The 72,089-nt window shown below is 34.6% G+C and overlaps 2 long non-coding RNA genes across 7 annotated transcripts; both read left to right on the forward strand.

Moving 5' to 3' along the window:
- Window positions 1-12,735: 12,735 nt before the first annotated feature.
- Window positions 12,736-14,702, forward strand: LOC126660875 (uncharacterized). Of its 2 annotated transcripts, XR_008789703.1 has the most exons (4): window positions 12,736-13,306; window positions 13,404-13,537; window positions 14,183-14,252; window positions 14,337-14,702. It is a non-coding gene; the product is annotated as an uncharacterized LOC126660875 (long non-coding RNA). The 2 variants fall into 2 exon arrangements; XR_007635459.2 differs by having other exon boundaries at window positions 12,738-13,537.
- A 14,932-nt stretch (window positions 14,703-29,634) lies between these two features.
- On the forward strand, window positions 29,635-39,522 carry LOC126662344 (uncharacterized). 5 transcript variants are annotated; one of them, XR_008789733.1, is made up of 12 exons: window positions 29,635-29,999; window positions 30,523-30,593; window positions 31,608-31,658; window positions 31,837-34,730; window positions 34,825-35,311; window positions 35,407-36,085; window positions 36,192-36,288; window positions 37,019-37,475; window positions 37,570-37,698; window positions 37,803-38,095; window positions 38,790-38,888; window positions 38,964-39,522. It is a non-coding gene; the product is annotated as an uncharacterized LOC126662344 (long non-coding RNA). The 5 variants fall into 5 exon arrangements; XR_008789735.1 differs by lacking the exons at window positions 31,837-34,730; window positions 34,825-35,311; window positions 35,407-36,085 and having other exon boundaries at window positions 29,682-29,838; window positions 29,962-29,999; window positions 30,526-30,593; XR_008789732.1 differs by lacking the exons at window positions 31,837-34,730; window positions 34,825-35,311; window positions 35,407-36,085 and having other exon boundaries at window positions 29,683-29,838; window positions 29,962-29,999.
- The last annotated feature ends 32,567 nt before the right edge of the window (window positions 39,523-72,089 follow it).

Consider the following 72,089-nt stretch of genomic DNA (forward strand, 5'->3'; position numbering starts at 1 on the left):
GTAGGAGGCTCGACGCTTGTCTTGAACAGATCGAGACTTGGAGCCTGTTCTGAGGTTTTTAATGATCCTACTATCCAGATGTTCTTTGTAGGACGGTAGAGACATAGTGCTTTTATCTTATTAGAAGGCCTGAAACTTATGATGAGGGTTTTGATGCCCCCTTCTATCCGAATTTTCGTCTCAAGATAGTAGTGGCATGGCGCCTGTTACGTGTTATAAAGGCTTGTAACCTGTAGTTCTTGAGGATCAGTAATTGTGTTGAGCTCCCTATCATCCGGAATAAGGGATTAAATGCCCCTTCTCATATGGGATAAGGGCTTTGATGGTGCCTGTTGCTTGGTTTCCATCTTAGGATAGTAATAGAATGTCTGTTCGGGCTTTGTAGGAGGTCATAATCTTGTGCTGAGGACTCTGATGCCCCCTTGCTATCCAGATTTCCCTCTCTTGATGGTGGCGGCATAGTTATGTTGTACTTCAAGAGTGATGGGGACCTTATGTCTCTAAAATCTGGATGACGAGGAGTTCTTCTGCCCCTTACTATCTGGTTGAGGAAGTCTTCTACCCCCTTTGTTGTCTGGCTGAGGAAGTCTTTTGCCCCCTGCTGTATGACTAAGGAAGTCTTATGCTTCATGTTTTCTGTTAATGAAGGAGCTTGATGCCCCATGCTATTTAGAATCTTTTATGTTGGACCAAATCCTTTTGATCTCTTCAATTTTAACTTTTGACAATACATTTAAAGGTTCTAATATTGTTTATTAGTATGTAGGAACCTATTAGAACCATCGTGGAGCGATTCCGAGGTTTTCATCGAGAAACATAAATTTTAATTATTTGAGTTCCAGTAGCAAAATCGCGCCTGCGAAATCCTAGAGTCACGAGCGCGACTTATGCATCTCGGGCGTGACAAAAGGAGAGTCCTGGCGCGACATCCTTAAATTCCTCTTGCCTTTTAAAGGCCAAATATTGCAGGCGCCCCTTTAAGCAGTCACGGGCGCGACTCTTGTATCCTATGGAGTCAAACGGCTTTTTTCTGGCTTACCTCTCTTTGGTTGAAACTTGGAAAATCCCCATTAAGCGTTTAAAGATAACGGTTATGTCATGGGCGCGAAATCACCTTTCCCGGGTGCGATATCATTGAATTTCAGCAAAAGTAGAGTCTTCTTTTGGAAGACTTGGAGGAAGGTTATTGGGGTTATAAATACCCTACAACCACCACATTTATGTTGTTAGACACTCCTACATCAACAACAATAACCACAAGCACTCAATTGTAGTCTCTCTCTCTCAATAAATTGTGCATCATTAATTGATTGCTTTTCTTTGTTTTTGATAGTCAATTTTGATTTATCATTAGTGTTTATATGTTTGTGATTAGCCTTAGAAAATCACTTTGTGAGTTTGTGTTGAGCTCTAGAAAAATACTCTTTGTAATAGTTAGGTGTTAAAATTAAAACACCCATTAGTGAATTTATTAAAAATCTCAATCTTTGATTGAGTAGTGGAGTAGAATTGGTTGTGATTCGAACCACTTAAATTGCTTGCGTTCTTTCTTCTACCTCTCAAACTCTAAACCAAACACTAATCAATTATTAATTTCTAAAATAACCTTATTCACCCCTCTCTAAGGTAGTATTTGGGATTTAATTTTTAAATGGAGACTTGTTTCCCATCTGGTATATTCTTGATTATGGAGATTTCTAGGCCTCTTAGGTGCGTCCAAATTTGCGTAAATTGGCTCCACTTTTCATTTTTCTGAGCTGGTTAGTTGGTCTATTGTGGACTACATATTGTCCCCTCATTGAAGCATTCAATTTATTAGTGGGGGACTGTATGGCTCAATGGAGAGTCTTGCCCTTATCTTGTTCATTCTGGACTCTATAGTCCGTCCTTGGATAAAACGATCTATAATTTCTATGACAGTTTATGCGCATTCAACTATCAACAGCATTTACTGGGAAAAGATGCATTAGAAATTTTTTGAATAATTTGATTATTATTATTATTTTTTTGTTCCATTATCTCAAAGATTGTGCTTTTGGAATTTATGATCATTTGTCCGTTCTTTTGAGGTACATGTGCTGATCAATAATCAATGTGAATGCGTGGTAGAAGATCTCGTTCTTTCTGTATCTGGTTCAATTGAGATATTTTATGTTTCAAGCGATCATACCTTTGGTCTTTAGCTAGTCCTTTCAGATTTTCAGAGTTGATTATTTTCACTACGAGTATTTTACACGATCGTAATCAATAATCTCGGGGAGGACTTATAAAGAACTTCTCCTCTCACTACTTATATTATCCCGCTCCAAGATAGGCTGCTGGGCTGTTGCTGGCCGGTCGACTTCATTATTGGTGTCCTATCTGGGCTAGAGGGTCCGTTTTAACTTGTGCCTCTCCATCGTAAAACTTTTATGGCCAAATCTTTTTGGCTGGTAGGCCGAAACCAATACAAGGCCGTTGACCTTTTTGAGACAAATTTGATTGACTCACAGTCTTTAGGGGTAGAACCTATTGAAACAGAATTATCTCTGGAAATTGGTTTCAGCGTTTCCTTGTACAGATTGAATGACCTGGTTATATACAGCTCGATTCAATCACTCATACACATATGGTGATTGACAATAACATGCACATTAAGCGAGACACACATAAATGAGCAGAATAGATTTCATCATTGACTCTGGAATTTATATCAAATGGATGGTTCAAAATAATCAAATGGAGAATATACAGTACCAATGGAAAATTATTTTAAAATGTTCATGAGAACTGGTCTCCAAGAATTTAAGATTCGAGACAGATCTTTGTATCCGTCTTGCTGGAGACATCATGGATTTCGCATTCAATGCGTGGCGTAAATTTTTCTTGCTGTTGTCGCTTGGTCTTGACGTAGGGTATAGCATCGCCTCTTCCCTGATCACCTCCCGGAAAACACTGAGTCTACATCAGAGCTTTCCTGGAAATTACGTTGCTCTATTTGTTTTTTCTAAATTACTTGGAACCCTCCGCTATTCCATTCGGTTGCTCTGTAAAGCTAAGGCATATGCTCTTTCGCTTGGTTGTTCTGATAGATAGGATCCATGTCGTCTCCTTCGGTTGTTATGGGTAAATTAAATCTTTGCCGACTCGCTTGGCTGTTATGGGTCACCGATACTTTCACTATTTCATTCAGTTGTTCTAGAAAGCTAAGACCTCTGCTTTTCCACTTGGTTTTTCCGGTTAAATGGGATCCATGATATCCCCTCTAGTTTAAACCTTCGCCAATCCATTTGAATGTTCTAGATTTTTTTGAAACTTCTGGTGTTCCATTCGATTGCTTTAGAAAGCTGAAACTTCTATTGTTTTATATAGTGATTCTAGATATATAGGATCCATGTTGCACTATTCGATTGCTCCGGAAAGTGAAAACTTATGTTGTTTTGTCTGGTGGGAACCTTTACCGTCCCATTTGGCTATTATGGGAAGTTAAGACCTTCGTCGTCTTATTTGGTTGAAACCCTTGCCGTTTCATTTGGCTGTTCTGGATTATTCAAACTTCTACTGTTTGTTTCGGTTGCTCTGGAAAGTTAAGATCTTCGTCATCTTGTCTAGTGAAATCCCTCGTCGTTACATTTGGCTTTTCCATGATTCAGTACTACTGATGCTTAACCGTCTGTTAGTCTGTCGGTTGTTCGGGTCGCCGATTCGGGAGTCGTGGAAGACTTAGCAAAAAACTTCTTCTAATCTGTCGGATGTATGGGTTGTCGATGTCAGAGTTGTGGTAGGACCGTTTTCGTGGTCTGTGGGTTGTTTGGGTTGTCGATGTAAAAGTCTTGGTAGGACCGTTTTCCTTGTTTGTCAGCTGTCTGGGTCATTGTTTTGGATGTTAGATGTGTATTGGATAGAATAGTCAGTAGTATGCCTGCAAGACAAGGGGTTAATGCATGATGCGTGTTTGCTGCATTGTCACGACCTGAATTCCACCCTATTCCAAGTCACAACCGGCGCTTGGGATGGGAATGGTTATTCAGAAACCGGTAGCAAGCCTAGAACCTCTAGAAATTGTTCGCAAATATTGTTACAAGATCGCACCTCGCGTATGATCTATTTTCAGAAAATACCCCTAAAACGTTTCTCTTTTAACTCAAACACATTTCTGAAAATAGACATATAAGCGAAATCGGTTTTCAGATGTACTGTATGGATAACTGTTTTATCTCAGTTGTCGCTTCCTTCTGAAAACATGGCTTGGTAGGCATGGGAAACAAGGAATTTATATCTCGCTTGTCTTAACACATAGGCAGCCCTGTTCCGAACGACACGCTACTCTTAATATGTTTATAAAATAATGCGGAAACCTATGCATCTTGCAACGTTGGCATTAAACATATTAAAATACACAGCGGACTGGTTACACATAGCCGGTGTATATAAAACATATTGTTTTTTACCCTCCCAAAAACATACGAGGCTGACTCAGTAACTAGATACAATCTTTCACTATTCAACCAGCTAAAATGCATATACACACGTGCACTAGATCCTATCAAAGTATCTAAATAAAGCACTAGTGGCACGATTGCTGGCATATTACACTTATACTATTGCATCATTCTAAAAGTTATATGTACAATACCAAAAAGAAGAGCCTCCTTGAAACAGGAATGTGGAAGCTCGACTGACCTCAAAGCTCATCACCTGAAAATGGGAAACAATAACGGGATCAGAAATATAAATATTTCCTAGTGAGTAAACAATTTACAGATGAATACCAAAATAATATCATTTATCTTAAAATCGATATATATAATATATTACCAATTTGTCGATCCATATGAAACCCTAGTCCACAATTGTCCTAACAGAAAAACTCGCATCACTAGTTTATAGACTACAGACTAAGGACCATGAATTGAATCACTGTCGTCCACTTCTGTATCTCTGATACATGGAATGTACTCAAAAATTTCCATCGCAATTTAACCCGCGACCGTAACCGTATTACTATCATCTCAAAGTTTACCCGTTCAAATTCCGCAATTTAAACATTAAACCGCTATAAATTTGATCGATTCGATACGGTCGACGTTATAAATTTAATTATAATCCAAATTATTAATAACTGAATTCAAATTGACGTTTGTTACCTCGAATACATGCAGATTATTAAAAAAATTGGAGTCCGAATCGTGAAATGGATTGCGCCGCACCTCTCTTCTTCTTCTTCTCATTTTAATCAAATGAGTTTTGTACTCATTTATGCGCATCCAACAACATATATATATTACTGACTGGAGTATTCTTTAGTCCAAGTAGCTCAATCATATACTTTAATACAATTTTTTAATTACCCATATATAATTTAAACGGAGACTAATTTTGAATTTTATAAAATTTTACCCAAAATTTTTATAAAATATAATTTTTATTCGAATCCGACTTATATTTTATTTTTTAATAAATTTATGAAGATTTATTAGGTCCAAATCAGTCCCGCTTGAAAAACATGACTACGTCCAAATTCCATAAAAAATTTGGAGGTAGTTTTGTCAAATTATTTCGCAAATACTAACATTAAAATTATACGCTCGGGACATATAAATTATTTAATATTAATTTGGACAGCTTAATAATTTTTAATTATTTAATAATTAAAAATCTATTGAAGTAAAACTTTAAGGGTTAAAGTGGAGAGTTTGCCTTTATTGGCCATCACTCACCCACCGCCTCACCTTTTCCTTTTTTTATTTAATTATTCTTAATATATATATATCTTTAATTTAGTTTTTTTAATAATTCTTTGAGACTTTTGAGTTTCGACATTTTAAATTTTGAGGTTTTGTCCGAAATATTAAACTCTTCAATTACAGAGGTATATTGATGTATTAATTATCAATATATCAATTTATACGACAATAAAAAGTATTCTCAAATTTTTGTTATTGATTAGCGAATCTTTTTCTTTTTTAGTTGTTATTATTACGATACTCTCTTACGGATACGTATAAATTAAATTTACATTTTAATTTAATTTAATAACCTTAAATAATTAAAGCTAACTATTATCCTTTAACTATTAAACTTAGTCTTGTAGAATATTTTTCTTAATATTCGAAAGCTTGTGGCATATTCTAAATACTTAAAATTACGGGGTGTTATCTTTTCCCCTCTTATCAAATAACTTTATATTTCTCTTCTTACTTCAATTCGTATGCTTTACGTCACATTTGTTTGATCTAAAATGGGTTTTTCAAGTTAAACCCTAACAACCTTCATTTTGTGGTTGTACACTAATGCTTGCTACAAAACTAGCTCATTAGTGGCATCTTAATTTAGCCATCCGTATATCACGATTCCTCATGAAACGGAACTAACATTCCACATTTTTTTATAACTTAGGTTATATTCTTTATCGTATTCCTCTTTACTTCTCTATTATTCTTTCACTTTGGATCAATGTGTATCGCTAAATGTTCTTCGTCTATTAACGAAGTATATGTCCTGACACTGTTCAATCGTATACACTTACACGATCTCTATCTTTATAGCCTCTCTTAACACAAAGGAGATTAACTGCTTTGATCTCATAGTGCCTTCTTATAGCATTACTTTGCGATGCGTCATGATATGATTGCTAGGGCTTTTCTGTGTTATCTGTTGGGGTCTACTTTGTTCTGTAGTTCAGGTGCAACTCTGCCACTCTGTGTGTTTCCAGCCTTAGAGGATTTAGACATGGTTAGTTAGTATGACTGGGGTCTACTGTTTTGGTCTATCTATACACTAGCATGGGCCGAGTGGTCCGTGGGGGATCTCGCCTTTCTGGGATGTGGCCTGTTGTACATGTGAGTTGTTTTATTGCTTTTAATTGTATTGTGCCTTTGACTTCGTTATCTCAGCTGGTTTTATTCTATTTTTCAGATCTGGGCCATCCAGATGGGCCTTTTGACTGGCTTTGGTGTTCTTCCGGGGTTAGGATACCCTATGCTGAGATTATGGGACTTTTCTCGTATTTTGATGCAGAGTCAGGGAGCTGAGTGCAGAGGCCGTCTGAACATGCTGGCATGGACTGATGTGAGTATCGAACTCTACTTTTCAACTACTCTGGGTATCTTTTGCAGTGTTGACCACTGTTCTACTGATTACAGGTGGATGCTTCCTGGAACACTCCCCCTGGAGCTCGTTGGCCTTGGCGGGTACAGGGTGCTGTAGCGAGATCGGGCCTGCATTATCTAATGCATGGTCCGAGTCGTAGGACCTAGTTTCTAGGGGAGCGTGTTCTCCATTGGTGGGGTGGCCCACACGTTTGTCTGATCCCGGTTGGACCTCCATCGTCGATGTTGCGCAGCAGGGACGTGGTATCGCCTGCGCTTCGACTGGACCTGAGGGGCTACCCTACTACTGATTTGGTATCCGTTCCTCAGCTTAGCTATCTGGATGATTTTGCGAGGCACCGTCTTCTTGGGAGGCTTCCGTTGGACGAAGTACCGGTTGTTCTGGTTCAGCATGCGACTGTGAGGCCACACGTATGTGTCATTCTTCTGTTTTTTTTTGTTTTTGAGTTTTTCCTTCTTCTTGAGTTTTCTGTTTTGGTATTCTCTCAGGGAGGTGCAACGCGTGAGTCTCGTTCTGTCTGTGCTAGGGTGGATGGTCCGGGGTCTCCTAGTCGGGTCCCATTTAGTAGGCGAATTGGTGCTTGACATAGTCTCTGGTTCTTTAAGTCAGATACCGGAGAGATTTGCGCGTTATGGTGGCGTGCGTGGGCCTGTGCAAGACTCTGTTCCTTTGTGTTACATGATGCATTCTTTTGCGCCTGCCGACTGTACCCATGTGAGTATTTCCCGTTCCTGTTCTTTTGTTTGGAGGGTCCGTTTCCCCTGTTAGACTGAGCGTCTTCTGTTGGTTTTCAGGTGCCGGTGTCTGACGTGGCTCAGTTGGCCGATGTTGCTTACTACTGGCGTGATCGCTTGTGCACTTTTTCTGCACAGATGAGGATAAAAACAAATATGCAATATTTTTATCCTATATGTATGCATGTTTGCAATCCAATAGCTCTGGCTGCTCTCTAGTTTCTTCTGTAGTTGCACATTGATGATCTAGAGGAGCAGGTGCGTTTGAGAGGGCTGGGTCCGGCTGACAGCGACATCCCTCCTGGGTTCCCTAGCGGTGGAGGTAGACTTTGTGCTGGTGATCGTGGGCGTGGAGCCCGTGGTAGGCGAGGATCTGACATCCGTGGTGGTCGTGGAGACTTTCGCTTCGTCTTCTGGTGGTCAGTAGTCTGGGCGCTATTCTGGTGACACGCCCTCTAGGAGCCGTTACGGATACTCAAAGACCTTAGAGCAGGATTTGGACTATGATAGTTTGGCTTGTATTGCATGTTTGTTACGTTTTGAACATTTTTCTTTTATTGATGATTGTGCAGGTCGTCACAATATTTCGTACATTCAACCATCTGGACGCTTTATAGTCCTGTTTTGTTTGCCATGTTTGTGTAGGTTGTCACAATATTTTGTACATTCAGCGTTCTGGACGTTTTAGTTTCATAGCTTTGTTTTGCTTGCCATGTTTGTGTTAGCCTTTTCTGGCCTCTCCATTTCTCCTTCTAGCTTCTGGTTGATGGAGACCTGATGCCCGCGTTTCTCTGGCTGGTTGGAGACCTGATGCCCCAGGTTCTCTAGCTGGTGGAGATCTGATGTCCCCGTTCCTCTGGCTAGTTAGAGACCTGATGCCTCCGTTCCTCTGGCTGGTGAAGACCTGATGCCCCCGTTCCTCTGGCTGGTTAGAGACCTGATGCCCCTGTTCCTCTGGCTGGTTGGAGACCTGATGCCCCTGGTTCTCTGGCTAGTGGAGACCTGACGCCCCTAGTTCTCTGGCTGGTTGGAGATCTGACGCCTCTGGTTTTTTCTGTTGGTGGAGACCTGATGCCCCTGGTTCTCTGGCTGGTGGGAGACCTGATGCCCCCGGTCCTCTGGGTGGTTAGAGACCTAACACCCCCAGTTCTTCTGCTGGTGGAGACCTGACGCCCCTAGTTCTCTGGATGGTAGACCTAATGCCCCCGGTTCTTCTGCTGGTGGAGACCTAACGCCCCTAGTTCTTTGGCTGGTGGGAGATCTGATGCCCCTGGTTCTTCTGCTGGTGAAGACCTGACACCCCCGGTTCTTTGGCTGGTGGAGACCTGACATCCCTGGTTCTTCTGCTAGTGGAGTCCTGATGCCCTCGGTTCTGTTACTGATGGAGATCTGATGCCCCCGTTCCTCTGGGTAATTGGAGACCTAATGTAGCTGGTTGGAGACCTGATGTCCCTGGTGATGCCCCCGATTCTCTGGCTGGTGGAGACCTGACGTCCCTGGTTCTATGGCTGGTGGAGATGTTATGCCCCCGGTTCTTCTGGATGGTTGGAGACTTGATGCCCCCGTCTCTTTAACTATTTGTGAGGTTAGTGCCCTCGGTTTCTTGGTGATGTAAGGCTAGCGTCTATGGTTTCTGGTTGGTGGGGACCTTAAATCTCCAAAGCAAACCATTTTCGGATGAGGAATCCTTCTGTTCCTTTTGTGTTGTTGGAGAAGTGTTCTACATCTCTATCGGAGGACTTTGATGCCCCCTGCTATCAAATTTTTATCTCTGGGTAGCGGAGGCATGTTGCCTGTTCTGTAATTCATCTGGAGGTAGAGGCTTGTCGTCCGTTGATCCTTGTGGCTCTGGAGTTTTCTTTTGAGGGTACCGGACTCTAGGATGTCGTTTCTGGAGCGTATTCCTGCAGATAGCGGTTTGGCGGTTGCTGCTTCTTGAGTTTCTAAAGCTGATTCCTGAAGGTAGTGGTCTGATGGTTGCTGCTTCATGAGATTCTGGAGCTGATACTTGAAGAGTGGGTTTTTATCCTTGCGTCGTACTTTGTGTTGTCCCCTCATTGGACCGTTGAGTTTTTTGGTCTGGGAATTTTTGGGGTAAGAGGTTAGAAACCCGTCTTGTTTCTTGGAGGAAGGCTCGACGCCTTTTTTGCATACTTTTGGAGTATGGGACCGGAAGCCCGTCTTGTTGTTGGCTATTTCTGATAATGGGGCCACGTTGCCTGTTACATAGTGGAAAGTTTGGTGCTTGTTGTGAGGACTTTGATACCCCATCATTCTGTGATGAAGACTGTGATTCCCCATGTCATCTGGGATAAGGGTTTTGATGTCTCCTTGAGATTTTGGGATTCCGTCTTAGGATTGCGGTGGCATGTCTGCATAAAGACTATTGAGAGGACCTTGACGTCCACTGTCATCCGTATGTCCTCCTCCCGGTAATAGAGGCGTGTTGCATGTCTGCGTCTTTCTGGTAGTATAGAGCCTTTGGAGTCTGCTCTGGGGGCCTTGATGCGTCCTGCTATCCGGATGTCCTTCGTAGGAAGGTAGAGGCATAGCGCCTAAGTTCAGTATGAGGCCAGATGAGGGTTTTGATGCCCCCTGCTATCCGTATTTCCGCCTCAGGATAGTAGTGGTATAGTGCCTGTTCCGGATTGCAGAGGCTTGGAGCCTGTGTTTATTGAGGTGTATCTTGCTTGTGGGAGCTTCTGGGCCTGCTTGGGACGTCCAAATTTGCAAACATTTGCCCCATTTTTCATTTTGCTGAGCTTGTTTGTTGTAGACTCGGTATTGCCCCCATTGAATAATTCAGTTTTCTGGTGGGGGACTGGATGTTTCAATGAAGAGTCTTGCTCTTGTTTTGCTCAATCTGGCCCCTATAATCTGGCTTTGGATAGATCGATTTGTAATTTCCATGACAGTTTATGCGCATTTCAACAATTACATGGCGCTACTGGAAGTGTATTTGATTATTATTATCATTTTATTATTTTCATTGTATTAAAGATTATGCTTTAGAATTTATGTTCGTTTGTCTATCCTTTATAGGTACATGTGCTGGTCAATAATCATGGCATACATGCTTGAAAAGAGATCTATATCGCTAACTGATTGCTTGACATTCTAGCTGTTGACTGGGTACTGGATAGAGCAGTCAGTAGCATGGCTGCAAGACAAGGGGTTAGTGTGTGATGCATGTATGTTGCTGTATCCACAAGGGGTTAGTATGATTTCTATGATGCTGGATGCATGAGATGCATTATATGCAGATGCATGAGCTGGAGGGTTAGTTTTGAACACATAGCATGTAGCAAGTTCGGGACACAGATATCACAGAGACACGTTGTTCCTTCCAACCTTATTTCTCCCACACACGCGTTCCGGGTGAGGTTTATTCCTAGGTGGTTTGGTCTGGGCCCTCGCATCGCAATGCACGAGTCGACGTTCCTGCAAAAAAGCCCTCTTCTAGCAATTCTAAAGCAAATAGAGAACATTTGTTGATGTAATGACTCTAAATCCCATTCTGGAAGGAGTTGAAAAACATGTAGGATGGACGTGGAAGTCCGTTTTGAAATCTGGAGTATGATTTAGCCTGGCGGTTGTATCTAGCGAAAGGAGTTTTCACTAGACTAGTTATTAGAGGTTTGATTAAGAGAAGGTGTATCACTTAATCAAATTTGTTTCTTTTAGGTCTGGCCTAACTGGATGTTTTGAAAATCTTGTTTTGAAACTGGGAAAAATTTGTTAGGCCGGACCTAAGACTGAGATTGAAATAGTAGTTTTTGAAACATTGGATTTAGAATCATTATATTGGGTTGATCATAGAGGGTATTGTCTAAGCTGTAATGCATGTGGGCTGAGTCATTGGGTTTTGGTAGTAACCGGTTTAAGGCTCCCACAGTCAAATATACCTTTAATAGGTCTCCTGAATCACAAGTACAATCGACCGAGGTACTGGGCTGTGAGTGATACTACTCCGCATAAGACGTTCTGGACAGTGGAGTGCAAAGCAAGAGCGTGAGAGTGGCTATGAGTATCGGGGCTGGATAGGGACTCCTAGAGAGTAGGTGAGAAGAGAATTTTCTAATGCAATGCAACAGGTGCGAATATGTCTGGAAAATACAGCCGGTGATTGATAAGGCGCAAACTGTGCGGCTTAGGTCCATGGCAACCGTTTTTGAAAAAATTATGAAAACATTTTTAAGTTTATGTTTTAAAAACAGTTGTTTTAGTCCCTAGTGGAGTCGCCACTGTGAGCGGAGCGGGGTTCGGGGGCCGCTCGCCCAAGGCTTTTGGCTGACTTCTCGATCTGGAAATAGTTTGAAAAATGGATTCGCCACCTAGTTCAACTAGGAAATACCTTTTAATCGACTGGATAGACTATCGTGCAACGGACCAAAGACAAGGGTTCGAGGACCTCCCCGAGTTTCATGTTCTTGGCTTATCTGTTACCGGCTTTATTTTCTGGACATATTCGTTTTATATCTCATCTCAACAGTATATGCAGTTCATAGGATATGAAAGCTGTAAATAAACAGTGATGAAAGAAGTAACACTACTAGAAAAACTGGTTATAGTGACGGAAATTTGTGATGGAAAAAATCCGTCACAAATTTGTGACGGATTAGTGAATGTTTTGTGACAGATTTTAAATTTGTAATAGATTTTTGACGGAAACTGCCGTCACAATATTTGTGATGACAATTTTTGTCACAAATCCGTCACAAAATATTTGTGACGGAAAATCCGTCACAAAACCATCACATGTTATGACGGGTTTGTGACAGTTTTGCCGTCACAAATATTTTGTGACGGAAAAATCCGTCATAAATATTCAAATAGTTATTGTCTGGCATAATTCCGTCACAACAGCTCATTATTTCCTTCACAATTTAAGTAAGAAATAATTATTATTTTTTTGGCAAGTTGCCCCTTTTCTTAAGTGAGAAATTATTTGCAATAGAGTTAGGGTTTGTGTTGCTGCAGTTTCCTCTCTTTTCACAATTTCAAAATTAGGGTTTTTGGCAAAATAATAAATCTCCTCCTTGCTTATCACTGATTCCGTTCCTCCGCTACAAATGTTGTTGCCTCTGACTTCGTTCCTCCGCTTCTGCTCTTTCCGCCTTCTCCGCCGCTGACTCCGTTTAAATAATCATAGGAAGAATACATTGTTTTGTCTTCTCCGCCGCTGACTCTGTTCGTCCGCCACTACTGTTGCCGCCACCTCTGTTGCTTATCAAGTCGCCTCTTTAACTTCCTCTCTTCGTCCTCATCTCTTTCATACCTTTAATTGATTCAGAAACTTTTTTTAAATTTTTTCAAACAATTCATGTATAGTTATGTGTCATTCCAGTTTTAAATTTTAAGGTTGGATTCTTCGTCTCAGAGAATGAACGAGCAAAAGTTGAAAGGGAAACCTCAAACCCTGTGTTCTGTACCTTGTTAAAGAGAAAAACCAGCTCTGCACTATGAGAACTCGAGAAATTGTAGGTTTTAAACCATGTTTTTCTTTAATTTTATATTAACTGCTTGCTAAATTTGTTCCATAGGCAACAACTGTGTTACTTTTTAATCATGAAACAGCAAAGTTGAGAGAGAGAGAGCTTGGGGTTTATTTTCTAAAGGAGGCAAAATGGAGGCCTGAAAGGGGAAATTAGGCTAGATCAAGCCCTAATAAGTTCCAGATGTTGGTGGAGGATATTAGGGAGGCTGTACTTGTAAGTGTTCTTATTTTTATTCTTTGTCATCTGAAATGAATTTTACTTTTGATATTTATGTTTATGCGAATTGTTATTCTTTATGAAGTTTTGATGCTTTAGTTTTTGATTCAAATGCTTTAGTTTTGATTTAGAAGCTTCATTTTTGATTTAAATGCTTGAGTTTTTTATTCTAATGCTTGAGTTTTTGGTTCACATGATTTAGTTTATTGGGTTATTGTTCCAAAGGCTGACTGTCATTAGCTAATTAATTGTGAATTAGGCATTAATTTTTTCAGTTGGCATATATTATGAAGTTTCTGCTGGTTTGGTACTATACTTTTAGACTGTCAATGCAGTTTAACATGTTCATATTAGGAAAAAGATCAATTTAACTTTTTTTGATTTTGCATATCGGTGAGATTTTGGATTAATCATAAGCACCTATCTATGATTCTTCAAGCCATCTTATTTTGTTAATATGCATACATTTGTGGTGCCATTAGGAACATCTTGTGTGATTTCTATATGGCATCTAATGTATGATTAGCCGTTACTCATAATTTTTATCAATTAAACTCCTTATGAAGATAGTATTTGTATACATTTGTCAAATGTTTTTCAAGTTTAACATCTCTATATTTTCTTGAATTTTATGTTTGGCAGGCAAGTGATGTCCTTGCTATGGAGTTTCTACAGAAGGATGTCCGCCTTGCTGCTAGTAGAGAGTTAGAACGTGAGTAAATTCTTACCTTCTAGTGCTCTGTTTTTTTTTTTCAATTGTCTGCCTATTGTTCTTATGAGATACTTGTTGGAACAGACTGCGAGAAGTTCCATTGTTTGAAACTTTGAAAGATATGCGAAGGACTAGTTCAGTGATAAAAAAATTGTTATCAATTCATTGCTATCAGCTAGAATCATCAAGGGGAAATTCATTTTTCCCATTGAGTTCCCAAATGAATGTACATCATCAAGATTGTCGTTGTGGTGCATCATCAAGATTGTCGTTGTGGTACATCATCAATGGCTCATATGTGTTAGTAGTTATTCTTTTTATCTTTGTACGATGTTCCACTGTACAAGTATTTTTATTTATCTTTGTATAGTTTAATTAATGCTTCCGATGTCTTTATGTATATATAAACAATAATGTTTATTATTAATATATTTTACAAATTGATGGGTAGCGTTTTTTTTTTGCAAGTTTTTCTTTTAATAATGAAATTTTAGATATTCATTATATTTGTTAAGATCCTTTAATAAATCAAATATATAAATAATAATTTAAATTGTATATAATTAAATTAGTGGTAAATCGGTGATGGAAACAATCACTATTTTGTAACTAATTTTGTGACGGATTTATCCGTCACTAATTACAATTCGTCACAAATCTGTCACTAATATGTGACGGATTTGTGACGGCTTTATCCGTCACTAATTCCAATCCGTCATAAATCCGTCACAAATTAGTGACGGATTTGTGAAGGAAATTCCGTCATTAATTTTGTGACGGATTCTTCTGTGTTGATCAAGGGCTTTTGTGACGGAATTGTTCATGACAATTCCGTCATTAATTTGTGACGGATTTAATTTCCGTCACAAATTACTTGTGACGCCAAAATGGCAACGGACAAAACTCCGTCACAAATCCGTCACAAATGGCAGTTTGTGACGGATTTGTGAGGGATTTTTCCGTCACAAACAGCCTGTTTTTTTGTAGTGTAAACACGTTTAACGTGCATATGACTCTATCTGGACTGGCATTTGAGGCAAGTAGCAGGTACTCCTAAGCATACATCTAACCCTAGAGGTTTCTAGCAAATAGCATAATTCTGGCTGGTATGGATTTTTACATGCACAAAGCCTAAAACCGGATGTATAAATGTGATTGATTGATTTTATTAGGCGAGTCTTGAAAAACCTATACAACTGTTACTATGTTTTCATATTAGTCCTATGATGTCTAAGTGATGGGATGGATTTGCATTAATGACTCTACACTAAATTATCGTTGACTTTGAGTGCCTCGCACTCGCGCGGGTTTTGACCATCGGTTTGTCAGAATGGGCTTTCAGTCAGAGCACGAGAGTTGTGCGTCTCGTCGGTCCGGTTCTACTGGTTTGATTCTGAGTCGATTCTGAGTTCGGGTTAGCCCGAAATCGGCTCTGGAAGTTGCTGGTTTGCTGGGCCTCGGGCTCGTGGGCCCGGTTTATACACTATGTTACATATTTGGACTTCTGGGTTCATTTTACATCGGGTCTGGCCCGTTACAATACAGAATATGACTCTACACTAAATTATCTACATCTAGGTTCAAACTGGGTCTGATTTGTAGTCTGGATGGGGCCGGAAACACGTCTGGAAGTATGGATCAAAGTTTGGAAGATCTGGGAAGCAAGTCTGGGAGTCTGGGAAAGGAGGAGCACGACGCCGGTTCATAGTGCCGGCGCCGGCAGTTTAAGACGGCGGCGCCGCCGATTCTTTGTGGCGGCGCCGTCGGTCGCAGCGGCGGCGGCGGCAGTTCGTCGACAACAGTTCTTGGATTTTTGTTTTGCTTCGTTCTCACTCGCTTTAGCTCCTTTTTTCATGCAAAAGTAGTCAAAACCACATAAAATCGAACAAGGAATCCAACAAACATATAATCGAAGTGTTTTAAGCTCATCTACACGAATTTATATTTCTGGGCAGCAACTATTTTTATGGTTTTCTTAAGGAAAAATTAGCTAAAATCTACCTACAACATTCATTCAAAGGTGTTCAATCGATTGTTTTCTGGTTCTAAGCATTAAAAACAGCTAATTACAGTGATTAACATGCTTTTTCATCAAAGTTTATTGTGATTAAGAAAACATCAAATTAATTGATTAAAGCTACTTTAATTGCAAAATTCGCAAATAACCTAAACATGCAACCTAAACATATTTACAACAATTATGGCAATCATATATGCAATATTTATGGCAAAATCAAAGGAATTTAATGAGGGTCCTTAGAAGTACCATTCTCGGTCCTTAGCTCGTTTACTGGCGAAGTGGATGCGGAATCCAGCTTCGAATCTGTGCAGGGCTTGTGTTCTTGGAGAATCAACACGTGTTCCGTGTTTTCAAGACTGGATTTTAGTGTGTGTGTGTGTGTGTGTGTGTGATTTTTGGATTTGTTATTCTAGGGCGGTGGCCGAATTTTCTGTCTGTCTGTCTAGGGTTTGTGTGCCACCTTTAGGCAGGCTGGCTTAAGACTGTATTTATAGGGATTAGGGGTGACCTAGGTTTTAGTTACAGTCTTCTAGGGTTTAAACTGTTAAGTGATAAGTCATTAGGTGTTAAGATTAGCATGAAACTCTATTTAATTAATTAAATTCGTATCACAGATTGGTGGCTAAGTAAAAGATTGCTAAAAGTCCGCTTTGGTGCCTAAAAGTGTTAAAAAAGGCTACTAAGGTCCTATGGGTTTGGATAAGGTCAATTTCAGTCTGTCAAACTTGCAAATTGGCCCATAAACTTCTAAGGTATGGCAATTAGTCCAATTTCTAGACTTAGATTACAATCTCTTTGGATTTTTATGGGCTATTCACACCAAATTACATTTTAATCCTCCAAGTTTACAGCTGTACACATATTACGCCAGCTTAGATTCCAGCAAGCAAATCAATAGCTCGTCACCTGGACAGATTTCTCTGGAAATCATCACTGGACGCTTCAGTTCCTTATCACTTTTTACCTGTCCGAAAAATAGGTGTCTACAACTAGCATTCCAGTTTGACTTACTATTCCTTTATACACTTACTATTATCTTTTTTATAGCTTTACTCATATCGTTCCAACTATACACTTTTATGACTTCATAGTACCTCTTCGTGGTACTTTGACAAAACACTTTATGTGATACTCAGAATATACGTGTCTAGTTCACACAATCTATCGTCTTTTTTAGTATTTTGTCAATAATACTGAAATAGCAAATTTTTCTTTTCTACTTTACATCTAGCACATACTCCGGTTGAGTATTTCTAACTTAGACTCTTTCTGAGTTAATCACTTCATATTGGTCTCATACTTGATTGAGCCAATAGATTTGTAAGGTTTGAGACGTGTAACAATACCTTGCACGATTTCTAGAACAGTAATGTAGTATGCATATAATTTTTACAAACCTCCACACATTCAATGTGCTACTCTAATTCACAATCCACTAACAGTTAACATTACAGTTAGATTACATAATCTCTACATTATATTCTTCTTATGTAAAATATTCAACTTTCACTGACTTCCAACTCGTACGTATCTTACACATCGTACTATGAAAGTAGTGTCTCTTGACTCCTATCACAATGTCTCTTATTGTCTTAAATAGTTTGCACGTCGTATTACACTATTAGTGTCTTTCGACTTTCGATGCAACTATAACTATTGTCAATTTCTAATCATGTATTGGCAATTTACCTTGTGCTTTCTCAGTCATCGAGGAACATTTTCTATATCTCAATCATGTTCTATCACAACATAACTCTACTTGACTCTTTCAACATCTTTTGAATAGTGCTAGTGCTTGCACTATAGTCAATCATTCCTTTATAAATCCTAACTTACAATCATACGTTGATTTGCCCAATCAAATTTTGCACTTTCTTAATTGAATTACATTGCCAATGCAAAGATTGTTAAAACTCTTGCAAGCAATGTTCACAATATACTGTGGAACTCGAGAAATTACCAATTTCTTTAATCATACAGATTACTTCCCCTTGTTAACCACTTGAATCTTTCTCAAATCAACTAGATATCATCTAAAATTTCTAGTGTTTCCGAATTGTCACTTACATTTGGAAATCTTTACTTAATTTTGACATTTTCTCAGAATTTGTAACACTGGTCGCACACATTGTGCGTTTCTTTCCTCTATTAGTCACACAGACTCATTCTCCATTAACACCACTTCTAAAAATAATCTAGAAATAACTTGACCACTTGTTCTTATATAGCTCATATAGGACAATTGAAGTGTTTACTCACTTCCTATCCACATTAGAACTAGTAGTACTCATACTACGTTCTACAAATCCACTTATTAGATTTAACTTATGCTACCTTCACGATAGGTTGTATCCTAACCTTTTTCGTGTCCACGTTTTTCAAACGTGTGAGACGTATTTCTATTATACTTCTCTATTCCTCTTCGTGCAATACTCGTTTGTACTCTTATAATTGTATCTACTACTGACATCTTTCCTGTCATTGTACCTTATCTCAATCTCAATTGAGCTTAAATTAGTGACTTTACTTACATCATATCTAGGTAAAGTCAAAATTACTATTGCACGTATCGATAAAACATTTCTATGTTACTCTTAATATCGAACAACACCAATAGCAACTTATGTTCTCTCTTCTTCATCTGCATGTATAGCTTATATAATTCTTTAATATAAGCTCTTAGACTCAATGCTTACTTTCCGTGTAATAAGCGATTTACCTTTCAGTCGTACGCCTATTTCATCGTAACTCGTTTCATACAACTTTACTTTCTATATCTCCTCTTTATCTTCTTACATAGATTTACTACATGTTGTTTCCCTTCATGGGTCTACAGTCTTTTTCCTTTCATTATTACAGAGCTCTTATCTGGATATCTCTACTTTTAAAATATTGTTTATCTCAAACTATGGCTTACTCAGAATATTTCATCTATTATGTGCATAACCTTCATACCATACATTTTTTGTCTGATAATGGCTAAGTATTGCCTCTTAGCTTTCTATTTATAGCCTTCATCGCTTACAGCTAAAAGTCACTCTCAATGCTCTATAACTATTACTGCATTTAATTAACCGACTATCAATTTCTCGCTCCGATTTCATAACATTCATATTTAAAATAAAAAAAATTAAACATGTGTTTCACGTTTTCCAGTTTTGGTCGGCCATACTTTACACATTTCTGGCCCGATATTCATATACATGTACTTTACATGTATATTCCGCACAAGCTAACCAAGACTTCACAGTCTTTAGGCCCGATTATCGTAATTTTCACAATTTCAAACCACTGTTTCACAACAGTTTTCAAATTCATTTACATATATATGGAGCTTACATTGATAATCCTAAGTTAATTAAACTCGATGCTTCATAATTTCATCACTTACACTTTGGGCTTATTGCCAAAATTCACGCAAGTTTTCCATCGTTGCTTTCAAAAACAACCATCACCTATCTCTCTATTCGAAGATCACATCGGTTAATCTCTAGGTAACCTCGTCTTAAGAATATCATATTCCAAAATTAAACCGATCCAATGGTTCAATTAAAAGATATCAGGGTTTTACTATGCACTGTATGTTTTCAGACATCATCTGAAACTTACTTCATCAATACTATCTTCATCTACTACACCTTGAATTGTGTGTCCCCTACATACCTTGAGTCTTCTTATACTCAAGTTATACTATCGCTAGTGAGAAATTGCGTATTTCTAACGTTTTAATCACTACTTGATCAGTAGGTTCTATCTCTCCTTTCTTACACTTAGTGTCTCAAGGTACAATGCCTTGGACATCTTATTAAGGATATGTCTATCCCTAACTTTTCGTAACTCAGATATTTATTGCTATCCGAATACATGTTGTAGTTCATTGAACTATAACTCGCTTCTGCGTTCTTGACCATAACTGTATTCTCCAACTTTCGTTCTTGTATACTTCTGTTGCCTTCTCGAGAATCGCTTACTACTTGATCTTGCGTATTTACTTTTATTACATTGGATCTAGGTATACTTACCAAGAAAACAAATCTGTTTGAAATATTTGAATCATTTGTGCGCACTTTCAAAACGATTTGTTTAAAACTCACTTTTTAAACATCTGTATAATTGTGCAACAGGGCAATGACATCTCTCATCCCCAAAGAGTTTCTCTTGCAAATCACTTTTCTGTGATATATATATATATATCAATGTATATGATGCATGTCCTATAAAAATCATTTTATGTATGTATATATATATATATATATACATATATAATTTGGATATGCTTTTCTAAAGTGATTCTTGCAACATACGTCGACGCTAATTATGAGCACAATTACTCCTTTAAAATCATTTAATTGAATAACCATAACATGTTACATAATTTTGGTTTGTAAGTTCTTCGGACCTTAAACTCTGTATCTAGTAAGATTTTCTTCATAACTACTCCACTTCTCTGAATTCGTACTTCCTATGTATATTATCGAATCACTTTGATAGTGTCTTCACGTTTTTTCATGCTTAATATTCAAGCATCGATATCGAGTCGTGTAGATCACAGGCACGCGTATATCGCAGTCTTATATCCTATAAGGTAAGGCCGAGAACCTATGAAATATAAGAATATGTGCAAAAGACATGACTCGAATCCTACGTGCTGCAGTAGTTTCTATGAGTACCTATGACATCTACCCCATACTCCAAAATCATGTATCAACAATATTTTTAAATTCTCGAGTCTGGGAACCATTGCTCTGATACCAACTTTTACACGACCCGATTTCCACCCGAAATTCGAGCCGAGACTGGCGTTAGGGAATGGGAGTGGTTGCTCCAAAACCCGTAGGATTTAAAAACATAAAAAGGTTTGCAAACTCGTTGCAGAAATACTTTAACACCTTTATTAAAAACGCGATCGCACTTCGAGACCATACATCACGTATTATATGTTTTCAGAAAATACCATTAAAACTTTTTCTCATTTAATGAAAACACATTTCTGAAAACTGGGTTCTTAAAACCCCGATTGTATTTCAAGAAAACAGAGCGCAAACATCAATCTCATATGACGTACATGTTTTGTTTCCAATACAATCCTAAATTGCTAAAAAATATGAAACCAGTGTATCTAATAAAACTTGTTAAAGCATTTTAGAAAACACGTAGCTTTCCGATCATATACAAATACAGTTGCTCAAATCATAGTTTATCAAAATAAGTTTGAACAGTTGTAAACAAAAAAACAGACTTCCCAGTACCCAACTACTTGCAGCTCTAGAGGTATGGTTGACATTGACTTACAGAATTATTGTGGAAGTTTGACCTTGTACTAGATAACCTGAAAGGTAAACATTAGGGAGGTTCAGAAATATAAATATTTCTGAGTGAGTTCACACATTTACAAATGAATAATCAGATCACATATATATAAAACATTTGTATATATAAAATATTACCAATTACATGATCAAAATGAAACACTGCAAGGTACACAATTGTATGGGTCTCAACCTACACGACATGGGCCTTATACTGTGAACTGAATCACTGCCGTCTAAGCCAGTGTTTGACTGTAACCGTCAAACTACCATCACAGTCTTACATGTGACCATAACCGTTTAGTCATCTCAGACTGTTAAGTCAAGGTCGCTAACACTTTCAACGCCCAATAACATTAACCGACCTCTATGTCAGACACAGTCTCGTATCACTCGTACTACTGGTGATAACACAATCCTATTGACAACCAATAGGAAGCTTGTTCCAATGAATATTTCATGGGTATGTTATCCTAGTGCGATTTCTTATTTAAAGCATTTCAAATAATAGTATTCAAAATAAAAACCACAAAGTTAACTCACAGAATTGATGTCCCACAAAAGCATATTTTCCTGCTAGCCCACTAGTCAAACACCGTGGTGTTTAGACTTGTCAGATTGATACTCGTCGCATCTAGTTAGAATTGAAATATCAAAACAGTATCAGACATCGATTCCCTAACTTTAGTCCTATCGTATAAACGATAGACTTTAACAATTGTCGTTTATAAACGACTCTTTTATTATATCTAATTCTATTAGATATAACCTATTTTTCATTTCTCGATATAATCGATTGATAAATTCATTAAAACGTTGTAATAAACCAATTACTTTTCATTTTATTTCTCCTTTTCTTTTAATAGGCTTAAATAACATATAACTTAATTAAAACGTCGTAACGTTTTAATCCAAATATCTTTAATTTATTTTATAACGTTTAAATCTTTTAAACATCCTAGTCCATTTTTTAATAGTTCATGCAAATCCTTTTCGGGTCGATTAGAATGATCGTGATTAAATCAAACTAATTGAATCGAACCAATTGAATCGAACCAATTGAATCGAACCGATTTAATCAGACCAGATCGAATCGAACCATTTTTAGTAAAATGTCCAAATTAGTCTCTTCAGCTCCCCGACCTACTTCTGAACTTGAATCTCAATCCAAACATCAATACAACATTCAACTCAATCCAATTCTGCAATTTAAACCTTAAACCGATACTAAATCGATTCGATACGGTCGACGTTATAAATTTAATTATAATCTGAATTATTAATAACCGAATTCAAATTAACGGTTATTATCTCGAACATGTGCGAATAATTAAAGAAATCGGAACGGATTGCCTGCGACAAAACCCTAATTTGCGCCCCCACTGAGAGAAGAAGCATCTCTCTACTTCTAGTCTGAATCGCGAAACGGATTGCCCGTGACAAAACCTTAATTCGCGTCCCCATTGAGAGAAGAAGCACCTCTCTACTTCTTCTCATTTCAATCAAATGAGTTCTGTACTCATTTGTGAGCATCCAACAACATATATATATTACTGCTAAAATATTTTTTAGTCCAAGTAGCTTAATTATGTACTTTAATACAATTTCTTAATTAGTTGTCCGTAGTTCAAATGGAGAATAATTCTGAATTTTATGAAACTTTACTTAAAAATTTCATAAAATATGAAACGAATAAAAATATAATGTTTATTCCAATCTGATTTATATTGTACTTTTTAATAAATCTTTGAAGATTTATTAGGTCCAAATAAGTGCCGCTGAATAAAATTACTACATCCAAATTTCATAAAAATTTGGCGTTAGTTTCGTCAAATTATTTCGCGAATACTAACATCAAAATTATTCGCTCTATAAATTATTCAAAATTATCCGTAGTTCAAATGGATAATAATTCTGAATTTTATGAAACTTTACTTATAAATTTCATAAAATATGAAACGAATAAATATATAATGTTTATTCCAATCCGATTTATATTGTACTTTTTAATAAATCTTTGAAGACTTATTAGGTCCAAATAAGTGCCGCTGAATAAAATTACTACATCCAAATTTCATAAAAATTTGGCGTTAGTTTCGTCAAATTATTTCGCGAATACTAACATCAAAATTATTCGCTCTATAAATTATTTAATATTAATTTGGACTATTTAGTAATTTAATAATTGAAAATTAGTTGAAGTAAAAATTTAGAAACTAAAGTGGAGAGTTTGCCTTTCTTGGCCATCACTCACCCAACCTTACCTTTTCCTTTTTTTAATTTAATTATTCTTATTATATATATATATATATATATATATATATATATATATATATATATATATATATATATATATATATATATATATATATATATATAATTTTTTTTAATAACTCATCGAGACATCCGAGTTTCGACATTTTAATAACTCATCGAAACTAAAGATAAGATTATTAATTGGATCACAAAAAACGATCAAATTATCTTAATATTTTTAGAGTTATTATAATATATAAAAAAGGATTCAAACTATTTTTGAAATATTTCCAGGATCTTTATTGATGGTATATTAATCTATTGAAACACGAACAATGTGAGATATTAATGTTTCCAATTCTCAGAGAATGTTAGAATTAAGTTAAGTTATCCAAATAGAAGTGACATTTTTGAGACACGAGAAGTTTTAATTGACATCTAGTTAATCTGAGAAAGATTCAAGTGGTTAATAAGTGGAAGTAACCAATATGGTTATAAAAATAAGTAATATTTTGGATTTCACAGAATACTGCGAATGTTGTTTGCAAGATTTTTCACAAAAATCTTTGCATCAGCAATAATATTTAACTAGAGAAATATAAATGCTGATCAGGAAAATCAACATATAGTAAGATTTGAGGATTTAATGAAATGATTGATTAGTGTAAATGTACTAGTAAGACCAGAAGATGCGTAAGAGTTATAGTACACGAGAGGATTTAAAAGTCAAGTAGAGATATGTTATCATATAGGATGATCATGTTATTTAATATGTTCCTTGATAAATGAGAAAGCACAAAGTAACTACCAATGCATGATATGAAATTTGAATATAAGTAATGACGATAGAAGTCAAGAATCACTACTTGTATGATACAACATGTAAGTTACCTAAGGATTAATGGTCAATGAAGTTGGATTCTAGAAAACAAGAAGATACATGGTAAGTAAAACCGAAAGGTTATAATATAAGAAAAATATTATATAGAGTGTTACTAGTATGTGCCCTAGGGCCATTTGATCGTAAATATTTGTAGAACCTATCCCAATGGAAAAGATATATATATGTTATATTTGAACTAAATGTCTCATCAATTAAGTATTCATATATTACGTATTGTCCTTATCATATTGTGATAGAATCTATTCTTAAGGTGATAAGAATATGAGTGACAGATTCTATTATACAAGTGATCTAAATCAATGTTCACGGTCAATGCGGTCCTGCAAATAAGGGCATTTCATTATCCCGGAAAGATCGTCACCTCTGTTTATTCTCCTAATTAGTAAAGAGTAACTAATTAAATGGAAGTAGTGAGTCTCATACTACTTGATAGGGATCAAAATATATATGTGGACACTAAATGTGTTGAGTGAGTCAAACAAGTGATGCTAGATAACCTATACATGGTATTTCATAAAAGTCAATTTAATGTCTTCTAGTTCAAAATTATACATATGTTCTTTGACTTGTGGTGACACTATCTTGTACATAGGTTATTAGAATTTGATACTCTTTATCCCTAGATATTTCATGAGATAGTGCCGCGGGATGTGTTGGCTCTATTTAGTTGTATATGGAGATATGGGTTGAATCTAGAAAGGATTCATCACTCCGGATGAACAAAGACTAGATTCTATGTTATCTCAAATTGTTCTTGATTGATGATAAAACTTGCACATGTGTATATGACTTACTTAGAAAGTTCTTTCTATTAGAATTCATATTCGACAAGACTTAGAACTGAGAGATGAGGTCATATGATCAAGACAACTAATATTTGACTTAACCGTGACACTAGTCGAGATCAGAATCTTAGATGAAGGGAAATTTGGGTGTATGGTAATTATGAACATTGGTTCGTAAAGAATGTATTGAAACATTCATTTCTATTTGGGGGTGGTGATATGTTGCTAGACATCACTCTCGATCTACGAGAATTAATAATTTAATATAAGAAAGGTGCCTCTTATGACTCTCGTTGCCATATAGATGTGAACCTAGTTAGTCACACACTATACAGTGTGCAACCGATTGAGTTTACAAAAGATCGATTTCATAAAGATATTAGCAAATCTCGAAAATTAATCTAAGATGAAAAACAAGTAAAAATTATGTTAGAGTTATAAATTAGTAGGAATCTAATTGTATTTTCCATGTTTATCAGGGACTAATTTATAAGAGTTATAAATTAGTAGAAACCTAATTATATTTTAACCAAATTTTATGATTAGAAGGCTTAAAGTAAATAATTAGTGTAATTAGAGATACTTAAAGCACTAACCATAAATTAGTAGAATGATGATGCAATATGGTGATGTCATGTGAATGATGTCACGAAGATGATGTCATGTAGATAATGCCATGGAGATGATGTCATAAGTGTCACATATGTAGCTAGATGTTACATAGTGATAATACCTAAACTAATTATGCAGCACTTGTCTTGCCTAACGACACTAAACATCCAAACCTTTATATAGATCATAGATGTTAAGGAAACAGACACACCAAAACACACATTTCACTACAACACTAAGTTGTAGAGGGAGAAAATACTTGAAAGAGTTCAAGTAGTCATCAATCACGGAAATAACTTGGCAACATATTTCATATATCCGAGCACGAACGTAATCACGACGAGAGTTTGAGCTTATGGTGGCTCGGCAAGATGAAATATTGTGGATTACATCAAGGCGACGATTCAATCGGACGCATACTCGTGTGGACGAGCTTGAGGTCGCCGTACTTTCGGGATTACAAGAATCGTTGGAGAGTTGACATCGGTATTCTTCTTATGATTCCTAGATGCGTGCTATAATTACTAAATGATACGGAGATACATTTGTTATTGATATTGATCAATTTATGGATCCGTATTGTTGGAATTTTGATTTTGAATTGAAATACACAATACAGACTCACGCATCCCGGTGTGCCAACAATGGTATTAGAGCTACCGTATCATCAAGTATTAACGCTTTATGATTGCATGCATGTATAAATAATCATGGACTTAGGAACTATTATTGGGCATGTAATTTATAATTTTTAGGGCATAGGTCTTGTTTGCAAAAACGAGCAAGCGCTATTATTATATTATTTACATTTTGTTAAATTGTGTCTAGGAAATTGGTACTTAAGTATTCCACTCGTGACCCTCCAATCTATCCTGAGAATTTTTCTAATATGATTATTTAACACAATACATAACTCTCTTGTGCATTATGTTGTTATCAACAGAACGTGCGTAACAAGAGAATTAAACGAAAAACCAAAAAAAAAATTCATAAAAAACCAAAATGCTGGAAAGGGGGTTTCACACGCGGGAAAAAGTTTCCGACTAAAAAAAACGTAATTTTTTTGTTTTTAAAGATCAACGATCGGTTGAGGCTTTTCGAGTTTCTAGGATAATTCCTTGATACCTAAATGATGCAGAAATTACATAGTGAATGATTAGGGAATCATTTCAAAGATATGTAATAGTTTGCTCATTCTTTTGTCGCTAAAGAATGAGACCTAGGATGTCCATGATCATACATGTGTGGTTGCATGATTCATTTTAGTTTTAATATGTATGTGATAAATGCTAAAATGTGATGTGTGCTTAGTGAGACGAATAACATAAGACTCTAATAAATCTTCCTAAGAGTTGAAAGATTAAGTATATACTAATTAATAATTAAATTTAATTATCAATGGCTCTCCATTGGAGTAATAACCTAACACGCTTTGAGTTATCATCTTGTTGGCTATGAATACATAGGGGTGAAATGATATCGTTAAGAGAAGTTGTTGAGTTTATTGTTAAGCATGAGATACTACGGTATATTCGATATAATATACGGCGAAAACGATAATTAGGCGTACCCAAGTTGTATATTATTCAAATCGATACATCTTAATTGATTCAAGGCCTAATCACTCAAAACCTCCTCACCTTTAGACTTTTTAAAATTCCACCCCGACGTTGAAAAGTTGTCAATTTTACCCACTTTTAAATTTTCTGTTTTCAATTGTACCCCAATTTTTTAGTTTTTCTTAATTTTTTTACTTAAATGATGAAATCATTCAATAAACTAAGTTTAAAGATGACTTAAATTCTTTTTTATTCAAAAAAGTACAAATAAGTCATTTTTTTAAAAAACTAACTAAAAACCATAATTAAGTTAACACTAATTTAAATTCTCAATTAATTTAAGTAAATTTAAATAAATTATAAAAATATACAATTAATATATGCCAGACATGGAGAATGTTTTTAAAATTTTTCCAAATAAAAAAGATGTTAATTTAATATTTCAGGATATAATCGAAACACAAAAATGCAAAATAGGGTAAAATTGACAAGTTTATAATGTTAGGGTAGGATTGAAAAGTGGCTAATATATCCGGGTATTTTAAGGCATTAGGCCTTGATTCAACGAGTTAAACTTAACTAATGTGAAAATCGAAGAATAACATTCAGTATGAGGGTGAAAGCATTAGGAGTCGGAAATGATTGAACCTCGTATGAGATATAATGAACAAGTAGTTAGTTCACTTATATATCATTTTGATCCCAAGAATAGCATTAAGTAGTTGAGGAAAAAATAAATGAATATAAGAATTCATTAACTCACATGAAATTTTTTCCAACGAAAATTTACGTTTCCTATTTTAGAAGTGTAGGATTTGAAAACGATAGTGGGAGGCCATTTTGACAAAGACCAAATCATTACGATTAAATATACAAAATAACATGATTACTAATTAGAGATATTTGATGTCTAAAGGATATTAAGATTTAATAGAATTATATAAAGTGACATTCACGATAGTAATCGGCTAGTAGTTAAAAATAGTTTTTGATTGATTAAGACATTTTGATACCTCTAAGGTTTTTGCGAAAAAGAAATGCACATCGATTAATAAAGAAAATGTTTTTTATTTTTTAATATGTAGGACACTATAAGTCATTGTCTGAAATATTTGGAATATTTGGAAGGCGGTTTGCTCAATAAAAAAAAAGTCTTTCTTTTATCAAACCTAAAGACATTTAAAATGAAATTGAATTAAGTATTAAGAATACTTAAAAGGGAAGTGTTTATTTTGTCACACCGAATGACATTGAAATAAAAATTGCATTAAGTATTGTGAATACTTCAAGGGCAATGACGACAGGAACAACAATTTCATCAAGAATATGTCTATCTCATGTTTTAATGTCAATTGCTTATTTAAAAGTTTGGATATTGAATACCGATGCTAATTCTTACATTTGTTTATCCTTTACGAATTTAGTAAATTGAGAAAGATAGGAAAAATATGAAGTAATCTTAGAGTTCTAAAATGACAAAATAGTTGGGATAAGAGCTGTCACGACCCGAAATCTCGAGCCGAGACCGGCGTTAATAAATCGGAATGGTAATTCCAAAACTCGTAACAAGCCTTTAAACACTAATAAAAAACAGTGCGATTGTGACAGAAATTTGTGAAGGAAAGTATCCGTCACCAATTAGTGACAGATTTGTGAGGGATCTATATTTTTGTGACGGAATATGTGATAGATATTGTATTTGGTCGCGCATTACTATTTGTGACAGATTTGTGACGTTTTTGTGACGGAATTTTGTAACGGATTAAAATTCTGTGGTAACGGAATAGTGATGGATTTATCCGTCATAAATTTTTGTGACGGAAATTATCGTCACAATATCTAAAATAGACATTGTCCGTCACAATTCCGTCCCAAAAGTTGTGACGAAGATAATATGTGTCACAAGTTTATGACGAAAATGTGACGGATGTTCAATGTAAATCCCAAAACACATCGTTTTGCTTTTATTGAACTTAACTCTCATTTTTTCCTTCTAAACAATTAAACCCTAACAATCTCTCATATGTTGTTCTTCTTCTTCCTCTTATTGTGTTGGGAAAATTTACGATTGGCGCTTCCTTTTTAGTTTTCAGAAGATTGGCGCCTCTTTTTTTTTTAAGAAGATTGGCGCCTCTTATCAGGTTGGGAAAACAAACCTAAAATTTTATTATCAAATCTGGTTTGACCCTTTCGATTTCTTTTTTTCCCCTCTGTTTGTATGATTATAAACATTCTTATGAAATCTCTTCTTCATATTCATTCAGAAACATTATAAAGTGAATCGCAATATTGCTTTATCCAGGTAATCGTAATGTTGTTTTTGTTTTCCTTTAATTTCTTGACCTAATAAATGCACAAATGTAATGTTTGACAATTAGGATTAATAAGCATCTGATCATGACAACTTAGGGTTGCAATAATTAATTTTTAAAAAATTGCAGTTTCTTGTGTGATTAAATAAGAAGAATTGAATGAGTTTGAATTACTTTGATAGAATGGTTTGATTTTTTATCATTTGTTTTTTAATTGTTTAATCTTTGTTTGTCAACCCTTTTCTGGGTTGCGTTCTACGAAAAAGAGCGTTTAAATCGGGTGGTTTTCAGCTTATTAAAATGTTTTATTTCTAATTTAAAGGTCAATATAATGTTAAGTTTATGTTCATCAACACATTTCTGCATTTGTTTTTTTATTATGTAAAGTAAGATGAAAGTAAAATAAGATGAAAGTAAAGTAAGATCAAAGTAAAAGGTGAAAGAGATTTCACTGTGTCCTTTACTCTTTGGATAGTCTATAATTATTTCATTGGTTGCTCACACTTTCAATAGAAGGCAAGAGAGGCTAGAGCAAGCAACAAGGGCTGATTTGAAATCAAAGGAAAAAGAGGAGTTTCTAAAATGTAAGTTACTGTTTTTTCCTTTTTTTCCTTTGCTTATTGGCTCTTAATTTATGTGTTTGGGTTTTGCTGCACATTGTCCCATTTTTTCCTTGAATTTATTTGTTCCACCTATGTTTGGAGACTTTCTTTTCAATAATTCAATATGTTTAATACAAGAATTAGTTAGTGAAAGAACATTGATGAGTCAGTTTATTCTTAAAACATATTTCATCTGATGACCATATCAAATTAGAAAGTGATAAGACATTATCTCTTCAAATAAAGAGTGCTTTTTTGTATCAGCTTTATATCTAATTGAAGTTTCGGTACTTGATTATTTACGAAAGAGTGACTGTGAGTTGTATTTTAAATTTAAATGCTTCTTGTGATTACATTTGCCCTATTCCGAAAGTATGTCGTAATCACATTTTCCTTTTAGTATATTGTGTTGTGTTGTTTTTGAATTTAAATTTGTTGTGCTCAATTTTTGCATGTTACCAGTTTTGGTTTTTTAATGGGGCATCATCATGCTCATTCTATTTAATTTCTGAATACTGATTATCTTAAATTGGTAATTAATACTGTTTTTGTTCTATTTTTTATATATATTTTAAAGAAATTACAAAGCTTGTAGATGGATGTCACTTTACATAGGATTAATTTGAATAATAAATTAAAGAATTAATGCATTGTTACTTTGTGAGTTATGATCATCAGAATAATATTGTAATTCTTTACTAGATAATGATTTTCTTAGATATACTCTTTTTTAATCAGTGTTTTTACGGAAACTTTTAGCTTAGCAGAAAGCTCTCTTTAGGACCCTTTTCAACCTAAGCTCACTTTAAATGGTTTGTTTTTGAAATAACATTGTGTTTGTAACTCACATAATCTCGCTCTCATATGTGCATCAATGGAGATGGATGCATATGAACTGTGGATATAAAGCTAGGATCATGAATTTGTATTGCTTTTGTTGTTGCTTTACTGAATTGTTTTTCTTTCTTTCATCCGCTGTCGGTGTATGCATTGCAGGTTTGCTAATCGAAGTGCAGAGGGAATTGAACTCCAATTAGCTAAGTTCAGGTCTGTTTCCTTTTGAAATTTTGTTATTAAATTTCATTAAACTTTGAAAAGCATCTGCTGATTGGTATTTCGTTATGTTTGATAAATGTAAATTTGTTGATCTCTGTTTACTGTAAGATAATTGTAGATTTTAATTAAATAATAAATAGTAAGATTTGACTGAGAATGATCAACTCAGGTTGAAGAGGCTTCGTGGAAGGCATTTTACCATTGGTTCTTCTTTTCCTAATTTACCATTTTTGCTCATGTTGCTTGAAACTTGATACGACTTATGGTTGCTCAAGCTTAAAAATGTTTACTGCTTTGTTTGATTCACATTTGATGCCATTATGTTCAGCTTTTGAGAAAAATACTATGTTAGTTTAGTTTTGGCTGATCTAATGCTCTTATAGGTTGTTTGTTGATTTGTCCAATTAATGACTATTTATTATTGAAATTAAAACTGTTAATGAATTGGTTTTTGTAACTATTTATTGGTATTTCAGTTAGTCTTGTGATTATTGAGGGAAAATTTGTTAATTGGATATTTTCAGTTGGATGTTTGTGCATTTATTATGTCAAATTGATTGTTTATAAATGTGAAACTCTTTAAATCAGTGGGGATATGTTTAGATATCATAAGTACTTAATTAACTTGAATTCCTTCTAAGAGAAGTTACTATTTCTTCTGTGTTAGACCTGTTTTATGTATACATATTATTGCGCTTTTACATTAAAAATGTATAATTTTTGGAATGAATTTAGAGATCATTAGTATGGACCGAGAATGGATGTATGTTCTGTTACAAGATGGATATTTGCATCCACTATTTGCACAAGGCGTGGAAGAATTTGTGGAATTTTGAAAAAGACATCCTGAATTCTTGGATGGTGCGAAGATAAGGTGCCCTTGTAATCACACAAAGTGTCGAAACAAGAGTTATCTTGATGAGGTGACAGTGATGTGTCATCTTGGAAAACATGGATTCATGAAGAACTACTATTGCTGGTACAATCATGGAGAAACTTATGTACCCAATTCAGCCCGACCTAATAACATATATTTAGAAGATGCATGCCACCAAGCTGAAACCAATAACGCTAGTTATTTGTTTCGATCTATGATGGATGATGTTATTGGTCCTTCTAGTGGTCTTTATTCAACTGAAGATTTCATAGATCCTCCTCATGTTTCACATTCAATGGAAGAGATCCCAAACTTGGATGCACAACGTTTATATGACATGCTTAGGCATCTGAACAAGAGTTATGGGAAGGAAATCCAGGAGGACATTCTCAGTTACTGTTGTTGCTAAACTTATGAACTGGAAAGAAGAATTTCATTTTTCAGAAAGGTTATATGATGAACTCTGCAAGTTTTTGTCAAAGGTACTACCTACTGATAATGTAATGACCGATAGCTTTTATAGCACGAAGTTAGTGCAGAAATTGGGCTTACTGGTAGAAGTTATTGATTGTCGCAAGCAAGGATGTATGCTATTTTAGAACGAAGATATTGGCCTTAATAGCTATAAGGTTTGTGGTCATCCTCGATTTAAAAAGCAAGGACGTGGTTCCAATAAGCGGAAAACAAATAAACCTTATAAGAAGATGCATTATTTTCTACTAAAACCACGTTTGCAGAGATTGTATGCTTCACATACAACTTCAAACCACATGAGGTGGCATGGTGAACATGAATAGGAAGAAGATGGCATAATGCGTCATTGTTCAGATTCTCCTCCTTGGAAGCCTTTTAATGAGGCAAATCCCTCATTTGCTTCTGAAGTTCGAAATGTTCGACTAGAGTTGTGTACCGATGGGTTTCAACCCTTTGGACAAACAGGGCGACAATATTCATCTTGGCCAATAATAGTGACACCGTACAATTTACCACCCGGTATGTGCATGAAAGATGAATACATGTTCTTGACAGCCATCATCCCCGGTCCAAAAAATCCTAAAGACAAGTTAGATTTTTTTTTTACAACCTCTAATTGCTGAGTTGAAACATTTATGGGAGGTTGGTGTGAGCACGTATGATATTTCGGCTAGGTAGAATTTTGAAATGAGATCTGCCCTTACGTGGACGATTAGTGATTTTCCATGTTACTCAATGTTATCAGGGTGGAGTACAAGAGGAAAGTTAGCTTGTCCTCATTGCATGGGTGATTCTGATGCATTCCAATTGACAAAAGGCCGCAAGACGTCGTGGTTTGACAATCATCAAAAGTTTCTACCACCAGATCATTCATTTAGAAGAAACAAAAAGTGGTTTAGAAAAGGTGAGGTAGTACAAAAAATTATTCTTGATATGCAATCTGGTTCAGCAATACTTGATGAAATAGAACATCTTGGGCTGAAAAAAGTAACAAACAATAAATGCAGAAGAAGAAAATGTGCATATATCTAAATTATATGGTTGTGCATTGAAAAAAAGAAGCATTTTTTGGGATTTGCCTTATTGGAGATCTAATTTAATAAGGCATAATTTGGATGTGATGCATATTGAGAAAAACTTATTTGATAATATTCTTAATACGGTGATGAATGTTTCGGGAAAAACGAAAGATAATGCAAAATCTAGAGACGATTTGAAGGAGTTTTGCAATCGCCCTGAGCTGCACCAAGATGAATATCCAGGAAAATACCCAAAGACTTCTTTCACACTTGACAAAAAGGGATGGAAGAATTGTGTAATTGGGTTAGAGAACTCAAATTTCCAGATGGGTATGTTTCCAACATGGGTCGATGTGTTGACATGAAGAAATTAAAATTTTACGGGATGAAGAGGCATGATTCTCATGTGTTTATTCAAAGACTAATTCCAATTGCATTTTGTGAATTGTTGCCTGCTAATGTGTGGCAAGTATTGACAGAACTAAACCTTTTTTTCAAAAGTCTAACATCCACTGTCATTAGAAGAGAAGAAAATATACATTTGGAGCAAGAGATTCCAATAATATTATGTAAGCTTGAGCGTATCATTCCTCTAAACTTCTTTGACCCAATGAAGCATCTTCCGATTCATTTGCCGCAAGAAGCGCGAATAGCTGGTCCAATTCAATATCGATGGATGTACCCTTTTGAGAGGTATTGCTAATAATAACGTTATCTATGATATAAGCTATAATGAAATTTATATAAAATTTTAAGTAAATTTTGTAATTAAAGCATATAATTGTAGGTATCTTCGCAGGCTGAAAAATAATGTGACTAATAAATCTCAAGTTGAAGGTTCAATTTCTAATGCATATTTGGTTGAAGAAACTGCTTCGTTTTGTGCACATTACTTCAAGCCTACTATTCCTACAAGGCATAGGAGAGAGCCACATAATGATGATGGTGGAGCTGATTTAAATGCCCCTCCTAGAATGTTGTCAATTTTTAAACACCCGGGTCGATCTATGGGTCAAGCTAAATCCAGATATTTAGAGGATAAAGAATATCATGCAGCTCATACTTATATACTATTAAATTACGTTGAAGTGAAGCCATATATAAAGTAACTATGTAGTAATTATCTAAATATTTGTATGAGAAGATTAATCCTAAGGATTTATTTTTCCATACAGTATATATGAAGATGAATTGGATTCAATAATCCAATTATTACCAACACTGAGGTTGAGTTGAAACTGGAAAATGATTTTGCAGAATGGTTTGAGAAATATGTAAGCATGTAAATACTTAATACAATTTTAACTATAGTAAATACTGTTCGTACCTTCAATTATTTTGAATTTTGATTATTTGATTCTTTCACCAGGCACATACTGAGATACCAAACATTACAAACCCAATTATGCAAGACCTTGCCAAAGGTCCGTTGCATGAGGTGAAATGGTACTCTGGATACTATGTTAATGGATATAAATTTCATACCGAAGGACATGGTTCAAACAGATTAACCACGAATAGTGGAGTATGCATTAGAGGTTCAAATAGTAGCACTAGTGAATTTGACTTTTATGGTAAATTGACAGAGATCTTAGAATTGGATTATCCGGCATTACTGATTAAAAAGGTCGTCGTATTTAAATGTTCTTGGTTTGATCCGACTCCAAGGATGGGTACAAGAGTGCATCCGCAACTTAAACTTGTTGATGTTAATTGTCGTAGAGCTTTCAGTAAATATGAGCCATTTATTATGGCTGTCCAAGCAGAACAAGTGCATTATTTAAGATATCATACTTCAAAATGAAATGATTGGTTAGATGTTTATAAAATTAAACGAAGGTTTGTCGTGGAGGTACCAGAGAGAAGCAGCCTACCAGTGTCACCAACGATATTTGCATACCAGGAGGATTCTATTGAATAACATGAAGTGGATAGCCAAGTTGATGTCAATGAAACCTTGATATAATTTCAAGATTGAATTTCTATAACTAAGTTAACAATTTAGGATCAGTAGCTATGTTTCTGAGTTTTGCATTAAATTAGTGAAGGTGATTATGGATGTTTTGGGTTTAAGTTATTGATTCATATGGTTATGAGTTATTTATTTTCCCTCCAAGCGATGATTAAATTGCTTGTAAATTTACTTTATTGCAGAACACCAGCAAGTGTGCACAAAGAAGTTGAACTAATTGCTAATCATCTTTAGAAGCTCTTAGTTGACCGCAGTGTTATTGGACTGTTTCAAACACAAGTAAGTTTGCTATTCCTTCCTCACTTAAGGTAGAATATTTAATTTGAAAAACCATCTATTACATATTGAGTTTATTATTGGCAATGAGTTTAATTCGAAGAACCATATAATATGAAGTAGAAAAATTATTGTACACAACCGTTGCGTCACGTCATTCGTGCAACAAACCAATTGTGCGTTAGCCATGTGGAAAATTGAATGATAAAAAAAATAAGTAATAATTAAAAGATTCCCTATTGCAAATGCTCATTGGCTTGATGTAAAAATGACGTGGCGCAACGGTTGCATGGGATAAACACTCTATGAAGTATGTAGAGAAGTGGTACATGCATTCAGAAATGTATGATACAAACTTGTATTCATAAATAAATTTAGGAATGATTGTTGCTTAGGAAATCATTTCCAAGAGGAGACGGTATAAGAAAATGCATCTCTCTTATCACAGGCTGAATCATAAAACAAAACTTTATTACCTCAAGAGCTGTTATTCCAAGAATTCCAGCACCTGTGCCATAGTCTAAGAAAAGCTCTCATACTTTTGTCGTCTTACAGCAGCAATAGACACAATCTAGAAGTAGGAAGCTTCTGATTGATATTTGATCAAAGTTTTCAATCTTTGAAATTTTAGAAAAGACGATGAACACTTTGAATTTGTTTTTTAGAATTTGTCACTCTGTTTTTTAGAATTTGTCATTGTGTCTTGGGCTTTATTTTATGCTTTTTCTTACAGATATGAAAAAACGTTTGCGTTACATAAAATCAAATAAACTGTCACGAGCAGCAACAACAAGAGTTGAACGACATTTACCAACATCGGTAGCGCCACCACCCCAACTACCCCCAACAACGCTAACACGATCAAAATCACCACCACCACCACCACCAAGAGTAGAGGCATCAGCAACGAGACCGGAATCATCAACCCAACGACCACCGCCACCATAAATAATAGAGGCATTAACAACAAGACCAGAATCATCAACACGACGACCACCACCCCCATTATCAATACCACCACCGCCACCTATACGAGATACACAAGCTCCGTCAATAAACAATGATGATCAATTTGAGACTCCACCTACACCACAATCTTGTACTACACCTCTTCCTAATCTTTCCATAGGATCCAACACAAACTAGCGGCATTCATCAGATGTTTCTTACGTATATGTTAAGGGTGAAAGGTTAGATAATATATAAATTGATTTCATTTATATTTTTTACTATAGTACAAGTTGGTAATATTATCTTTTAAATGACTTTTTGTTTATTTTAAAGGTTTCTTCCCAATGGTAATTCTATAGCTCGAAATTTATGTTTCGCATTTAGAGAGAAGCAAGATCCAGAGGGATACACTTGGGCTTCTGTTAATGCAAATATAAAAAAATTTATTGGCAGGATTTCGAGGTTAGAATACCTATATATTATTAAATTTATTATATAGTTAGAATACCATTATTAAATTCTATCATGTCTTTGATTAACATATTTTGATTTCTTTAATATTTCAGAGATTCTAATCATGGAGAGTTTGTTAAGGCCACATGGAATACGATTGCGTCAAATCACTACAACAAAACGCTTTCTAGATGGAGAAAATCATGGGAAACGGTAAAGAAACTACCTCAAGGTGTTAAACAAGATATTTGGGATAGCTGGCTTAAAAAATGGTAGTCAGATGATTGGAAAAAAAAAATCAAAACAAGATTCAAAGAATAGAAATTCAGAACCAAATGTTCCCGGTACCGGTGTTGCTAAGCATAGAAGAGGATCCAAATCTACTATAGAGCACACAACATTAATGGTAACTATTCATAATTTTAATTCTTATTCAGAAGAGTTTCTTCCCAATGGTTCTATTAGTATATACTTGCTTTTTGATTGATTAGTATTGCGAATTAAGTTAAATTGATGGTTTATGCCTATGGTGTTATTAGTTCCTTGAAGCTGTGAGTTGAAATGTTGAATATGGAATATTTAAGCTTGCTTTTGATTTCTGAGTTTTGATTTCTGTTAATCTAGATACATTCAGTTTTGTTTGTCTTATTTTGGATATTATGACTTGCTATGGCATTAATCTTTTTTGCCTTTTTTCACAAAACTGCATGATTATAGTTCAGTAACTTGGTATAATGTTGCTCTGGATGGACTATGGAGTCATTGCTGCAAGTTATTTTTATATGTTTGTCATTTAGAGTCACTTCTAATTAAGTACTGAGTTAGATGTCTTGATTGTAATGAACCAACAATAGTTAAAGATTTGATGCCAAACCTCATCTGAAAGAATTAAAGTTATTTGATATGGTTGAAAATATTTGGCAGTACCCCTTGTTATTTGATATGGTTGAAAATATTTGGCAGTACCCCTTGTTATTTGATGTGATATTCATTTCAGTTATTCAATATGGTTGAACATATTTGGCAGTACCCCTTGTTATTTGATGTGATATTCATTTCAGTTATGTCATTCTGATATATATTTAATATGTGGTGTTTAGGAGAAGGGAAATATTGGTGTGAATACATAGAGTATTTTTAAAAAGTTACATGAAAGGAATGATGGATCATTTGTTGATAGCAAATCACATGCTATTAGTGTAAGTTTTCTTAATTTGATTTATTTATTAAAGAAGTTCCGACCATGTATCTTATTTTGGTTCAATTATATATAGGATAAGATGGAAGCAGCGTTATCTCTTGCTACTCAACCATTAGATGATGGAACTATTCCAGAATTTCACATTAACCAGATATACTATGATGTTGTCGGTGGTAAGAAGAAGAGGCGTGTATATGGATTAGGCTCTCTAGCATGAGTCTTTTATCCTCAACATTCATCATCAATGTCTGCTTCTCAATCAGATTCTTCAACTAATGATGAGGTTGAAAAGATGATAGAGTTCTTGTTTGAGAAGGAACAAGCAATGGCAGCAAAGATGCATTCTCTGAACAACCAACAAGAGTCCTTGAACCAACAAAAAGCATCCCTACTAAAAATGCAAGAAAATTGTCTCCGACTAATGGAGAACTTATAGGGTGGTACACAACCTAATTAAGGAATATCAGCCGAGTTTTGAAGGTTGTAGCACATAATCAATGGCTCTTCCTTAGTAGTTGTTTTTGTTATCTATGCAACATTGAGACACAGGTTGTTTTTTTCTTTATATTATAACATTAAAACTATGTATGAAATATCTAAATTAATTGGCAGCTAATTTTTATTAAATTTAACTTTTTCTTCTTAAATTTATTACAATTTTAATTTCAATAAATCAGGTACGAGAAAATTAAATATTATCAATCATGCATGTAGTTTTGTGATGAATTTGTCACAATTTACTGACAGATTTGTGATGGATATATCTGTCACAAATATCAATACATCACAAGTTTGTAACAAACTTTGTGACGGATTTGCGACGAAGAATCCGTCACAAACTTGCATCCGTCGCAAATCCGTCACAAATTATTGAAGGATACATCTGTCACAAACTTCATTCCGTCACAAATCCGTCACTACATTATGACGGATTGGTGACAAAAAGTGTCATCACAAATTTGTGACGGATTGTTCAGTGTTGACAATTGACATTTGTGACGGAAGATTCCATTATTGATCTTTCACAATTTAGTGACGGATCCTATAATCCGTCACAAATTATTAGTTAGACCAAAATTGGTGGCGGTTGAAAATCTGTCACCAATCTATCACAAACTGATGTTTGTGACAGATTTTTCTGTCACAAACGCACTGTTTTTTTATAGTGAAAAATACGTATAAATTTTTTGCGAAAGCTATTTTCAAAATCCAAACGTCCATTCATAAACAAATTGTTTTCATAGGAACTCGGGTCTTATTGTGCGATGTCCCACATTCTAGCACCGCCCGTTCCAAAAAAAAAAGCGAACGGTTTTTAAAAGAGGTAATGAAAACATACACATCAGAGTTGCAAACATGCAAACCGTTTTACAAATATCCATAAAAACGTGGACTTGACTCTAGTGCAGCACTACTAATTTTGTACATACTTCAGACTTATGAAATAAGAATAGAAGTCCGGCTTGCCAAAATTTGACACTTGCACCAAACATTGTGGGGGTCAGTCGAAACTGAGTGAGGTCACTTAGTTTATAAATGCGTGTTCATAAAACATTGAAATCAATGCATAAAAGATTCAAGCGTATGCATCTGTATTCAAATATCTTACTGAAACCTTAACACTTATACAAACTTGGTATAAGGGTTACACAAATTAGAACTCTCGAACAAATCGAGCACTTATTCCTTATGGTAGGTTCACTACCATGTCGTATGATCCCGAGATAACTCACCGAGTATATCGGTACAACTACTTATGTCCAACAAAACAAATCAAAGAGTCTGGGAATAACTCAACCAGGCTTAACAAAAATGCTCAAGATAAAACGGAGCATAGCAATTATGCCCAAGATAAATCAACCGAGCTACTAAGAGCCATCCGTGGCTTTGAGGATAACGTCCTCTTACATTCACAAATCTCATTCCACATTCATAAATATCATTTTGTAGATCCTTTCAACTTATTGTACTAGGATCCGACTTCTAGACTCAACTGGTGATCACACAGCCTATTGACACCCAATAGGTAGTTTGTTTCATCGGGTACCTATACTGGCTTCAAATTACGATGCATGTATTTCAAAACAAGCAATCATTTTTAAATGATGTCATGCACTTTATATAACATATATCATAAAAGAAATGCATTTTAAAATACTTCAAATGTAAATAACCACATATGTACTCACGACCTGCTATTCTAATTCTATAATGACAGTGGCTGTCAAGCTCCCTGAGCTCCATTTCCACTAGTTGGTTGATTTGTTAAACCTATCACAAATATCAAATAGATACCGGGTTAAGAATCTAACTCGATAAGCACATAGATTCGAGAATCAACCTTACACCAAACTTATCAAATCATTTGTCTAACCCCGACATGTTCTATTTACGTATTGATATGTGATTTATACATATTTGATGTTGATTAGGTTTATTATTATAAACCTAAGTTCAAAGTGGTATTTGACTTATTTGTCAAATAACCAAGTCTATATTTGGTTTTAAACTTGTTTTCATAATATGTTATGTTTTGTAGAATATTTGTCCTCGTAATCGCTTACGGTTGCTAGCTGTAGAATAGCCCGACCCATAAAAAACACCACATTCTTAATGTTCAGAATGTCCTCTTTGACTTTCGTGTAAGTCTCGGAGTAAAAGTAGCACCCGAAGGTATCATAAATTATCCCATAAGTAAATAACTTGGGCTGTCCACAATTGCAGCACTGTTATGCACAACAGAATGTTCTGCTCTGTTTGGAAAACTTAGAGTCTATATCTGCAAAAACTCTAACCCGGACATTTTTAGCTAACACTCTTAAGTTTCCGTACAATTAAATTTAACTTAATTCGAAGCTATATAGATAGAGATATTGGCCTTCCAATATCCATGTTCTGCAGCGCAATATTTCCAACAACATCATCAAACTTTCATTCAATAAAACTTATCTCTAATCCATTCATATTAAGCTCTAGCAGCTTAAGAACATGCTTATTATCATCATTCAAACTCCAACTCACGTTCTTAGCATAGGGGCCGAACTATAGCTAGCATTTCACGTCCAATTTATTTATCAAAACAATGTAAACCTATAACTAGCATCACTAACTATCATTTATCATTCAAAACACCTATAAGTTGAACCAAAACATCAAATGACCATCCAGATTATTTATCAAATTACCAGAAACTCCTTTTCCTTGATGGATGATTATTGACGAAGCCCTTAGGTGCTAATTTCACCATGCAAATCCTTCCTCCAAGCTCAATTAAACCTTAGGCAAATCAATCAATAAAATCCCAATTCTTAGTTCATAAACCCTAACTTTCTTCTCTCTAATTACTCCAAAACCAATCAACTAAAACATAAGTTGAAGTTCTTATCTTTATTATCTTTGAGAATAGAGTTGTTTTGCTTGAATTCTTTTGAGGTTTGATGAAGCATTGTGAGAGATAGGGAGGAGGGGATGGTTCACGCATAAGGAGAAGAAGGAGAAGGGAAATCATTTTTTTCCCTATCTTAAAAGATATAAGACAGGCAAACATCATCAATTGTATTAGCAAGTTAAACTCCAATTTAACTCACTTACTATACCGACATGCTTAACTCTTCTTTATTTGTTGGAAATTCTTTTGTCCGACTAAGTCTTATTTATTATTAATAATAATAATTTTCCCTTTGAATTATTATTATTTCTTAACATATTATTAAAAAGGGGCAATGTCATAAAAATTCACGAACTTTACACATTTTCTCATTTTAATCATGCACTTTAAATTTTCTCATTTTCATGCACGAACTACCACTTTTTCTCAAATTCATGCACGGTGCTGAGGTGTAATTCGTTGAAGTGGAGGTCATTTTACACCAATGAATGAGTGACACCTTAGCACCGTTTATGAATTTGGGAAAAAGTGGTGGTTCGTGTATGAAAATGAGAAAATTTAAAATTTGTGATTAAAATGAGAAAAGGTGTAAAGTTCGTGATTTTTTTTTACATTAACCCTTTTAAACCTACCATTTCCAACCTACCTGGCCCAAATTACGAAACTTTAGGACTCGTGGCACGATTTTCTTATTTTAAAATTTTGGATTATTACAAGAGCTATAGGATCAATTTCAATTTTCTTAAATAAACATAATGTTGGACTTAAACAAGTTTTTTTACTTATCCAATATACATAGACATATAATATCTATATTTGTATGAAAAATTTGATAGTTGATTTTCTATTTACAAAGAACGTTTATAGTATTATGTTTGTTAATACGAATTTGGGTATGAGTTTGTACATGGTCTTTATTATTTGAATGTATTGTTGGCGCAGCGGGAGGCGCGGGTCCGAATCGTATATTTCAATTCAAAATTGAAATTCCAACAATTCGGATCATAAAGTTGATTGATCATATCAACAACAAATGGATCGTCGTATCACTTAGTAATTAAAGCACGCATCTAGGAATCGTAAGAAGAATACCTATGTCGATTCTCCAACGATTCTTGTAGTCCCGAAAGAACGGCGACTTCAAGCTCGTCCACACGAGTATGCATCCGATTGAATCCTCGCCTTGAAGTAATCCTGTAAGAGTTCCTCTTGCCGAGCAACCCTAAGCTCAAAGTCTCGCCGTGATCACTACCTTGCTCGGATGTATGAAAAATGTCGCCAAGTTTTTCCCATGATTGATGACTACTTGAACTCCGTCAAATGCTTTCTCTCTCTACAACTTTGTAGTGAGATGTGTGTTGTGTGGTGATAAAATGAGCAAAGCCAGGCTCTATGTATAAGGTAGAGCTTTTCTTAAGAATGCAACACCTTGCATGCTAGGTGTCACACACCAAGTAAAGGTGTTGCCACCACATGACACCTTTCATGTGGTGACATCACATAGGTGACATCATATAGGTGATGTCATCATATGAGATCTCATATAAGCTTATTTCCTTATCTCATTACATCACCATGACATCATCATTTCATTAACTTATGATTACTGCTTTAAGTATCATTAATTACACTAATTAATTACTTAAGTCTTCTAATCATAAAACTTGGTTAAAATATAATTAGGTTCCTACTAATTTATAACTCTTATAAATTAGTCCCTACTTAACTTGGACATAGTACAATTAGGTTCCTACTAATTTATAACTCTTACAAATTAGTCCCTAATTTGTACTTGTTTTTCATCTTAGATTAATTTCCGAGATATGCTAGCATCTATATGAAATCGATCTTTCGTAAACTCAATCGGTTGCACACTCTATTGTGTGCGACTAACTAGGTTCACATCTATATGGCAACGAGAGACATAAGAAACGCCTTTCTTATAATAAGTAATTAAATTCCATTTAATTATTAATTCTCATAGATCGTGAGTGACGTCTAGCAACATATCACGACCCCCAAATAGATATGAATGTTTTGATGCATTCTTTATGAACAAATGTTCATTATTACCGTACATTCAAAATTCCCTTCATCTAAGATTCTGATCTCGACTATTATCACGGTTAAGTCAAACACTGTTTGTCTTGATCATATGACCCCATCTCAGTTCTTATTCTTGATAAATATGACTTCCACTAGAAACAACTTTCTAAGTAAGTCATATACACCTGCGCAGGTTTTATCATCCATCAAGAACAATTTGAGATAGCATAGAATCTTTTCTCCGTTCATCCGGATTGATAAATCCTCTCTTGATTAAACCCCTATCTCCATATACAACTAACTAGAGCCAACACATCCCGCAATCCTAGCTCATGAAAGATCTAGGGATAAGGAGTATCAAACTCTAATCACCTATATACAAGATAGTATCACCGCAAGTCAAAGGACATATGTACAATTATGAACTAGAAGACATTAAATTGACTTTGAGGAAATACCATGTATAAGTCATCTAGTGTCACTTGTTCGAATCACTCAAACCCTTTGAGTGTCCACATGTTTATTTTTATCCCCGTCAAGTAGTATGAGGCTCACTACTTCCTAGAATTAGTAATTCTTTACTAATCAGGAGAATAAACAGAGGTGACGATCTTTCCGGGATAATGCGATGCCCTTATTCGTAGGACCCCATCGATCGTGTACGGTTATTTAGATCACTTGTACTATAGAATCTTTCACTCATATTCTTAACACCTTAAGAAAAGATTCTATCACAATGTGATAAGGACTATACGTAATAAATGAACACTTAATTGATGAGACACTTAGTTCAAATAAAACATATATATGTTTTGCCATTGGGATTAGTTTTATAAATTTACACGATAAAATGGCCCTAGGGCACATACTACTAACATGTATCTGTTTAATGTAAAAGATGTTTGTAAATTAATACTCCTTCTGTCCCAATAGAGTTGTCCACTTTGAGAAATTGTTTTGTCCCAAAACTCTTGCCCACTTTCAAAAAGTAACTAACTTTACATTCAATTTTCCTATAATACCCCTATTTAAAAATCCACTAATGAGTATATTAAAAGTAAATTGCAATTGGACCCTATATTAAATAAGGGTATGATAAGAAAAGTAAGAATTTTTTTGCAAAACCCATAAACAATAATTGTTTTTCTTAAACAGTGTGATATAAAGGTGAAGTGGACAGCTCTATTGGGATAGAGGGAGTACAATAAGTTATCAAACCTCTAAACAACTTTGGAACTTATGATTAGGACGTATTGCAAAAGATAGACTTAACAAGTGAGATAGGATGGGAATCTTAAGCACTCAAGATTTTTCATCGCTTTCGACTTGTGAGTCGTATCTTAAAGGCAAAATAAGTTGATTATTCTTTGTGACACAAAGTGGTAGAATCAAAGCAGTATAAACAATCATACATAGTGATGTATATGATACGTTTATTGAAATAGATCAAGGAAGATACTTATACTTCACTTTTTACATTGATGATTTATCACGATATAGTTACGCTTATCTTGTTAAGAACAAACATGAAATTTTTGTAAACTTTAAAGACTTCAAGAATGAAGTAGAAAACCAAATTGAAAAATATATTAAAATTCTTCGATGGGATCGAACAAAGAAGGATACTTGAGCATGAGTACTGAATTTGGTACGTTTCTAAAAGGAAAGTGGCATTATTTTCAACTTACTCCTTGGGAACACAATGGTTGAATGGTGCGTCTGACAAGAATGAGGGATCATACATTTACATGAACATATATAATGAGCTACATACTAACTTACACATATAATTTTGGGGTCATGCACTTCTTATCGGAAATAATATTCTAATATGAATTCCAATTAAATTCGCACCATAAATACCTTATAATATATACTATGGTGTCAAGTCTTAAGGATGTAAAGATTCGATGGTGTTCGGAACTTATCACGAACCTGATATCCGATAAATTTGGAATCAAAATCAATTATGAAAAGGTTATTCTAGATATTCTAAAGAATCTTTAGGATGTTATTTCTATATTCTAACCGAACAAACAATCATTGTTTATCGGTAGTAGTCTTTCTTGATAAAGGGTTTATTCAAAACAGACACTAAGAAAAGAATATAGAATTAGATGAGGAGTCATTTAATTACCAAAAAAAGAATGAATAAAATCAAGATTGATCAAACCCACTAAGAGTCGGAGTTAGTAAAAGATGTATATACTTTAACTTCTCGAAGATCAAGCAGTGTATCTCGTCCACCGGAGGGATATGGTTTTCCCGCATGATATAAATAAGAGTTGTTTAGTCATACAGAAAAATATCAAGTGTTGATCCCTCTACTTATAAGGAAGTTATATGTGATATAGAATCTTCAAAACTGGTTTGAAGGAATAAAATCTGAAATGGATTCCATATAAAGTAGCAAAATTTGGGAAGATAGTCAATCCATTTGAAGGTATTATACCGATAAGGAATATGTGGATCTGCATGTATAAATTGGTACTAATAGAAAGGCGAAAACCTTTAATGCTATACTTGTTGCAAAAGAGTTTTGCTGGAGGCGAGAAGTCGTATTGTGAATATACTTTCTCGCTGGTACCCATGCTTAAATCCATCCGGATTCTTCTTACCAAAGCTGCACATTTATATTATGTGGTTGGACATGTGAATGTAAGAACCACATTCCTTAATGGTTAAATTAAGGAGTATATCTATATGGAACAAGCCTAGGATTTTGAATTCGAAGAAGGTTCCGAGGCGTGTAAGCTAAAATGATCCACATTGGATGGAAAGAGAGCTTCGAGATTCGTCATCTTGATAAAGCCGTATGAAGTTACAAACTTTTTAAAAATGATAATAAACCCAATGATTCTGAGAAGGTTATTCGGAATAGACCTACTTTTGTTATCTTGTATGTAGATAACAAATAAATAATAATCTCAGAATGTTAACTTCTGTAAAAACTTTGGTTTATCTAATATGTAATCCATCAAAGACTTCAGAGATGTATTCAACATTCCCAATATTAGACTCTATAGAGATAGACCTATGAGAATGATTTTTCTCCTATAGGTATAATTAGAAATTATATTAAAGTAGTTCAATATGGAAGTTTTAAGAGAGGATTGATACTAGTTAAACATGCAATTCTTCTTTCAAAGGGAATGTCTTCCTAGACTTTTAAAGAAAGAAAGAATCTAGCAAAGATACCATAGACTTTGGCAATTTGTAGTGTAATGTATGTGTTATCACATACGAAGCTAGAAATTGTCTATGCGGTTAGTGGAACTAATCGGTTTCAATCCAAACCATGTTGGGAATATTGGATGGTTGTTAAGCATATCTTTATGTACTTGTGAAAGAGTAAAGATATAGTATTAACTAATGGGGAACGAGATTTTAAAGTAGACTGATTTGGAATTATGATTTAAATCAGATGATAGACGGTCTATCTCTGAATTCATATTTATCTGTTATGAAGGACTAGAGAGCTAGAAGTGTTCTAAGCAAGAGTCAACTCTAGATTCCATTATACAAGCCAGGTATATTATGATATAAGATATCCTAATAGAAGGTGTTTGGATAAAATATTTCGTAATAGAACCAAGCACGATTTTCTTTCATTAAGTCGACAGTTCCTCTTTTATGCAACCACAATGGTGCTACTTCATGAGAAAAATAAACAGGGTTTCACAACTTATCAGAACAGAAGAAAAGGCATTATCATATTATCTAATAAAAGTGTTGAAAAGAGAAAAATATTTCTGTAAGAGATACCATCAACCAGTAACACGGTTGACCCATTGACAAACCCCATAACTTAGAGTCATTAAGGTTTACATCTTGTAAAGATGGGGCTTAGATATAGTTTTGAATGGCAATAGTGCAAGTGGGAGATTGTTAGTAGTATGTTCCCTAGGGCCATTTGATCCTGTATATTTGTAGAACTTATCCGAATGGCAAAGTTATATATGTTTGATTTGAACTAAGTATCTCATCAACTAAGTGTTCATTTATTACGTATTGTCCTTATCCCATTGTAATGGAGTCTCTTCTTAAGGTGTTATGAATATAAGTGACTAATTCTATTATACAAGTGATCTAAATAACCGTTCTCGATCGATTGGGTCCTACGACTAAAAGGATCACATTATCCCGGAAAGATCGTCACCTCTGTTTAGTCTCCTAATTAGTAAAGAGTTACTAATTATAGGAAGTAGTGTGTCTTATACTACTTGATGGGAATCAAAATAAATATATGTACACTCAAGGTGTTGAGTGAGTTGAAAAAGTGATGCTAGATGACTTATACATTGTATTTCATCAAAGTCAATTTAATGTCATCTAGTTCATAATTATACATATGTCCTTTGACTTACGGTGACACTATCTTGAATATAGGTGATTAGAGTTTGATACTCCTTATCCCTAGATATTTCATGAGCTAGAGTAACGAGATGTATTGTGTCACGACCCGAATTCCACCCTAATCCAAGTCACAACCGGCGCTAGGGAATGAGAATTGTTGTTCCGAAATCCATAGCAAGCCTAGAACCTCTAGAAATATTTTGCAAATATTATTAGTGGATCGTACCTCGCGTACGATCCGTTTTTATAAAACACAGTTAAAACCTTTCTCGTTTAATGCAAACACATTTATGAAAATACACATATAAGCGAAATATGGTTTCAGTAGTGATGGTTGGATAACCTCGTTATCTCAACCCTCGCTTCCTTCTGAAAACCTGGCGTGGTGATTACTGGAAACGAGGGACTTATTTTTCGCTTCCCTTAACACACAGGAAGCCCTGTTCCCGACCACATGCCACTGTTAATATGTTTAATAAAATAATACGGACACCTTGCGTCTCGCAACGGTGGTATTAAACATATTAAAATACACAACGGATCGGTTACGCATAGCGGGTGTATATAAAACATACTGTTTTTGACACTCACAAAAACACACGAGGCCGACTCGGTAACTAGATACAATAAGCCACTAAGCAGCCACCTAGAAGGTACACACACGTGCACTAGATCCTATCAGAGTATCTAAACAGAGGACTAGTGGCACGACTGCTAGCACATTACACTTATACTATTGCAGCATACTAAGAGTACAAAATCCTATGTACATTACCATAGAAGATGAAGGAATGTGGAAGCTTGACTGACCTCAAAGCTCGTTTCTTGAAAATGGGGAAATAACAATGGGGTCAGAAATATGAATATTTCCGAGTGAGTAGACAGTTTACAGACAAATACCAAAATCGCATAATATATATAAAACAGTTATATATATATATATATATATATATATATATATATATAAAATATTACCAATACGTTGATCCATATGAAGCCCTAGTCCACAATTGTCCTAACTGACACACTCATCTCACGAGCTTATAGACAACATAACAAAGACCGTGACCCTAGTTACTGCCGTCCACTTCTATATCTCTAGTACCTGGACCGTAATCACGAAATTTCCATTGCAGTTTATCCCGCGACCGTTACTGTATTACTGCTGTCTCAGGGTTTACCCGTGAAGTCAGGTCATTTACTTTCTCAATGGCTTACATGACAGACATACCTCTATACCTCGACAGAAGTACATCTAGAAATTGGTGTTGGTGATCACGCAGCCCTATTGCCGCCCAATAGGTATCTCGTTCCAATGGATCTCTCTTGGTTAGTTTATACTACTGCGATTATGGAATTAAAACAGTTGAATACCGATATTCAAAAGTAAACACGTAAACTCACAGTACTGCTAAGTTAATAATTAGCACCATCGTAGGCGTGACAAACTCCCCTGAGTCCTGGTCTGATTGCTGGACAGCTACTCGGATCAAACATACAAAACACACAAGACAGCACATCAATACCCATTTCTTGTATCATTATCTAGGTGCTGAAGCATAGGTTTAATCAAATCATTCAATTCACATAACACATAGCACGTATGGTCTCTTTCTCTTTAAAAACAATTTAAAACTGTTTCACCTCGAGAAAACGTTTAGACTTCACTCTAGAAGTCATTTTAGGTATAGCAATACCTAAATAAAATCATTTAATAGTATAGACTTGATTGCCAAAACAATTCACAGTGGTATACTAATTATTTCGCAATATCATTTGCTAAATCTTTTAAACCGGTTAAACATCAACTTCAACTCTTTTAAAGTCCTTTTTAAACGTTTAACTTTACTTTTAAAATCTCATTTTAAAAGTCTTTAGTTTAGGCTTAAAAACTCTTCTCACTTTCTTTCAAAAGAAGTTATTGTTATTAAACGTCTTAGTTCAACGAAACTTCGTCAAACGAATAGGGAAAAAAGCTCCAAAAGAATCCTCCCTCCTTCGGTGTCGTCCTGGTGCACGTTCGTGCACCCCTGGCTAGTGCACGACCGTGCACCATATGTGCACGTCCGTGCACCAACGTGCAATGCCCCGGGGAAACTCGATTCCCGGGGCATTCTGACGTGTTTCAACCTCATTTTTTTGTTCCTAACATGTATACACAATCCACTCTATCCATATTCACATTCGGAACGTAAAAATAATAGGTATACGTTCGATTCGATACGGAAACCATTTATAAATGAATATAATTTCGAAATATATTAAAATAAACGTTTAATACGAGATTAATACCTCGATTACTTGAGTAATCGTTGAAGAAACAGAGTTAGAATCGAGAAACGGACGGATCAAAATCGAACCCTAACTCACGTCGTCCGCTTAGACAGCAAGCTGCTCTTTTCAAATTACTGAAATGATGAAATGATGTCTGTGTCTCATTTCATTGCATTTGTAACTTATATATATGTTATGGCTAAAGTACTCCTTACTACTAGCTCAATCATGCACTTTAAACCAATTTCTTACTTAGTCATATGTACCTCAAATGGAAACGACTTTTGAATTTCATGAAACTTTACCCAAAAATCTAATAAAATATAAAAAGAATAAAAATATAAATTTTATTCTTATCCGACTTATATTTTATTCTTAATAAATCTCTGAAGATTTATTAGATCCAAATCAGTCCCACTTGATTAAACTTTCTACGTCCAAATTTCATGAAACTTTGACGATAGCTTCGTCAAATTATTTTGCGAATATTAATATCAAAATTATTCACTCGGGACTTATAAATTATTTTATTTCAATTTGTACTAACGAATAATATTTAATTAGTTAATAATTGAAAACTAATTAAAGTAAAAGTTTAGGGATTAAAGGGAGCAATTTTCTTTACTCGCCCTCCACACCTAACCGGCTCTCATTTCTTTTTCTTCTTCTTATTTTTTTAGTTACTTTTATTATTATTATGTATATTAACTTATATTCGTTAATAACTGGTCGAGACTTTCAAGTTTCGACATTTTAAATTTTGGGGTTCTATCCGAAATATTAAACTCTCCGAAAAGAATGGTATATTGATATATTAATTATCAATATATTTTTATCATATGACCCAGTCGTATTCCTTATTCTATTAGTCCTGTCGTATTCCTTTATTAAAATTTAAATCCTCGATTTAAATTTTAAACTCTTATTATTACGATATACTTCTAAGCATACTTATAAATTAAATTTACACTTAAATTTAATTTACGTATTTCCGGCTAATAATAGCTTTACACGTAGCTTATAAAAATTACAGGGTATTGCATTCTCTCCCCCATATATAAATTCGTTCTCGAATTTACATACACTTTTTCTCTTTTACTTATACAGCCAACAATACTCTTTCGATTACTTGTTCTATGCTTCTCATAGCATAAACATTACTGCTTTTGACTATGACACAGTTGATATCGTCTATGGCAACTGTGCACTATTGTCAACTTACTACATTTATTCTATTCACTTTTCCCTTTCTACTTCACTTGTGCTTTTAGATCGTATACTTTTCTTTACTAGTATATGAATGCTGGTTATCTAAATCTCACAATTTTTTTCTAACTGCGTCTCATAACTCTCAATCAATGTCTAATTTACCTCGCTGCACTTTCAATTATAGGTTCTTATCCTATAACCTTGACTTCTGCTATAAAAAATCTTGGTACTCTATCACCTCCTTTTATTCCCTCATGTTACTTTTTTGAGCCTACTTCGGCTACCCGGATCGGTTATCTTAAAGCGTCCGTTTACCAAATAAATTTGGTATTATTATACTCGGCAACGTGTTGTAGAACTTGCGTTTAGACTTTGAGTTAAGATTCCTCCTCAAAGGTATCGAAAATCGACCTCAAAATTGCATCTTCGAGCTAATTTTGAAAAACTTCAAAACTGCCGTCATGGCTGTTGTCGAAGCCATTGAACCAAGCATTTAAACCATTATTTGTCCAAATGTTAATTCATATTCTTATATTTTGACATCCAATCTACAACTTTCATGAAGAGTCGAACTCAATCCGACCTCTTTTCGGTTTCCGAAATCATCCTTAAAGTTGGCTACTAGCCATACTTATATTCGTATAGCTTTATAACCTTAATACATCTTATTACATTTCCTCTGTTGTACTTCCTTAAAGACATTACAAACTTTGAACTTACTTTCCTTTTACTCCTTGAACTTTCTAGTTTACTGTTTATTATCGGTTGTACATTTAATTGTACCTTTTTATAACTAAGATTTTCAATCTTATTTTAAATTTTTCGTATTTTTTAATCACTATAGGGTAATGTTGGTTAAGTATTTTCAATCCCTAACCTTACCCTCTTCATCTGTTGGAACACTCGTTCGATAAACAGACTACTCATCCTTAACATCCTTTACACTTCCTTATGAATTCTGTATCTTGTATAGAATGTCTTCTAAATCTTTATCAATCTATAGTAACTTCCTATTACGGAATGAATTATTGGGTTCCTCTCACACTAATGATGTGGTCATCTAGGTGTAGGTTATAACTTAATTATCTCACCATACAACACCGTCCATCTTACTTCATCGTCTGCAAAACTATATTCCTGTTACTAGTTTTCAGTATTTTTAAGGTTAATTAGACTTCTAAACCTCTTTTCCACACAACTCTACTTCCTTGTTCACAGCTAACAGTTATCATAACTGTACTTAGCTGTTACTATCGTATTTAATTAACTGATTGTCAACTTTAGCTCCGTTTTGAAAACATATCATTTTGAAAACAAAATGTTCATTAAACATTTTTTACTTTTAGTCGGCCATACTTTATACTTTTTTCTGGCTCGACATTTAAAATACATGTTCACTACATGTATATTCCGTTACCAGCCAGTCAAGACCTTACAGTCATATGGCTCGGTTCTCGGAATTTTCATCTTTTGAGAGTGCTGTCTCAACACAGCTTTCAAACTCATTATATAAATATATGGAGCTCATGTTGACAATTCCAAGTTAATTAAACTATATACTTCTTATCGTTGTCATTTGCATTTTTGGCTTACTCCCAAAATTCACGCAAGTTCCATGACAATCTCTTTAGCATCGAGCATTGTCTACCTCTCCGTTCGACGATCGCAATGGCTAAAGGTTCGATCACAAGTTATTAGGGTTTTACTATATCATGTTAGTTTGCAGACAACATCTGAAACTCACTCTTTCAATTCACTATCTTCATTTCCTTTGCACCTTGATAACATCTTTATCTTATGTTGGTTCAAGGTTCGATATACTTTTAAGTATATTGTTTATTCATTTTATGATTTATTAATCATTTTCATTAATGATTATCTATTAACACGACTTGACAACTTCGTTAGTCGTTAACATATTCATTGGTCCTCTTTATTCATGTGAGAACTAGTAGTGTATCTACTCGGTTCTTGGAATACTCATACTTCCTTTCATAATCTTTCTCTTAAATGTTTCATTGTTATCTATCATTTAAGTGCTGAGGTTTACTCCTCTCAAACTTATGAACTTTGGTTTATCTAACCACTTGTATTGATTCAAGAGATATGTCCATTACTGACATCTGCTGTGTCTGTAAGACTTATCTCCAATCCAATTAATTAAACACGTACGTATGACTCTGTTCACATATAGCTACTTAAAGTTAAACGAACCGAGTCGTGTTTAATTAGATCCTACTCTCTTATCTTAATCGTGACAATCTTCCATTGTCTACTCTCGAACTTTTATCCACCATAAACGTTCACCACTAGACTTATAATAGTCTATTCTTGAGTAAGATAAAGATTCTCACTTTCTCTACTCTTCCCATACTTTCATTAATCTCTAATGTCTTGCAATGAAACATTAGAATTTAGGTCTTTATTATTTATTCTTATAATCAAAATCGTTATTCTTTTATCCCTTTTTTTCCATCTACTTTGTCGCTATCACAAAATTTTCATTTGAATAAATACAGTTTTGTCTCGCGTACACTGACGCTTAACAAACGCAAATCAATTTTTTAGACAAATATAATATGTCTCGCCTGAGATAATTAGAATTTGTCGTGCCTGCAGGCCTTTTAAATTCCACCTTTTAAAACAAATGGTGATTTTTTTTAAATTCATGGTTCAAAACCTTTTTCATACAATTGTGCTTCAGGGTGATGACATCTCTCATCCCCAAGGTGTTGCTATATACTGATATATCAAGATATATGATGCATGCCCTAGTGAAAATCATTTTATGTATTTATATATTACATATATATAAAATTCAGGTATGATTCTTCTATAGTGATTTTCGCAACATGCACCTTTGATGCATCTGGACAAAATTATACGTTCAAATTGTCAAACAAAACATTAACAAGTTTCTTTTCAAACTACTTCTCTGTGTCATTTCAAGATTTCCTAATCCTCTCATTATGATTTGTTGTTTTTTATTTATCATTTATCTTTTATGGTATTATTCATCGCCAGGATGTTTATTAACATTTATTATTCATTAGTATGTGTATTCTTGTTTAAGGATGTACTCTATCTGTACTTTATGTTTTCTAGTTTTAGTATTTCATACTAAAACACATAAATGTACTTAACTTAAACATAAGACACATATCTAAACGTTATTTGAGGATGATTGTCGAGGCAGTAGTGCCTCTCGAATCATCAGACCTTTTCCTCGCCGCATCGGGGTTTAACTATCCCTTTCTTGATACTTCTCAGATGGTTCACCTCTACTAAGTACTTCTCTAGCCTAAACTCTATATAGGCTGATACAACAGTAGATTCAGACATTGAATCAATACTATCGTCAATAACATCCATGTCTTCCATTGATCTCTACAGATCCTCTAATTCAATGGCATCATCGTCTGTATCCATCTTATCAACTGAAGAAAAATCTTTAGCCTCTACTGTATTATCAGGCATAAATGGCTGACTAGGCAAACCATGTCAATCAGGCACGACATGCGGCTGAGCTCAACTAGGCCCATTCATGCTGGAACACATGTGGCCATAATGCAAGTAGCCGATATAAAAGTTATAGAAAAATATGTTTTCATATAACAGATAACACCTTATAAACACATATAAAATAAAACATATAGCAATCAAACATACAATTCAGAGAAAATCAAACTATTTTCTCAAAGAAACGATTCTTCTGGAATCTTTGCCTCATTCTGTATTCGAACAGAATCAACTTCCTTGAATACTGGTCAATTGATCTAACCATTTCATACTACCTTAATAGCGCGTCTCGAACACATGAACATCTCACATGTTCCCTCGTTAGCGTCGCGTTTTAAACACAAGAACTTTTCATATATTCTTGATCAAACATCGACATATACTACACAAGTATACAGGCTGCTACTTATTGCTGAATGTTTTCAACAACTGAAAACTGATTCAAGACATGACTCGAATCCTATGCTGCTGCAATAGCCTACTAGGAATCCCTACAAATCCTAACATAACTTAACAATATCAACAATAGTACCTCAGATTATCGAGTACTTAAAACGTTGCTCTGATACCAACTTTGTCACGACCCGAATCCACCCTAATCCAAGTCACGACCGATGCTAGAGAATGGGAATGGTAGTTCCGAATCCCCTAGCAAGCCTAGAACCTCTAGAAATTTTTCGCAAATATTATTAGTGGATCGTACCTCGCGTACGATCCGTTTTCTGAAAAAACCGTTAAAACCTTTCTCGTTTAACGCAAACACATTTCTGAAATATACATATAAGCGAAATATGGCTTCAGAAGTACTGGTTGGATAACCTTGTTATCTCAACCCTTGCTTCCTTATGAAAACCTGGCGTGGTGATTACTGAAAACCCAGGACTTATCTTTCGATTGCCTTAACACACAGGCAACCTTGTTCCCAACCACACTCCACTGTTAATATGATTAAGAAAATATAGCGGACACCTCTGCGTCTCGCAATGGTGGTATTAAACATATTAAAATACACAGCGGACCGGTTACACATAGCCGGCGTATAAAAACATACTGTTTTTGACCTTCACAAAGACACACGAGGCCGACTCGGTAACTAGATACAATATTCCACTAAGCAGCCACCCAGAAGGTACACACACGTGCACTAGATCCTATCAGAGTATCTAAACAGAGGACTAGTGGCACGACTGCTGGCACATTACACTTATACTATTGTAGCATACTAAGAGTACAAAATCCTATTTACATTACCAAAGAAGAGCTTTCCTGAAGAAGGGATGTGGAAGCTAGACTGACCTCAAAACTCGTTTCCTGAAAAATGGGAACCAACAACGGGGTCATAAATATAAATATTTCTGAGGGAGTAAACATTTTACAGTTAAATACAAAAATTGCATCACATATATAAAACAGTTATATATATAAAATATTACCAATTTATCGATCCATCTGAAACCCTAATCCACAATTGTCCTAACAGACACACTCATCTCACGAGCTTATAGACAACAGAATAATGACCGTGAACTGAATCACTGCCGTCCAATTTTGTATCTCTAGTACCTGGACCGTAATCAAAGACTGCCTTCGCGGTTTATTCCGCGACCGTAACTATATTAATGTCGTCTCAGGGTTTACCGTGAAGTCAGGGTATTCACTTTCCCAATGATATACACGACATGCATACCTTTATACCTCAACAGAAGTACATCTTATAATCAGTGTTGGTGATCACGCAACCCTATTGTCGCCCAATAGGTAGCTCGTTCCAATGGACCTCTCTTTGCTAGTTTATACTAATGCGATTTATGGATTTAAAATAGTTGAATACTGATATTAAAAAGTAAACACGTAAACTCAAAATACTGCTAAGTTACTACTTAGCACCTCCGTGTGTGTGACAGACTCCCTGGAGTCCTTGTCTGACAGCTGGACACCTAGTCGGATCAAACATACAAAACACACAAGACAATACATCAATGCCGATTTCTGGTATAAACATCTAGGTCCTGAAATCTAGGTTTAATCTAACATATAACACATAGCACATATGGTCTTTTTCTTTTTTAAATACCATTTGAATTGTTTTCACCATAAGAAAACATTTAGACTTCGCTCTAGAAGTCCTTTTAGGAATAGTAATACTTAATTAAAACCATTTAATAGTATAAACTTGATTGCCAAAACAATTCACAGTCGTATACTAATTATTTAGCAACATCATTTGCTAAATCTTTTAAACTGGTTAAACATCTACTTTAACTCTTTTAAAGTCCTTTTTAAACGTTTAACTTTACTTTTAATATCTCATTTCAAAAGTTTTAAGTTTAGGTTTAAATACTCTTTTCACTTTCTTTCTAAAGAAGTTAACGTTTTTAAATGTTTTACTTTGACAAAATTTCGTCAAACGGATAGGGCAAAAAGCCCCAAAAGAATCCCCCTTCTTTTGTGTTGGCCTGATGCACGTTCGTGCACCCCTGGCTAGTGCACGATCGTGCACCATTGTGCACGGTCGTATACCCTGGATGGTGCATGTTCATGCACTTCCAGATTGGTGCACGTCCTTGCACCAACATGCACATCCCCGGAGAAATTCGATTCCCGGGGCGTTTTGACGTATTCCAATCTCGTTTTTCCGCTCCAAACACATATACACAATCCAATCTATCCATTTTCACATTCTGAATGTAAAACTAATACGTATACGTTCGATTCGATACGGTAACCTTTTATAAAGGAATATATATTCAAAATATATCGAAATAAACATTTAATACGGGAATAATACCTTGATTACTTGAGTAATCGTCAAAGAAATGGAGTTAGAATCGAGAAACGGACGAATCGGAATCAAATCCTAATCGCCGTCGTACACAGAGAGCATAACTGCTCTTCCTTTTCGTTCCATGTGAAAGAATAAGGCTCTGAGCCTTAACATTTCAAATGAAATTTTTTATATATAAGATTTGGCTAATTTATCACTTTAACTCAAATTCTTAAATAGTCGTCCGTAGTTTAAACGGAAACGACTTCCGAATTTCGTGAAAATTTACCCAAAAATCTAATAAAATATAAAAAAATATAATTATAATTTTTATTCTTATCCGAATTATATTTTATTCTTAATAAATCTCTGAAGATTTATTAGGTCCAAATCAGTCCTACTTGATTAAACTTTCTACGTCCAAACTTCAATTATTAATTAGTTAATAATTGAAAACTAATTAAAGTAAAAGTTTAGGGATTAAAGGAAGCAATTCTCCTTACTTGCCCTCCACCCTTAACCGCCTCTCATTTATATTTCTTCTTATTTTTTTATTTACTTTATTATTATTATATATATATATATTAATTTATATTCATTAATAACTCGTCGAGACTTCCGAATTTTGACATTTTAAATTTCGGAGTTTTATTCGAAATATTAAACTCTCCGATAAGAGTGGTATATTGATATATTAATTGCTAATATATTTTTATCTTACGACTCCAGTCGTATTCCTTTATTAAAACTTAAATCCTCGATTTAAATTTTAAACTCCTATTATTACGATACACTTTTAGGGATACATATAAATTAAATTTACGCTTAAATTTAATTTACGTATTCCCGGCTAATAAAACCTTTACACATGGCTTATAAAAATAAGTGGTATTACATTCTCTCCCGCTTATATAAATTAGTCCTCGAATTTACAAACACTATTTTTTTTACTTATACAGCCAACAATACTCTTTTGATTCCTTGTTCTATGCTTCTCATAGCATAAGCATTACTGCTGTTGTTTATAGCACAGCATAAACATTACTGATGTCGACTATGGCACAGCTGTGCACAACTCACTGACTACCTTTCATTTATCAACTTTCCACTTCTACTTTACTTGTCTTTATAGACAGTATACTTTCCTTTATTAGTATACGCATGCTGGTTATTAGCATCTTGCAGTTCTCTTCTGACTGCATCTCATACATCTCAATCACTTTCTGCCTTATCTCATTGCACTTTCATTTATAGGTTCTCAACCTATAATCTTGACTTCTGTTATCAAAAGTCTTGTACTCTATCACCTCGTGTTATTCCCTTATGTTATTTCGCTTCGAGCCTACTTCGGTTACCCAGATCGTTTATCTTGAAGCTTTCGTTTACCAAATAAATTTGGTATTCTTATATTTGGCAATGCGTTCTACAACTTCCGTTTAGACTTCGAGTTAAGATTCTTTCTCGAAAGTCTTGGAAATCGACCTCAAAGTTGCCTCTTCGAGTTAAGATTCTTTCCGTTTAAACTAGTCTTTTTCCAAATATTATTTCATACTTTTATATTTTGACATCCAATCTACAACTTCTGTGAAGAGTCGAACTCAATCCGACCTCTTTTCGGTTTTCGAAATCATTCTTAAAGTTGACTACTAGCCAAATTTGTGTTCTTAATACATCTTATTACTTTTTTTTTTCGTCTTACTTCTTTACAGACATTACAAACTTTCAACTCACTTCTGCGATATCAACTTGTTATTAAGTCTTATGATATCACCTTTGACTTCACTTTCTTTTTACTCCTTGAACTTTCTAGTTCACTGTTTATTATTGGTTGTACATTTTATTGTACTTTTTATAATTAAGATTTTTAACCTTATTATAAATTTTTAATATCTTTTAATCGTTTTAGGGTAATATTGATTAAGTATTTTAATCTTTAATCTTACCCTTTTCATCTGTTTGAACTCTTGCTCCACAAACAGACTACTCGTCACTTACTTCTCTCATGATTCTATATCTTGTATAGAATGTATCTTATTTCCTCATCAACCTATAGTAACTTCATGTTACAGATTGAATTACTGTGTTCCTCTCACTAATGATGTGGTCATCTAGGTGTAGGTGTAAGTTATAACCTAACTATCTTCCCGTAGAACACCTTCTAACTTGCTCCACAGTCACCACAAAACTGTGCTTCGTCACTAGTTTTCGGTATATCCAAGGTTAATTAGATTTCTTAACCTCTTTTCTATACATATACTCTCCTTGTTCACAGCTAGCAGTTATCATAATTTTACTATACCTGTTACTATCGTGTTTAATTAACTGACTATCAACTTAAGCTCCGTTTTCAAAATATTTCATTTTGAAAACAAAATTTTTATTAAACATTTTCCACTTTTAGTTGGCCATACTTTACATATTTCTGGCCCGGCATTCAAAGATACATTTATATCACATGTATGTTCCGTTACCAGCCTGCCTAGACCTCACAGTCATAAGGCTCGGTTCTCAGAATTTTTCATCTTTTGAATCTACTGTCTTAACACAGTTTTCAAATTTATTTATATACATACATGGAGCTTATGTTGATAATTCCAAATTAATTAAAGTTTATACTTTTTATCGTTGTCACTTGCACTTTTGGCTTACTTCCAAAATTTCACGCAAGTTCCACGACAATATCTTCATCATTGAGCATCGTCTACCTCTCTATTCGACGATCGCAACAGTTAAAACTTAGATAAACGTCTTGGGATTGTCATATCCTAATATCAAACCGATCTAACGGTTCGATCATAAGTAATTAGGGTTTTACTGTACCCTGTCAATTTCCAGACAATAGCTGAAACTAGCTCTGTCAATTCATTATCTTCATCTCCATTACACCTTGATAACATCTTTATCTAATGTCGGTTCAAGGTTTAATATACTTTTTAAGTATATTATTTAGTCATTATTTGTTGTATTAATCATTTTATTAATGAATATTTGTTAACACGAATTAACATCTTCGTTAGTCGTTCACATATTCATCGATCCTCTTTATTCATATCAGAACTAGTAGTGTACCTACTCGGTTATGAGAATACTCATATTTCCTTCACCATTATCTTTCTTTTAGATGTTTTTTTTATTGTTTAAGTGCTGAAGTTTACTCTTCTCAGACTTATGAATTTTGGTTTATCTATCCACTCGTATAGATTCAAGATATATGTCCATTACTGACATATGCTCCGCCTTTAGGACTGATCTTCAATCCGATTAATTAAACACGTGCGTATGACTTTGGTCCCATATAGATACTTGAAGTCAAACAAACTGAGTCGTGTTCAATTAGGTCCTACTCTCTTATCTTAATCACGACAATTTTCTATTAACTATTTTCGAACTTTACACATCATAAGTTCACCACTCGACTTATACAAGTCAACACCTGAGTAAGAATGTAGATTCTCACTCTCTCTACTCTTCCCATACTTTCATTAGTCTCTAATGTCTCGGAATGAAACATTAGAATATAGGTCTTTATTATTTATTTTTTTATAATAAAACTGTTATTCTTTATCCCTTTTTCCCATCTACCTTGTCACTATCACAGAGTTTTCGTTTGAGAAAATACAGTTTTGTCTCGCGTACACTGACGCTTAACAAATACAAATCAATTTGTCAGACAAATACAATTGATCTCGTCGGAGACAATTATTATTCGTCCTGCCAGCGCAAGCCTTTTAAATCCCTCTTTCCAAACAAAATTGTGAATTCTCAAATTCACGGTTCAAAACATTTTTCATACAATTGTGCATCAGGGTCATGACATCTCTCATCTCCTAAGAGTTGCTATGTCAATTCACTTTTCTTTGATATAATGATATATCAAGATATATGATGCATGCCTTAATAAAAATCATTTTATTTATATATATGTAAGATATATAAAATTAAGGTATGCTTCTTCTATAATGATTTTTGCAACACACACCTTTAATGCATCTGAGCACAATTATACGTTCAACTGTAAAACAGAACTTTAATAAGTTTCTTTCAAACTACTTTTCTGTGCCATTTCAAAGTTTTCCTAATCCTCAAATTAGGATTTATTGTTCTTTATTTAACATTTAACTTTTATGTTATTATTCATCGTCAGGCTGTTTATTAACATTTATTATTCATTAGTATGTGTGTTCTTGTTTAAGGATGTTCTCTATTTGTACTTTATGTTTTCTAGTTTTAGTATTTCATACTAAAACACATAAATGTACTTAACTTAAACATAAGACACATATCTAAATGTTACCTGAGGATGATTGTCAAGGCGGTAGTGCCTCTCGAATCATCGGACCTTTTTCCTCGTCCGTATCGGCGTAGAAGTTTTCCTTTACCTTCCTCGTGAACATTCTCACATAGCGTCTCACTCTATCCGAACTTTGTTCCTGTTGCTCCTCATTAGTATACACATTCTCCCACCGTTGACCTGGGGAATGAATCATTCTTTGTTGAACTATCCTTAGATTGTTTAACTTTTCTCAATCCTTTCCCAGCCTAAACTCTATATAGGCTGATATAACATTAGATTCAGACACTGAATCATATCTGTCGTCAGTAACATCCATGTCAGCCATAGCGCGAGTAGCCGATATAATAGCTATAGAAAAACACATTTTTCATATAACACACAACACCTTATAAACATTTAAAAACAAAGCACATAGCAATCACATATATAGTTCAGAGAAAATCTAACTATTTTCTCGAATATACGCGTCTTCTAGAATCTTCGCCTCGTTATGAATTCGAACAGAATCAACTTCTTTGAATACTGGTCAATTGATCATACCATTGCGTACTACTCTAATAGAGCGTCTCGAACACAGGAACATCTCACATGTTCCCTTGTTACTATCGTGTTTCAAACACAAGAACATCTCATATGTTCCTGATTAAACATCACATATACTCTATAGACGTACAGAGTTGCTACTTATAGCTGAATGTTTTCAACAACTGAAAACTGATCAAGATATGACTCGAATTCTATGTTGCTGCAATAGTCTACTAAGAATCCCTACAGTTCCTAACACAACTTACTTAATAGTATCAACAACAGTACTTCAGATGGTCAAGTACTAAAAATGTTGCTCTGATACCAAATCTGTCACGACCCTAATTCCACCCTAATCCAAGTCACGACCGGCGCTAGGGAATAGGAATGGCTGTTCCGAAACCCGTAGCAAGCCTAGAACCTCTAGAAATTTTTCGCAAATATTATTAGTGGATCGTACCTTGCGTATGATACGTTTTCAAAAGTACTGGTTGGATAATCTTGTTATCTCAATCCTTGCTTCTTTCTGAAAACCTGGCATGGTGATTACTGAAAACCAGGGACTTATCTTTCGCTTTCCTTAACACACATGCAGCCCTGTTCCCAACCACACTCCACTGTTAATATGTTTAATAAAATATAGCGGACACCTCTGCGTCTCGCAACGGTGTTATTAAACATATTAAAATACACAACGGACCGGTTACACATAGCCGACGTATTAAAACATATTGTTTTTGACCCTTACAAAAACACACGAGGCCGACTCGGTAATTAGATACAATATGCCACTAAGAAGCCACCCATAAGGTACACACACGTGCACTAGATCCTATCAGAGTATCTAAACAGAGGACTAGTGGCTGGCACATTACACTTATACTATTGCAGCATACTAAGAGTACAAAATCCTATGTACATTACCAAAGAAGAGCTTTCCTGAAGAAGGGATGTGGAAGCTCGACTAACCTCAAAGCTCGTTTCCTGAAAAATGGGAAACACCAACAGGGTCAAAAATATAAATATTTCTGAGTGAGTAAACAGTTTACAGGTAAATACCAAAATCACATCATATATATAAAACAGTTATGTATATAAAATATTACCAATTTATCGATCCATATAAAACCCTAGTCCACAATTGTCCTAACAGACACACTCATCTCACGAGCTTATAGACAACATACCGTGAACTTAATCATTGCCTTCGCGGTTTATTCCATGACCATAACTATATTACTGCCGTCTCAGGGTTTACCCGTAAAGTTAGGGTATTTACTTTCCCAATTACTTACATGACATGCATACCTCTATACCTCGACAAAAGTACATCTAAAAATCAGTGTTGGTGATCACGCAACCCTATTGTCGCCCAATAGGTAGCTCGTTCCAATGGACCTCTCTTGGCTAGTTTATACTATTGTGATTTATGGATTTAAAATAATTGAATACTGATATTCAAAAGTAAACACGTAAACTCAGAATACTATTAAGTTACTACTTAGAACGGCCGTGTGTGTGATAGACTCCCTAGAGTCCTGGTCTGACTGCTGGACAGCTAGTCGGATCAAACATACAAAACACACAAGACAATACATCAATACTTATTTCTAGTATAAACATCTATGTCCTGAAACCTAGGTTTAATCTAACATATAACACATAGCACGCATGATCTTTTTCTTTTATAAAAACCATTTGAATTGTTTTCACCTTAAGAAAACATTTAGACTTCGTTCTAGAAGTCCTTTTAGGAATAGTAATACCTAATTGAAAAGCTTAATTGCACCAAAAATCACCAAGTTTCGCGTGTTTTTGGTATTTAACATAATCTTTTTTTCTTACCATAAAAAATCATCAACTTTCATTTTTTGGTATATTCGTCCACATAACCGTTTCCTTTGAAAAATTAAGCGCAAAACGGCGCCGTTTTAGCGCAAAACGGCGCCGTTTCACATCCCGTGGACTAATATGCCAAAAAAACGAAAGTTGGTCATTTTTTTATGCCAAGAAAAAAGATTATGTTAAATACCAAAAACACGTGAAAGTTGTTGATTTTTTACGCAATTACTCCTAATTAAAATCATTTAATAGTATAGACTTGATTGCCAAAGCAATTCACAGCCGTATACTACTTATTTAGCAACATCATTTGCTAAATCTTTTAAACTGGTTAAACGTCGAATTTAACTCTTTCAAAGTCCTTTTTTAAACGTTTAACTTTATTTTAATATCTCATTTCAAAAGTCTTTAGCTTAGGTTTAAATACACTTTTCACTTTCTTTCAAAAGAAGTTATCGTTTTCAAACGTTTTACTTCGACGAAACTTCATCAAACAGATAGGGCAAAAAGCCCCAAAAGAATCACCCTCCTTCGGTGTCCTCCTGGTGCACGTTCGTGCAACCCTGGCTAGTGCACGAGCGTGCACCATTGTGCACGGTCGTGCACCCTGGATTCCCGGGGAAACTAGATTCCCCGGGGCGTTTTGATGTATTCCAATCCCGTTTTCCCCCTCCAAACACATATACACAATCCAATCTATCCATATTCACATTCGGAACGTAAAACTAATACGTATACGTTCGATTCGATACGGTAACCATTTATAAACGAATATATATTTGAAATATATCAAAATATATCGAAATAAACATTTAATACGAGATTCATACCTTGATTATTTGAGTAATCGTCGAAGAAATGGAGTTAGAATTGAGAAACGGACAAATCGGAATCGAACCCTAATCGCCGTCGCACACAGAGAGCATAGTTGTTATTCCTTTTGTTTCCAAGTGAAAGAATAAGGCTCTGAGCCTTAACATTTCAAATGAAATGTTTTATATATAAGATTTGGCTAATTTATCACTTTAACTCAAATTTTTAAATAGTCGTCCGTAGTTTAAACGGAAACGACTTTTGAATTTCGTGAAAATTTATCCAAAAATCTAATAAAATATAAAAAGAAATTATCCGAATTATATTTTATTCTTAATAAATCTCTGAAGATTTATTAGGTCCAAATCAGTCCCACTTGATTATACTTTTTATGTCCAAATTTCATGAAACTTTGACGATAGCTTCGTCAAATTATTACGCGAATATTAACATCAAAATTATTCACTCGGGACTTATTAATTATTTTATTTCAATTTGAACTAACGAATAATACTTAATTAGTTAATAATTGAAAACTAATTAAAATAAAAGTTTAGGGATTAAAGGAAGCAATTCTCCTTACTTGCCCTCCACCCTTAACCGCCTCTAATTTCTTTTTCTTCTTAGTTTTTTTACTTTATTATTATTATATATATATATATATATTAACTTATATTCGTTACTAACTCGTCGAGACTTCAGAGTTTCGACATTTTAAATTTTGGAGTTTTATCCGAAATATTAAACTCTCCGATAAGAGGGGTATATTGATATATTTATTATCAATATATTTTTATCTTACGACTCCATTCGTATTCCTTTATTAAAATTTAAATTCTTCATTTAAATTTTAAACTCCTATTATTACGATATACTTTTAGGGATACTTATAAATTAAATTTACTTGTAAATTTAAATTACGTATTCCCGGCTAATAAAACCTTTACACATGGCTTATAAAATATACAGGGTATTACAGAGCCGCAGTAGTCCATATTCAATCGGAGAAAACAATATCTGGTTTGTTCTTCTTCGGCCATAGAGAAAAATATATCTGAACATAATTTTTCCTCTCCATGGATAGGGAACAAAACCCGTAACTATTCTTCTTATGGCATGGAGAAATTTTTTTTCTCTGACCATGGAGAATAACATAGCTTTTTACTATATGGCTAACATAATATGTTGTCCAGGTATATTTTTTCTTGGCTGTAGAGAAGGTCGTCTCCATGGCCTCTCCAGCTATGGAGAGGTTGCTTGGTCGCCAGAATGGTAAAGAGACTGCAGCAGAAGTATATGATTGCAAAGTTTATAATTTTGGATGGATTTTTTATGGAATAAATATCAATCCCGAATAAATTTTATTTTTATTAACAAAAATGAAAGTTTTTAATTTAATAATTTTTTAAAGAAAATTTAAACTAATCATATATCTTTAAAATACATTAAAAATTTATGATTTGGATTTTATTAAATTAATTAAAATTATAAATTAGCTTTTATTAGTTAATTTAGAAAATATTAATTTTTTAAAATATATACGAATTTATAATACTATACTAATTAAAGATTTGATTTAAAGATTAAATTTATTTTGGTTAGGTTATATGTTTGGTGGATTAGGAGTGTTGTCTGGTCAGCAATTTACTTAGTTGGCAGTGATAATCAAAAGAAAACCATCCAAATATGGTTGATTATACTTTTAATACATAATAAGTAAAGTTGACAATCTGTCATTCTCTAATGTTATTAAAAACATGCAATTTAGTCATGCCTACACTATGAATTAGGCCGGTGCAATTAGTTAGTTTAATCGGTTTGGTAACTAAACCAAACAAACCGAAAATTAAAGTTTGGTAAAATTTCAAAATAAATAAAAACGAGCTTTAGGTTTAGGTCGCATTGAATTGAACCGAAAAATTTTGGTTTGGTTTTGATTGTATGATGTCAATTAAAATATACTTAAAGTAATCACGAATGGCCAATGAAGGCATGGTCTGCAGTTTGCATGTTTATAAAAAATACATAATAGTACTATTATTTTTTACTAACCCCATAATAATTAACATAAAATAGATCTATTTTGAATAAAAGAAGTCTCTAATAAATTGAAAATTAACTTGCTTGAAACCGTTTTTCTTAGCTTAATGGGGAGGTTTTTTTTTTTGCTACCCAACCATATAGGACGGCGTTCCCTTACATTTTAAAGCAGTGTTTTAAACAATGATACGGTAGTACAAGCACCGAAGAAAGGAACCCGGATGGGTGTACAAGGAGATAAGCTGAGTTTAAAGAAGCCTAAAACCTATCAAGAAGTTATGGCAATAGCTCAGAAGTGCATAAATGTGGATGATGGGAGGAGACAAAAGAACAAGAACCCACCAACAAAAGAAGGAAAACGGGGGGTCATCGCAAATACACAGAACCAGCTAGCGAAGAGATAACACGAGCAGCCATAAGAGCATTAGCAAATACGAAATATACAACTCATTGAAGAAGAAATAGAATACACAAGAGGGGACTACAGAAGCGGAAGGTATGGAGATCAAAATGAAGTACTCACACCGCTCAACACTCTAGAGCCAATGTTCTGATATGAGTTAAGGAGAACCCGACCCCTATGACTTGGCAGAAGAGGATGATCCAAAAAACCAGGTAAAGAGATGAAAGCAGGTACTGCAAGTTCCATGAGGAATACAAATATGATATAGAAGAATGGTGCGATCTGAAAAAGGAAATTGAGAAGCTGATCAAATCACTGTCGATGAGGAAGTTCACACGAGGAAAGGAAGAAAAAGAGCGACATAAAGAAGAGGCAGAACAAGAGATCAAGAAGGAAGAAGAAAAAGGAAAGAAAAAAAAAAGAAATAGCCAAAGTGATCAACGTTATCATCGGGGGAAGAACCCTTAGAGCTTCTAGGAAGAAATCCATGGCAGAAATCATGCAAATGATATGATTATTTCAAATAGAATTGGTCTCTTTCTGTTAATGACGTCAAACAACCGTTGTATGGATAATCACTCTTCAAAAATAGATATAATGGGAAAGGGGAGAGACAAAATTAGCGCAGTAGTCTTTGATAATTAAAAAAATTACAACGGTATATACAAATTTAATTATATTAAAAAAAACATTATTTAGTTTTAACTAAGAGAAACAGACCAACTCTAATTGAAGTTAGCTAAAATTAAACTACTATTTAAAAAAGTTCAATTTGCGATAGAGAATCTTTAATTGTTGCTAAATTTTTTATCATTAGATATTAGCACATGGCTAACGCATGACCATTGTGTTGTATAGTAATATATTTTCGAATGGAAATGCCAAATTTCTCAATTTCAAGTTTTTTTTTGTCAAAGCTGATAGTTGACTCTTTAGAGTCTCAATTGTTAGTTGTTAGTTACACATGCGCGATTCGAACCTACAACCTCTTCATACACACAATTGTTCACATTTCCGCATCCATCAAATGGAGGTAACCCGTACTCGAGAGTAATGAAAAATCCTTCATCCATATGCATAGCCTCATCATCGCCTGATTGTCGGCCCTGATATTGGCAGAAAACATAATCGTTTTTAGAAAGGAGTTTAAAAAAATTCATTGTTGAGAAAATCACTCACGTTGAACCAGACATACAATATTTTATGATAATATTAAGTGAATTTTTGTTTTACATTTTGCCTTAAAGGTTGTCTACTGTGTTTACTGACCACTAGCACCACTAACACTAGTGGATAGAAAGAGGATCACAACGCTCATGTCATTGAACAAAATAGAAATAAAAGCTAAGAAAAGTTATAAAACGTTAATGGAATATACTCTAAAAGACTGTAATAACCCGAATTTTTGGCAAAGAGAAGATATGGGTTATTACGTTATTTTAGCAAAGAAAAGCCATAAAATAAGGAAATTTTTGAAAATAGATCGAAAAATATAATTTTAAAGTAAAATGAGTATTATTGAAAAGCATTAATTGAAAAAATTACTTAAATATTTATTGCAAGCTTGACGGGAATTCAAGAAAAAATTCCGTTAAATAAAAATAAGACCGCTAAGGTGGAATATTCATTGGATATTCATATTCCATATGATTTGGAATGAGTAAAGAAAATAAAACTATTTGAGAAATATTTTCATAATACAGATTTATGGACGAGTTTTGAATTATTCGATGAAATAATAAAAAGATTCGGAAAAAGACCATAATTAATATTTTGGTTTAGAAAAACAAGTTCAAAATAAATTTTAAAGGTCGTTTTAAAATAGGGGTTAAACTCGGTATAAAATAGACGTGGTTAATTAATTGTTATGGATTAATAATTAAAAGAATAAGCTTATGATATGGGATTGGGTCATAACGCATGAGATTAAGAAGCCCAACCCAAGAGCATGGACCTGAGTGTGCAATTGGAAACATAAGAGTCTAATTGATATGATTTAAGAAATCAAATGATTGAAATGGACCTTTAGCCATCTCATTTGATTAAAACATATCAGAGAGCAATTTTCCTTACTTCTCACCCTCATTCACGCAAAAATGAAAGAAAAAAGTGGATGAACGTTTCAATCTCAAGACTCAAGGAATCAAGCCAATTCCCTTTAGCGAAACTTAAAACCATCATCTAGTATCAAGTTAAAGGAAGAATTGAAGGTAAGAGGTCTAAACCCTAAGCTTGAAATTGATTTGATTAAGTTAGGGTTTAGTTTGATTTTCTAAAATTGATTCAATTGGATGTTGTGTAATGCCCCGTACGTTTGACATTGCCAGAGTTAGCAATTTGTCTCTTTTCCGATAACTCGAACTAGTAAAATAAAGAATATCGAAGTAATTAGATAGGCAAGACCCAAGTAGGTCAGTTATAAGAATTCTAATACGGAAAATTTGAAATTAGAATTTAATTTAAGGATAAGAGTTGGGACTAAAAAGAACGGTAATAAAAGTTACAAAAATAAAGTTTAGGTTCCAAATTGGTAAATAATAAGTTAATTCTCGGGAATTTCAGTTAAAATATTATCGACGGAAATAATAATTACGAGTTAGTATTATTTATTGGATATAAATAATACGTACGTAATTGAGTTAAAGCGAGTAATTAACAGTTTGGTTAAAAGGATAAGCTTAAAAGAGAAATAGTTTAAGTTAAAGAAGTAAAGGACTAAAGTGGCTATTTATCCATGATATATAAGAAATCATATGATTAAGAAAGAATAAGAAGGTTTTAGAGAAGTCAAAAACATAAGAAAAGTGACAAAGCTTAGGATTTCGCCGTTCGACGTCCGAATCGCATGATTTTTGTTCTGTTCTCTTTAGATATTCGACCTCTATCATTTCCAAGCTTCTTATCAAGGTAAGCTTGACGTATTAGTTGTGAGTTTTGACAGTTTCATGGTTGTTTTGGTGAAGTATTGTAGCGGGGAATCGAACTCGCTTAAATCGTATTGTTTTGACGTTTTTGATGGTTATTGAGCTGAGTTTTGTGATGTTTTGGTGTAGAACCATGTTAGGGTGAGTTTCGGGTATCGGAAGAAAGTCGAGACGAAATTTGGAGCCGTGGGGAAGTGTCTCACGACGTGAGAAATTGTCTCACGACGTGAGACATAGTCTCGCGACGCGAGCGAACTTGCGGTATGTGTGAAAATGTCCGAACCATGTTAGAATCGGAAGTAAGGGCTGTTTTTTAGCCTCTCGCGAAGTAAGAGTGATTATCAAGACGTGAGAGGAGCCCTCACGACGTTAGAGGAGCTCTCACGATGTGAGGGACACATCCTCGCGACGTAAGGATGATCCTCATGACGTGAGGAGGGTCCTCACGACGTGAGGAAGCCTCTCACGACGTTAAATGCGATGTTGTATTTTTATAATACTATTAGTAAGATGTGAACTCACTCAGTATTTTCCAAAATACTAACCCCCTCACTATTGATACCTTTCTGATGACCGGAGTCGGATCAGACAGATCATCTACGTTGTGTCAGAAGTCATTTGGCTTGCACAAAGTACGAATCCTTAGATGCAGTTGTTCGTAGGTGTTAGTAAATGAATAAGATTTGAATCCAAACGGTATATTTTAAATGTAAACCCTGATACGAATTTCTAAGTCAAAGGTATATAAAGATATGTTTGATCCGTTTGATTTAGATACAAATTGCCATGAGTGGAATTGATC

The sequence above is a fragment of the Mercurialis annua genome, linkage group LG8 (assembly GCF_937616625.2).
Source record: "Mercurialis annua linkage group LG8, ddMerAnnu1.2, whole genome shotgun sequence".
In the NCBI taxonomy this organism is placed as follows: domain Eukaryota; kingdom Viridiplantae; phylum Streptophyta; class Magnoliopsida; order Malpighiales; family Euphorbiaceae; genus Mercurialis; species Mercurialis annua.